Here is a 72,089-nt window from a genome sequence, read left to right as displayed (position 1 = left end):
TCCCTGTGGCCCCTGGGTACATGTAACAGATTTCAAAGTTCAGAATACAGCTTGCCAGTCTTTGTACCACTTGCAAACTGGCAATTAAATCTTAAGAGAGAATTCAAGAAAGTAGAGGATACTTCAAAGAGGGAAATGAAAGAGAGTAAACTCCACCCAAACCTCCTTATTTTTCTCTAAGCAACAAGGAGCGGCCTTGTGTTTTGCCTCAGTGTATGTGATGTTTGGCAGTGTCTGCTGGCCAGCACAAAGGTTATTGCCTGAGAACTCATCTGGAAATGAAGTACTTGGGAGTGAATCATTTCTCATGGAAGAATGATAGAGTTATGAGAAGCAGGCAAGAAGATGAAAGGGGAACCATGACCTTAAAACCAACAAAAGTGGAACACATTTAAACATCTCCTTCAAAAAAATGTTATGGTTAGATGCTGCAGCAAAAGAAGAAATATGTAAATGCAGCATATTTCATTCATTTGTTCATTCGTTCATTCATTCATTCATTTGTAGTACTGAGATCAAACCCAATCCTCTTGCCTGCTAGAGAATTGCTCTACTATTGAGATACAGGCATATCCAGAAGATAAAACTTCATATTGCTTGTCATGAGTGACAAGCATTACTTGTCACCTTACAGATGTGATTTTGTCATTTTTTTCTTTTTTATATTTATCCCTTCCCTTTCTTCTCTCCAAACTCTCCCATATACCCTTACCCACTCTTTTTCAAATTCATGGCCTCTTTTTTACATTAATTGATATTCAGTGCACACACACACACACACACACACACACACACACACACATACACACACACACACACACACACACACACAAATTGTCCAGTCTGTACAATGTTACTTGTATGCATATCTTCAGGGCTGAATTTTTAGTGTTGGATTAACCAGTTGATGTCTCCTTCCCTGGGAAAGACTATTTCTCCTGCTCTCAGCATTCCTTAATGGCCTGCAATTCTTTTTGTAGGGTTGAGGCCTTGTAGGCTTCTCCCCATCCACTTTGGCATGACTATTGGTTTTGTCCTTGTTCAGCCCATATTTTGATAGTCACATTGGTGAGACCTTATGGGTATAGCTTCTGACATTACTAGAAGACACAATCTCACAGCAAACTCCCTGAACATCCGGCTCTTTAAACCTTTCCACCCCCTCCTCTGAAATGTTCCATTAGATTTAGGTTCATTAATCTTTTGTAGATGTATCAATTGGGACTATGTTCCACACCTCTGCATTTAGCTTAGTTGTTGTTTTCTGTAGTGATCTCCCGTTGCTGTGAAGAGAAGTTTCCTTAATGAGGGGTGCAGTGGTTTGAATAAGAATGCCCTCCATAGATTAATATACTTGAATGTTTGGTTTCCCTCTTGGTTTTTGATAAATTTCTGTTTTGATTTCTGTCTTGACTCGTTTTTTTTTATTCAGTAGTGAGTTGTTCAGTTTACATGAGTTTGTAAGCTTTCTCTTGTTTCTGTTGTTGGTGATGTCCAGTTTTAATCCATGCTCTTCAGACAGGGTATGGGGTATTATTTCAGTTTTTTTGAATGTGTTGAGACTTGCCTTGTGTGCAAGTATGTGGTAAGCTTTGGAGAAATTTTCATGACCTGTTGAGAAGACGGTATAATCTTTTGTGTTTGGGTGAAATATTCTGTTAGGTCTATTTGGTTTATGACATTAGGTAGCTCCAACATTTCCCTGTTTAATTTTTCTCTACATGACTTGTCTAAGAATTGCAATATCCTCTTGTGGATTTTTCTTTTGATGAGTTTATGCTGTCTCTGATTGGTTTTGGTTTAAAATTTATTTTGTCAGATATTAAAATGGTTACAACAGATTGCTTCTTGGGTCCATTTGCATGGAATATCTTCTTCCAGTTTTTACCCTGAGATGATCTCTATTCTTCATGGTGATGAGTGTTTTTCTAGGTGCAGCAGAAATATGGAGCCTGTTTTCTAATCCAATATGTTAGTCTGTGTATTTTCTAAGGGAATTAAGGTCATTGATACTGAGAGTTATCAACTGGCAGTGTTTTTTGATTCCTGATATTTTGTTGTTATGATGTAGGCTTTTTCTCCATTCTTTTGATTTGCTGGTCTAGGATTATTTATTCTTGGGATTTTTTTTGGGGGGGGGGGTAAGTTCTTCAGGTTAAAGTTTTACTTCTAGCACCTCTGAATGGCTAAGTTTGTGGATAGGTACTACTTAAATTTAGCTTTTATGTCTTATTTTTTCCATCTATGTTATTGAAATCTATGCTGGCATAGATTTTATAGTCTGTGCTGGCATCTTTGGTCTCTTAGAATTTGTAGAACATTTGTCCAGGCCCTTCTGGTTTATTCAGAGTCTCCATTGAAAAATCAAGTGTTATTCTAATAGGTCTTCTTTTATATGTGACTTGGTCTTTACCCAGGTAGTTTTTAATATCTTTTTTTTTTGGTTCTATACATTTAGTGTTTTATTATAATATATTATATTATTCTGATCCTATTTACTTGGTGTTATGTATACTTGTACCTTTATAGGTACAAGGTATTCTTTTTTTTTTTAAGGTATTCTCTTTAAGGTCCTTGAACACATTCAAAATTGCTATTTTGAAATCCTTGTCTTTAGCTATATAGCTTCAGCAATATTGCATTTCTCTGGAACTTTGATAGTAAGATTATTGGGTCCAGGTGGAAACATAGTGTCCTGGCTGTTCTGCACTAGTGTCTAAGCATCTGGAATTATGGTTATTGAGGTGGTCCTAGATGTTGATATCTAGTCTTGTCTTTTGTTGTAGGAATGTTCCACTCCTTGGTTTCTGTTGTCATCTCTGGATCTTAGGAAAGTGTGGTGGCTGTGGGTTCTCTGGAAGGGAGTGTTTCTGTACATCAATGTGTAACAGAGAGGAATAAAGATGGAATAAGATAAAAATCTTAGAGAGGCTGTGGGAAAGAGCTAATGGGATCCTGTGCATACCAAGAAATGAGTCTCTAGGTAGTTAAGTGTGACAGAAGAAAGGACTTTTTCAAGTAGCCTGTAGTAGGATAAACACTGTCTGCACAGATGAAGATGAAAGGTCTAGAGGGACCTTGGATCTAGTCCAAGAGGTGGAATCTCTAGTGAATGGAGTTGAGGTGGGAAGTGGATCACCTTCAAGTACACTGCTCCAAGGCTGAGGGTGACACTGGAAGGATAGTGACAGTCACTGATCTGAGTTCAGCCAGGTGTGGCCACTGGAAATCTCACGTTTCAGCTGCTGACACAAAGGAATGGAGATAGGCTAAAAGGAAGAATTAAGAGGGTCCTGAAGAAAAAGATAAAAGCTGGGTCTGCACCAAGACTTGGTGACATCCCCTGGACTCTGTTACAGCTTTCAATACACTTTCTTTGCTATGCATTTTTAGTGCTTTAAGTATATTATGGAGATTTTCTTTTCTGGTCTTGTGTATTTGTTTTTCTGTTTGTTGATTTTATCCGTATGAGTGTGTCTTTCCTTAGTTTGGGGAATTTTTTTTTTTATGATTATGGTGATTTTGAATGAGAATGGTGTTCATGTTAATATCCAGAATATATAAAAATTTCAAGAAGTTAAAAGCAACAAATCAAGTAATCCAATTAAAATGGAGACAGCATCCTCAACAAATGGTGCTGGTGTAGCTGGATATCTACATGTAGAAAAATGCAACTAGATCCATATTTATCACCCTGCACAAAACTAAAGTCCAGTGGATCAAAGATCGCAGCATAAAACCAGATACACTAAATCAGTTAGAAGAAAGAGTGGGGGAGCTGGAGAGGTAGCTCAGGGGTTAAATGCACTGTCTGTTCTTCCAAAGGTCCTGAGTTCAATTCCCAGCAACCACATGGTGGCTCACAACGTCTTCTGGGGCCCTCTTCTGGCCTGCAGGCACACATACAGGCAGAATGTTGTATAAATAATAAATAATATTTTTAAGTGGGGAAGAGCCTAGATCGTTGGCACAGGAGACAACTTCCTGAACAGAACACAAACAGCACAGGCTCTAAGATCAACAATCAATAAATGAGACGACATGAAACTGAAAAGCTTCTGTAAAGCAAAGGTCACTGTTGTCAGAACAAAATGACAGCACACAGACAGGGAAAGGATCTTCACCAACCCTATATCTGACATAGGGCTAATATCCAGAATATATAAAGAACTCAATGAGATAAAAAGCAACAAATCAAGTAGTCCAATTAAAAAGTGGGATACACAGCTAAACAGAGATTTCTCAATAGAGGAATACCGAATGGCAGAGAAATACTTAAAGAAATGGTCAACATCCTTAGTCATCAGAGACATGCAAATCAAAAGGACCCTGAGATTTCACCTTACACCTATCAAAATGGCTAAGATCAAAAGTGACAACACATGCTGGAAAGGATATGGAAAAAGGGGAATCCTCCTCCGTTGCTGGTGGGAATGTAAACTTTTACAACCACTTTTGAAATCAGTCTGGCGCTTTCTCAGAAAATTAGGAATAGTACTTCCTCAAGATCCAGCTATACCACTCCAAGGCATATACCCAAAATTTGCTCAAGTATACGAAAAGGATATTTACTCAACCATGTTTTTAGCAGCTTTATTCATAATAGCCAGAACCTGGAAACGATCTAGATGTCCCCAACTGAGGAATGGATACAGATATTGTGGTACATTTACACAATGGAATACTACTCAGCTATTAAAAACAAAGCAATCATGAAATTTGCAGGCAAATGGTGGGAACTAGAAAAGATCATCCTGAGTGAGGTATCCCAGAAGCAGAACGACACACATGGTTTATACTCACTTATAAGTGGATATTAGACATATAATATAAGGTAAGCATACTAAAATTCTGTACACCTAAAGAAGCTAAGCAAGAAGGAGGACCCTGGGTAAGATGATCAATCCTCATTCAGAAAGGCAAATGGGCTGGACATCAGAAGAGGGAAAAAACAGGGAACAGGACAGGAGCCTACCACAGACTCTGAAAAACTCTGAAAGACTCAACCCAGCAGAGTATCAAAGCAGATGCTGAAAATCATAGCCAAACTTTGGGTAGAGTGCAGGGAATCTTACGAAAGAAGGGGGAGATGAAAGATCTGAAGGGGACAGAAGGTCCACAAGAAGAGCAACAGAACCAAAAATTCTGGGCACAGGGGTCTTTTCTGAGACTGATACTACAACCAAGGACCATGCGTAGATGTAGCCCATGGCAGTTCAGTGTCCAAGTGGATTCCATAGTAATGGGAACAGGAGATGTCTATAACATAAACTGATTGGCCTGCTCTTTGATCACCTCCCCCTGAAGGGAGAGCAGCCTTACCAGGCCACAGAAGATGACAATGCAGCCACTCCTGATGAGACCTGATAGACTAAGATCAGAAGGAAGGAGAGGAGGACCTCCCTATCAGTGGACTTGGGGAGGGGCATGGGAGGAGAAGAGGGAGGGTAGGATTGGGAGGGCATGAGGGAGTGGGCTACAGCTGGGATACAAAATGAATAAATTGTAATTTAAAAAAATAATTTTTTTTAAAAGAAGAATGGCCCTCATAGGCTCATGTACTTGAATGTTTCATCACCAGGGAGTGGCAATTTTTGAAAGGATTGGAAGGAATAGAAGATTTGGCCTTGCTGGAAGAAAGGTCACTTCTTTGGGGTGGGCTTCCAAGAGCCTAAACCAGGCCCAGTCTCCCTTCTCTCTCTCTCTTTCTGTCTTTCTCTCTCTCTCTCTCTCCCCCACACTCCCATCTGTCTATCTCTCCCTCTCCCATCCTCCCTCACTCCCTCTCTGCCTGCATATTAGGATGTAGTTCTCAGCTTGCATCCTGTGCCACATGAGCTACCATGCTCCCTGTCATGACTATAAGACTTGCCTTGGTCATGATGACTATTCACAGCAACTGAACAGTGATTAAGATAATGATCTTCTGCACCTAGCCTATCAGGTCTTATCAGGAGGAGGACCTCTCTTATCAGTGGACTAAGGGAGGGGCCTAGGGAGAGAAGATGGAGGGAGGGTGGGATGTGGAGGAGACAAGGGAGGTGTCCACAGCCAGGATACAAGTGAATAAATTGTAATAAATTTAAAAATAAATTGACTTTCACTTAACAAAGAAAAAAAAGATAATTATCTTCAACTGGGTAGTGGTGGTACATGCCTTTAATCCCAGCACTTCCAGAGGCAGAGGAAGGAAGATCACTGTGAGTTTGAGGCCAGCCTGGTCTACAAATTGAGTCCAGGACAGCCAAGGCTACACAGAGAAACCCTTCCTAAGGGGGAAAAAAAGAATGATCTTGTTGAAGATATGAAGAAATGATCTATGCCACTGATTTGGGATTCTACTCTTTCATCTATGCCTATAATTAAAAGGTTTTGTCTTCTCATGGTGTCTCACATTTCCTGTGTGTTCCTTTCCTGTGTCTTTAATTTTTTTTTCCTTGCTTATTTGGTCTAAATATTTTACTTTATCTTCTCTTGCTTGATTCATTTTATTTGTGAGGCTTTCCTTTGAGTTTTCTAGTTGAGTTATTGGATTTTTCAATTCCAATTTCATTTTAGCTTAAGTCCTCTTCAGTGTTCCCAAGTCTTAGATTCTCTTCATCATTTCTACTAGACTTGTGTTTATGGAGGAGGATGTAGTACTAGGCATAGGGTGGGGTAGTAGAGTTTACCTTCTTTTTGATTTTTGATGCAAGATCTGTTTAACCAGGTTGGCTTCAAACTTGTGACAGCTTGTCTCCCAACTACCAGGATTACAGGCATTGTCCACTATGTCACTTTAATCTCAATTTCAATACATTGTTCCCTTTTTTCACATTTGTCTGGACTTCTCATATGAATTTTATTAAATTTAAAAATGTGGAATTCAGTGGTGAGAAAGACACACTGACACATGTTGTTGATGTCTTCCATCCTGTGACATGACCACCTTGTTGGCAGTTATTTCTTGTAACCTCCATCTGGTCTCCAGAGGCTATGAGAACTGCCCACACTGGATCCATGGACTGGGCCTACCCTGTATCCCCAGCAGAAAGTATCATGAGGAACTTGCTGTGCTTTTGGACCATGTTATATAGTGCTCCAAGTTGCTGAGCGTCTCTACAACTAATTGTCCTTAAAAGGTAGTGTACAATTTTCCCACCAATGTATCAGTTATATGATCATTAATATTGACTGTTAAACTGACAGCATCTAGCATCTCCAAAGAGATGAGTTTCTGGGAAAGCCTGTGTGGGATGAGCTGGTTTTGGCTAACTGAGGTGAGAATACAAACCCCAAATGTTGACAGTACCATTCTGTGGACTGGGGTCTTCATTGTAAAAAAAAAAAAAAATGGAGAAATCTTGCTGACAATGACATGCATTCATTGTGCTCCTCTTTCTGATACCAGATGCAACATGACCAGCCAAGTCAGGCTCATCCTACCACACCTTCCCCTATATGATATACTAGACCACCAGACTGTTAACCAAAATAAATCCTTCCTTCCTTCCTTCCTTCCTTCCTTCCTTCCTTCCTTCCTTCCTTCCTTCCTTCCTTCCTTCCTGAGATTGCTTTTGTTAGTTATGTTATTGTAGCAATCAGTGAAATAAGTAACTAATACATGCTGGCGTTATATTCAGAGTATTGGTGGAAGTGAAATGTCCATAAGATTTTTGTGAGCCTGGGATGGAACCCCTACTCCAACAATAGAAAAATCTCCATAGTAACTCATTCTATACCATATAGAGGATTTCTGTGGAGAACTCCTCAAGTTGGTTATTGTTAGCTACCTCCGACCAGAAAAAAAGTTCGATTTTTTTTTTAGTTACTCATTTCAGTAATTCAATTTGATATTGAAGAAGCTGTGAAATGATCCCATTTACCAGAATGCATGAAATTTAACACAGCAATTTTTCTGAGTATGGTGGCACATGTCTTTGACCAAGCTTCTCAGAATGATAAGGCAAGAGAACCACAAGTTCAAGGCATGCCTGGAAAATTTGGTGAGACCCTGCTCCAAATAAAATATAAAGGAGGGTGTAGGTATATGTCTGTGGTAGTGCTTATGCCTAGCGTGTGAATGTCTCTGAATTCAACCCTACTACTACAAAAGCAAAAAAAGAAAAAGACAATTTCTTCCTTTTCCTTTAAAATGTATCACTGTCACTATTATTATCATCGTTATTATTATTATTTCTGTATGTGTGCGTGTACACAGGTGCACACCATGGTACATATGTGGAGCTGAGAGTACATTTTTTGTGTGTCAGTTGCTTCTTTCTACCATGTGGGTCCTGAGGATTGAACTCAAGTCCTCAGGTTTATGTTGCAAGTGCTTTTAGCCATTGAGCCAGCTTGTAGGCTGGCCTTTAGCTTGAGACTCCCACCTCAGCCTCCCCAGAGCTGATATTTTATGCCTCTACCATTATGTCTTACATGTGTGCCTTTAAAAAATTACAATAGAGATATATGGTTGACAACTTCTGTTTCCACAATTTGCTGCTTTACCTCCCTCTCACCAACCATACTCCCCAAAATGAAACTGCTAAGCAGAATTCTGCAGTATAAATCAATGATGTCTATAGACTAGGCTGAATAGACAGACAATACCAGTAGGACCTAGCTATTTGAAACAGCTGAAGGAAGCTGCTCTTGTCCATAAGTGTCACACATTGGATTCAAATTCACCATCCTTCTTCCTCTGTCGCCCAAGTGTTGTGATTATGAGAGTGTAACTACATACCCAGCTACCTTTGCTTTTTCTCTAAACTTTCTCTAAAAATATTTTCAAGTGTGACCTACAGTTGAAAGTTGATTACATTAGATAAAATAGATAAGTTCTGATTCTAAAGTCAGATAAGATTGTAAATAATTTATCCTAGGTGATAATATTCTTGATTGGACCTTGTTCAGATAATGTCTGATAAAATGTTCCAAGCAAAGGGAAATAGCACTGATTATGTGACCTCTGTGATAATTTCTGATTATATACCCTTCAGGACAGACTTCATTGGATAGAACAAATCAAAATAAGAATCATTGCATGTTTATTATTCACGAGTGTGGTAGTTTGAATGTAATTGGTTCCCGTAGGCCCATAGTGAGTGGCATTATTAGGGGGTGTGGCCTTGCTGGAGGAAGTGTGCCACTACAGCGGCTGGCTTTGAAGTCTTCTATGCTAAAGCTATACCTAGTGTGAGACATAATCTCTTTTGCTGCCTGCAGATCAAGACGTAGAACTCTTAGCTCCTCTAGCACCATGTCTGCCTACATCCTACCATGCTTCCTGCCATAATGATAATGGGCTAAAACTCTGAAACTTTAAGCCAGCCACCATACCATCATCTTTGTATCCATTCACAGTAATGAAACTCTAAACAGTACAGTGAAGAAGTTCAGTATGTCACAAAAATGGCAATGATTATAACAATGAGAAAACAAGAAATAGTAATTGAATATGTGTGACATGAAAGTACCAGGAGAGACTATTTGTGTAAAGAAAAGGAACCAACAAGAAAGGGGAGAGGTATAAGTCAAGGCAGTAGAAGGGAAATAAAAAGCAAGTGTAATGATATATGTTATGAAAATATCACGTGGGAACCCATTATATTGCATGCTAATTAAAAAATTGAAATAAAAGAATGATCTGGTGTAAGGCTATAAGATAAAACAGGTTAATAAATAACTCCTAAACCAGTTGGGCCATTCACAACTATTCCTCCTAATACAAAATAGATATAAGACAGTTAGAGGATTCCCACTATGTTCTAAGCATTCTACAGCTTTGTATCATTTAATATTCATAAAAAATTGAAGGAGGAATGCATAACTGTGAACTCCATGTTACATATATATAATGGAATTTAGGAATCTGTCCAAAAATCTCAGTCACTGGCAGCACTTAAATCTGTATCTAAGTTTGCCTGACCTCAATACTCTTCGCTCTTTCAGCCATGCAAGTACACTTAGGTACACTGGGTAAAACATACTTCCTGGTTCCAGGTTGGTGTGCTCTCAGTCACTTGCTTGGGAGAGAAGACTCACACTTCCACAGGATAAAGAGTGTGTATGTGCTTTCTATCAAGAACATAAATTAAATGCTGTAGACCATTTTCATAGTGTCAGGAAAGTTCTGACCTCAGATAGAATGATGGACAATGTGTTTAAAAGACCATAATATGGAATATGTGAATTCATTAAATATTTTTCCTTTCTCTCTCTTATTGATTTTTTTCAGGTCTACCAGATTTTAGCTTGGGGTAGGATTTAGGCAGTTATAATGTTAGAATAGGAGCAGGATAACATAACAAACTCCCAAACTTTCTTTCAAACCTAGTCTCTGATGCTGTATATGGTTAGAAACAAAAAGTACTTATAAAGTTGTCAAATGTGGTTCAGTAGTCAAAAATATTTTTAATTATGTATAGGTGTGTGTGTGTACACGCGTGTGTGCATGCATGTTTGTGTGTGTGTGTGTGTGTGTGTGTGAGTGTGTGTGTGTGTAGGTGCCTGAGGACCCCTAAGTGTCATATTCCATGGAGCTGGAGTTCCACATAGCTATGAGCTTCCTGTTGGGGATGTTGATAATCAAACTCTGGTCTTGTGGAAGTGTGCTTAATTCCTGAGCCATCTTTCCAGCCCCCTCATTTACTTTGATTAGTATATATTATTGTAACACAATTCACAGTTCCAATGTCATTGAGGATGATAACTCAGCCAAAAACCCCAAAGAGTAGCTGGAGGTGGAGCTACTATGGATTCACTATGGTTTCACCATCGGGAATCCCATACATCTGCTTTCATTTTGTTCTCTATACCCTACTTTGGGTCTCAGAGGGTAAAGATGCTTACTACCAAACCTGATGACCTGAATTTGCTCATTGGTAGCCATTTGGCAGAAGGACAGAACTAGCTGCTACTGAAAGTTGTCATCTGACTTCCACATACATTACTCATGTGTGCCCGTAGGCATCACATACAACAGAAGTGACCAAAAGAACCTCCTAAAGCATCATGGGATTCTGAGGTAATTAGAATGGGATGAAGTAAATAAGGGTGATGATTAGGCATTTGCAGAAGAAGATCTATCAAGTTTGCTAATGACATCAGCCAGTTCTGATGACTCAGACTAGGAAATCAAATCAGTTCTGTTTATCTGTTTCTAAAATATAAAAACTGTATTTAGAACTGCCTACAGTTTTGTACAATGTTCAAAGAACTGAAACGGGTAACAGTTTCTAGGGAGAAAGTCCTAAAATACTGTACTGTTACAATTAGGGAGGTTGAGTAGTTTCTGTAATGGAACTGGAACTGAGTAAAATTAGAACATTGCCTGAAAGCAAGACTTAAAAATCAACATTTTTAATTTATTTTTAAAAATCATCATACAAGGTATTATATATTGTGCATTTTCAATGTTTTTGAGACAAATTTTCACTATGTAGCTCAGGATGGCTTGGAAACCTTGTTCCTCTTGTGTCAGCTTTCCAAGTGCTGGGCTTTCAAACATGTACCACCACACCAGGATATAACATCTGTAAAATGTTTTCAGTGTTGGAGATTCAAGTATTCTAAACCTGAACTGCATCACCCATATTGTGATGGTTATTGCTGATTAGCAACCTGATCAGATTAAGGGGATCCTGGGGGATTAGCTTACCTTAAGTTGTGTCTATGAAAGTATTTCCACAGGTTAGCAGACCTTGAAGCGTTTGACCTAATGAATCACTTAATGCATCCATGAATTGAAAATTCAAATGAGATATTATGAAATGGTGAAACTGTGGAAGAGGAGGCCTGACTGGAAGGAGTAGATGCCTGGTAGGGAGTGTGTCACTGAGTGAGTGCTATATCTTTGTCCTTCTCCTTTCCTGCTACTGATGACTGTCTTGGATTAAACACCTCTGTTTCACTATTCTCTGTATGTCAAAATGGACAAAACCTCTAAAATTATGAGCAAAATAAATCTTTCCTCATTTTAAATTATCCTGTCATAGCAACAAAAAAGGTAACTAACACACACGCTAGTCATGTTCTATATTACTTTAGTACACTCCCAGATCAAGGCTCTTTTTCTATGCTGGGAAGTAATATTTGTCCTGAAATGCCTTCAGACTCTTCTCTTTATCTATTACTCTGTGGTACCAGATAACATGGCTATAGGGGAAGTAAGTATCTGGCAATGATAAAAAGAGGTGTGGTGTATCCTGGTTTCATTTTGGTTGCAATGATAAAATACCCTGACAAGAAGCAACTTAGGGGAGAAAAGATTTATTTTATCTTACAAGTCCAGGTTATTGTACATCATCTCAGGGAAGTCAAGACAATAGGAAATTAATAGGATGCTTACAACTTAGCTCACTTTCTTCTCTCTCATCCAGCCCAAGGCCAATCCTAAGGGATGACACTGGCCAGAGTGAACTTTGCCTTCCCCTATCAACTAACATAATCAAAATAATCATCTCCCTTCAGAGACATATGCAAATGCCAACCTGATCTAGACAATCCTCACTGCAGTTCTTCCCTGGTAAGTCTAGATGTGATGAATTGACAGAGCTAACTATTACAATACATTGTCTAAGAATAATTAAGATATTATGAGATTAGATACATCACAACATAATTGGAATAATTCTGAGGTGGGCAACTGAATGTGTTTAATAGGCTCAGTCTGGGAGGCACCAGAAAAGGATCCCAGAGGCCAAAACTGACAGTGATCTATTTGGCACTGTCTTGGAACTAAACTATGCTATTATGCAAGAAATCTACTAGGTTAAGGTTCTGGGTTATAGATCAGTGATAGGGTCATTGCCTAGAGTGCCTGGGACCCTAATGGTCAGTCTCCAACTCTACCAACAGCAAAATAAAATAAGCCCCCCAGTAGTTGAATCTTGTGGTTGGTATATGTTTATCAATGAAGATGAAGGTCAGCCTCAGTTTATTTTAGGTTTTGTTGTTTTGTAGCATAATTTTGTTGTTTTGCAGCACAATCATAACAGTGGGAAAAACACTTTACCACCATAGTGATCATGTTTTTGTGAATATATCTTAGCAGAAAGCTGTGAATTCCATGAACATTAGTAATTATTTTCTGGTTATAACTGGGCTTTTCAACCAGGAACAGTAGAACGTGCCTATAATCCCAGTAGTGGCAGGAGGATCAAGAGTTCAAGGACATCCCTGGCAAATTCAAGTCCAGCCAGGGATAAAGGAGATTCAGTTTGAGACAAATAATTAGGCTTCCAATGGCCTTTAAGTAGTTACACATCCCATCATGAATGAACAAACAGATATTCTTGGTTTGGGGAGATTGCTCAGACGTTAAAAGATCTTGCTACGAAAGCATGAGATTATGTCTTTAACCCCAGCATTGAGGGATGGGAGGACTAGCGACAGGTGAATCCAGGGAGCTCTGTGGATAGCTAACTTAGCTGAAACTGTAAGCTTTCCAAACACATGTGAGGTCGTTTGAGCACACACACACACACAAACACACACAAACAAACACACACACATGCACCAGGTTCATCAACCTCCACAATTGGGAGTGACTTGACACATGTGTCAGGTGATAAGGGTGTGACAGACACATGTACAAAAAGCTGGGATCAGGTGGGCTGTGCGCTCTGATGGAGATATACCAACAGCAACCAGGTAATACATTTACTCAGTACTTTATCACCCTACCCTCTAAGAGACAAATATACACCTTGGGTGAAGTGAAAATCAAGTTTCTAAGTTGCATATATAAAGTTCAGAATTTGACCCACAGTAAACACAACAAGGCATTTCTACTCTGTGAGCACGGTAGTGTTGGGATTACAAATATGTGCCAACACACTTAGTCCCTTTGATCTTCAGTAAAAATTTTATGAAGTATCTCGATCTCGATACAGTTTTATTTTTGTAAATATTTATCTGATATATCTTTTGCTCCTAATCTTTCCTTTCAACATTACTGTATTCTTCCACTCACTTCACAAACAACAAAGGCCCAATAACTCCATTGTCAATTCACATACTTAACATTCTGACTCTGAATTTCATGCTTATTTTTCCCATTACTACCTACTGTTTCCATGATGTGGGTTACAGGATAAATTGGGATGGAAACTGAACAAGAAATCAATTTAAATGAAAAAAAAATAGTGACATAAATAAGGATCTAGCCAATGTGTGAGAAAGACTCAGACCTGCCTGAAAGGGTCAAGTGAAACACTAAAGAAAACTTCAGAATCAGTTTTTGTTAAAGTACACTAGAAAAAAAATTGAAAGTAAAGTTTCGTTCTTTACTAGTTTGAGATAGAAAAGAGACTCAGATTAGGAAATCCAAGATGCACACAGGAATTTCTGTTTGTGTGTGTGTATTTGTTTGTGGATCCAGTGCATTCTCAATTGGCACCAAACTTGCTATGAGGTTGAGGATGACCTTGAAATTTTAAAATCCCAGCCTCTGCTTTCCAAGTGCAATGATTACAGGTCCATACTGGTTAGCAGAGAAGGGGGTTTGAGATGACAGGTTTCTTTCTTTTCCTTGTCTTTGGGTAGGGGTGTGGAGGCAAGGTGGGGGGGGGGGTTCTTACCATTGTAGCTCATGCTTGTCTGAAATGTAGCTTCCCAAGTACTAGGATGCCAGAAATGTGTCACCACACTTGAGCTGACCTTTTTTTTCAGGACATTTTGTTTGCAATATGTTAATTGTAAACCATCAATTAAGCTGGAATCATGTATCTCTTCATACCTTATAATTTGCTAACGTAAGAAGACATTTGTCCCTAAGCAGAAAAGCATCAAAAAGGAAGAAGTCCTGTTTGAAGACCTTGAAAATGCTGAATGTGTACATGAAAGAGGAACTTGAGGATAGCAGCCTAAGACCCCATGATCATTTAGGTTTCTAGATGATTTCTTGTTTCCAAGTTTGGATCCACTGACTTTGCAGAACCTTGTTCCAGTTATAGACAGTTTGGGGTCATAAGCCTACCATTTCCTCAGATCTACTCTCATCATCAGCTTCCTCCCAGCAAGTCTGGGTGTCAAGTCTGTAGCTGCTGGTGGAGAAGGACATAGATAATTGCACATCTGATCAAAACAATTTGGAAAATGCTTGCTATCCATTACTTGTTAGGCATATTGACTTTGGGGGGGCATTACTTACTGTCTTTGAAATGTTATTTCTAGGGTCTATAAATTAGAGATATCAAGTTTCTTTGAGTTTTTGTGAGAATTACAGGGATAACTGAACAATGAGTGTTCAGTTAATAATGTTATTTACTGCTAAACCCTCGCTTATTTAACATGCCTTCATTATGTGTTCTCAGCATATAAGTAATAGGCTAAATACCGAATATATGAACTGTCACTACTTCTGTTTAGTCATTTGGTCAGTTTATATTATTATGTAGTTACATTGAATTGAGCTCTATGCTACATGTAGAAACCATAATGGCAAATGAGACAGAACTCTGGGTACATACTTTGGTTCTACCAATAGAACATTTTCCTTTCTTATTCATTCTTTAGATATCTTTGGCAAAATCTTGTCTTTGGGATTGGATGTAGCTCAATGATTGAGAACATTGTTTGCACAAGCTCCTGGATTTAATCCTCAGCATCATTTAAAATACCACACACCTGTAATTCCTGCAATAGGGAGTAAAAGCAGGAAAATTTTAAGTGGAGGCCAATATAGGGAGATATGTGGACAATACAGGGAGACCTTACTTAAGGAACCAAGGGCTGGGAATATAGCTCAATGATAAAGTGTTTAAACCCCTAGTATATATGAGTCCATGGGTTTCACTCTTCTCACTGCAAAAAAAAAAAAAAAAATCTATTCAGTGAAATAATTCACTATCAGACACCTTCCTACATCATGCCTGGTTCTGACTGAGTAATGGATCAAAGTGGGTTATCAAAATCCAAAAAGACTGTAACCTACCAAGCGCGGTGGCACAAGCCTACAGTTCCAGCTACTCAGGAGGCTGAGACAGGAGGATCACTTGAGTCCAAGAGTTCTGGGCTATAATAAGCTATGCTGATTGGGTGTCTCCACTAAGTTCTGCATCAATGTGGTGACCTCCCATTTTTTTTTAAAAAAAAAAGGTGACCTCCTGGGAGCAGGGTAACGGCAGATTGCTTAAGGAATGGTGAACCGGCCTAGGTCGGAAACAAAAAGCCTGTTGACCACATAAGTAGTTGGAGTTAAATGGAAGCTTTAATTTTGTGTCTTCTTTTTAGAAGAACCCGGTGTGTACTAGGGAAGAAATTCCACTGAAGAACTGAGGAATTTCTGCTGTAAAGAGGGGGAAAAATATAGAATCAATAAAAAAACAAGACAGCTGCTCTATACTTCCCTCTAGACACCAGAAACAAGCTAGAGGACTTGTCTTTCCCCAGTCAGAGGGGAAACCCAGTAAAAGAGATTTCTTCCTATCTGCAGTCTTCAGTGTCATTCATCCAGCTCTTTCAGGCTGACAGGGACTAGGGAGTAGAAAATTGGTAAGGATTTCATTGACCCTCAACCCTGCAAGTAGGCGAAAGAAAGAAAGAAAGAAAGAAAGAAAGAAAGAAAGAAAGAAAGAAAGAGGTCTTTATGGTCCTCCCTGGAGAGAATAAGCTACAAAAGCTGAGCTTTCACCCACTGCCAGCACTCATGATCCCTCATGCATTATAATGCCACAGAGAGCTGCTGTCTCTTTCCCTGCTCAATGCCCTTCTCTGTTAAACAGGTTTTTAGTAGGAGGCGCTGAAGTTCAAGATCCTTCTGAGAGAGAGAGAGAGAGATTTATGGCAAGAGAGAGAGAGAGAGAGAGAGAGAGAGAGATTTATGGCAATAAGAAAATTAATTCCTTTCAATTTTAAAACACCTTGAAGAGTAAGGATTAATGGATGATGAGTCAATTAATTTTAGAATGCTCTGAATGACTGAAATGGAGTTATAACACGAGTTATAAAAGGGGACATAAAGGTCATTGCTTTTCTAGTTCATTATGTCATGGATTTTGTTTTGTTTTGTTTTGTGGTGGATAATTGCATGAAATGTATTTGATACTGAAAGTGTAAAATTTAATGTGAAACTCCACAGCTTTCATTCCAAATGCCTATTGTAACTGTGTAACCATTTATTGAATTGTGTCGTCTTTAAGTCTGGTTAACTCTGATGTATGATGTTTTGATTTATTTGTAATTTTTTAACAATAAAGTTTATACAATTCAGGAGGATCTGGTGGTACTTTTGAGGCTGACATAACACAAAAGATGCTGTTTTCTGATACAATGAATCATCCTTCCTGTCGCTGTAATGGATCTGATTTTCAATCAGATGGGATGTGAATATTATTCATAGTGTAGATTCTTCTGGTTTTATATTATGCTCATGGAATTTGGTTTTAATTTATCTAGATGAGATTTGAAGACTAGTTTAGTATCAAACTAATATTTAAAAGGGAGAGACTAGTTCAGTCTTTGCCTTTCTTTATTATCCTGTTTAAGATCTGGTTTCTATCATCCAATCAACTGAATGTTGTTGTTGTTGTTTTTTTCCCTTGACACAGTGTCTTGCTTTGTAGCTCAGGATGCCCTTGAATTGACCCTCATTACAGGGGCATGCAATCATGCCCAGGCTTCAATCAAGGAAATTTTATATAGAGAGCATAATCTATGCCTGGAGAGATGGCTCAGTGGTTAAGAGCATTGGCTGCTCTTCTAAATCAGACCTGGGTTCAATTACCAGCACCCACGAAGCAGTTCACAACTGTCTGTAATTCCAATTCCAGGGGATCTGACACCCTCATACAGACATGCATGGAGGAAGAACATCAATGTCAAAAAAGGGAGCATAAATTATGTGCCAGTCCCAAAGTTTAAAAAGTAACTCCTGCCTTTGATGAATCCAGGATCACTGCAGTATCAAGATGAACACATCCAACTGTTAAAGTAATAATACTAATCAAAATTAAGACACAGCAAATTGCCAGGTACAGACTTTTGTAAAATAAGAAATTGAGGGCAAGTAAAAGATGATCATGAGTACAGGAATCAGGAAATCCTCTTAGATGTAAGGCTTTATCTGGGCCTTGAAAAATAAAATCCATGCAGACTATACAGTGACTTAATGAAGTGGGTACAGTTAAGATTCTGTTTCTCATCTGTGAAATGAGCCAGGAAGCCAAACATAACCCCCCACCCCTATGGCAGGGATTGTTGCTTTTACTCTATCATCATCATTATCATAATCATCATCATATTATTATTATTGTATGTATGTACATTCATGTGTTTTAGTGCTGGAATGGAACTCAGAGCCTTGTCCATGCTGGCCAAGCCCTGTACCACTGAGCTATACCCCACCCTGTTTTTTGTTTGTTTGTTTGTTTGTTTGTTTGTTTTTGCTTGTTTGTTTGTCTTGTAGTTCCGGTACTCAAAAGAGTTCCTCATCTAGGTCAGGCCCTTGATAAATGTGTTCTATGTGATTTGACTAGGTACCAAAGGTACAGGGAAGAAATGGTTTGGGAGCTAGTTGACTCCAGAACAAAGTTCATGTGAAAAGCAGTCAGTTTCCCTCAGTGAGTTGGCACGCAGTTCAAAGCTATCCTGACAGAGGTGTGTTATTTCTGCCAGAGCATCAAACAAAGTTCTCCAAGAGTAATGCACAAAAGGATATCTCGATTCATCTGGGAGAAGGTAGGATGGTAACCCTGCTGTCAGTAGGTGGCAGACTGGGCTATAACAGTACAGTGCACCTGGCCATGTTTCGTTGGTAACATTAGTTCAAATAACGTACAGTAATTAGCTGGACATCTAAGTATATGATAGTGTGGGGCAGGGCATATTAAAATTTAAAAAATTATTGGAAAACTCTAACTTTTTAATAAAGAATTTATTTATGAAACTGGAAATCTTTATAATCTTTATTTGGGTAACTTAGTAATTACTTTTTTTTTTTTCTAAGCACAGACTTCCCTCAAATGTCACATTCTCTGTATGGTTTTCTAGGCCACTGTTCTGCATCATCACCTGGATGCCTTCTGGGCTCTGTCATGGTAGAATAATTGTTTGCTGCTGATTCTGGGAGAGTGTGGTACACTGTGCACTGTAATAGTTGCTGTAATACATTTGGCTATATTTTCACAATTTTTTCTCTAGGTAAAGATAGGAGTTAGGAACTCTCCTTTTGTTGTTATTGTTTGGTTTTAGTTTTTTATTTTAAGATTTTAAGATTGATTTATGAATGTTTTACCTGTATGTATGTGTATGTGACATGTGCCTGTCTGGTGAACATGAAGGTCAGGAAGGTGTTAGATCCCTTAGAACTGTAGTTACATATGGTTTTGAGTCACAATGTGGGTGCTGGGAATCAAAGCCTGATCTACTGAAGGAACAAGAATTGTTCTGCTGAGCCGTTTCATCAACTCCTCTTGTTTGTTTGTTTTCTTTTTTGTTTGTTTGTTTTCAATACAGGGCTTCACTGTGTAGCCTTGGCTGTCCTGGACTCGCTCTGTACACCAGGATGTCCTCGGACTTAAAGAGATCGCCTGCCTCTCCCTCCTGGGATATTGGGGTTCTAGGCATACACCACCATGCACCAATACCAGCTCGTATTTTTAAAACTATCTTTGTGTGTGTGTGTATGTGTGTGTGTGTGTGTGTGTGCACGTGCACACATGAATGCCTGTGAACATGATAGCTCAGCAGATAAAGGCTGTTCTCTTTTAATTATTATCTTTATGACCATCTCAACTTTTTTTTAATCTTTTCTACTTAGCAAGTATAAGAAATTCAGATAAACTTCTGAAGCATAAAGAACATGTCAGTGTGTTCTGAACTGAGGGAATGCTTAAGTAATGGTATTTACATAGAACCAGAGTTATGATTTTTCTTGAAGTATTGGCAGCTCTCGCTCAATGAGCACAGCTTCTCACTGAGCTACCTCTTGCTTGTTGTCTCTATGGTTTAAAGCCTAGCACTCCTCATCTCTGTTTCCTTAGCTCCCCTCTTCATCATACTCCACCAGCCTGGGGACTTGATCCATGAATTCACCTTCTTTGATCTATGTAGGCTTAGTGCCCAGCTCAGGACTTGACATATGAGGACTCAATAAATGAGTTCAGAAGAACTGAATTACTGTGTTAGCTCTGTGTATTTTTAAAGTACTAAAGATAAGAGTTTTCTGTTTTCTTCTGGCTTTCAGAGGCCCTCTATAGCAGGTTCTGAGGTTGTTTCCTATTTTCTTTTTCTTCTAATGTCCATCCTCTTTGTCTTTCAGGATGGGGATTGAACATTTTAGTTAGGGTCCTCTCTTTTGCTTAGTTTGTTTAGGTGTACAGATTTTAGTGGGTTTATTCTATGTTGTATGTTTATATGAGTGAGTATATACCATGCGTGCACAGAGGGCCTCTGAAAGCCTCTGCAGTATAGACTATCAAAGCAGATGCTGAGCCTGATGGACAACTGATGGGCAGAGTGAATGGAATTTTATGTAAGAAGTGGGAAATAGTAAGAGCTGGAGGGGACGGGAACTCCACAAGCAGAGCAACAGAACAAGATAATTTGAACACAGGGAACTTCCCAGAGACTCATACTCCAACCAAGGACTATTCATGGAGATAACCCAGAACCCCTGCACAGATGTAGCCCATGGCAGTTCAGTGTCCAAGTGAGTTACATAGTAATGGAAAGAGGGACTGCCTCTGACATAATCTGATTGGCCTGCTTTTTGATCACCTCCCCCTGAGGGGGGAGCAGCCTTACCAGGCCACAGTAGAGGACAATGCAGCCACTTTTGATGAGAACTGATAGACTAAGATCAGAAAAGAGAGGAGAACCTCCCCTATCAGTGGACTTGGGGAGTGGCATGCATGCAGAAAGGGGAGGGAGGATGGGATCGGGAGGGGAGGAGGGAGGGGCTTATGGGGGGATATAAAATGAATAAAGTGTAATTAATAAAAAAATACTAAAGAAAAACTCTAAAAAAAATAAATAAAAAAAGATAGAGTTTTCTTATCCCTATACACATTCTCTCTTCCCCACCTCTCTGTTTCTTTCTTTCATCTCAAAATAGATAGCCCAGGCTGGCTCCAAATGCATGATTTTCCTGTGTCAACCTCCAAAGTGCTGGGATTAGAAGTATATGCCATCATCTAAAAATTTTGGCTAAACATAACTCATCCATGGAACTGTTTTGTGGATGGTTCTAACAGGAATGAAGGAGGAACAGGCTTCTTGTAGGATGTGCTCAGAATCTGAAGAGAAAGTGAGATTCAAAACAGATATACTTGCATAGCATGCACAAGGCTTTGAGTTGTATTCTCAGCAACACAACAACAACATGCACATATTCCCATGCATGCACACAGACATACACACACACACACACACACACACACACACACACAGTGACAGAGTAAGAGAGACAGACATGAGAGAGATTTTTGTAGATTTGACTGAAATCCCATGAGAGCAGACATAGACATAAAAGTCTGAGAAAAACCAACCCAAGGTATACAAACTGAAAATGTTGAGGAGTGGCATTTTAGATGCAAAGTTCTAGAAGTCATTTGAGAGAATTTTTCAGTGCTGGAAAACACAGTACTTATTAGTTGACTTCTCACATAGTTATATTATTTGTATCACAAATAATCAAAAGACTCACCCAAGTTTTAATATATAGTTTGCATTATAATATTTAGGCAAAAGAAATCTGAAATAACTTCATTTCTTTTTCTGACCCACCTGCCATATTAGAACTGCTGGACTTTGGAGATTATCTATCTCTATGGTGAGAGCTTCAAGTTACAGATGAAAAGTGATTCAAAAATTTGTACATGGTTAGTCATAGCATTATTCACAGTAACCTCAAATAAGAAACAACATAAATGTCCATAATTGATTGGTGGATGAGACAAATAAGATATATCCATACATCACATTTCATTCCAGTCTAAAAAAAAAATGGGGGCTGATGAGATGGCTTAGTGGGTAAAAGCACGTACTACACAAGCCTGACAAACTAAGTTCTCAGAACCCATGGTAGAAAGAGGACACCATTAACAAAATTGTACTCTGGTGTCTATATTTGAGCCACAGCATTTGCACACCCACAAAAACAAAACACACACATTCTGTCTCTAACACACACATAAAAAGATAAAAAATTAAAAATAAAAAGAATGAGTTACTGACACATGCTATAATGTAAATGATCCTCAGAAATTCTCTCATAAGTGAAAGATATGCCATGAAATACCACTACATTTTGGACATTTCCGTTTTTATGACATATCCACAATAGATATCCACAGATAATGAAGAAAATTTACTTTTTCAGTGAAGGAGATTGGGAGATGACTTCAGGGATATGAGATACGCAATTTCCCTTTAGAATAGAGACAATATTCTGGAATTAGATGTTAGTGATGGATGAAACTTCTATGAAGGAAAGGTTGAGAGGGACTCATTGTAGTTTTGAGTCATAGTAGAGTTGGGGGTTAGGTCAGGAGTGGCCAGCGCAGGCTGTCTGCTGTAAATGAGTTTAAAAAGACGAGATTGGTCAAGGAAAAGGGAAAAGAAGGACTTTCTGGGAACGAATAATGGGTATGATAGCAGGAGCTGGGCAGCGTGGGGTTGGGGGGGGGCTGGTGAATTGGAAAGCTGAGAGAAGGCCAGGAGGAGGGGAGAAGAGGGAAGAAGGCAGCAGAAGTGCAAGTTGGTGTCTGGGAGTTGGGGGATTAGTGGGATCAGTGGCCCATGCACAACAGTATGTTTTTTTGTTTTTTTTTTTTTTATTTAAAGAACGGTGGGCAGCTTTAAATCAGAAGAGTCATGTGATTACATTTTGCTTTCAAATCATCATCTAAGAGGAGGGAGGACAGGAGAGGTGAAAAGTAGATCAAGTAGGGCACTCCAATAAGATTACTCCAGATGAGAAAGACAGGTGGGTAGCAGATGGTGGATCTGAAGAGTGGTAAACAGAGTTGAAATGCTTACTAGAAACTAGAATTCAGTACCCTTATAAACAAAGATTTTTGCCTTTTGACTTTGTTGCATGTATCACGATTCAATACTTCCTTTTGAGTGTGTGCATTACTGTGGAGTTTAGAAATCAACCTTGAGTCATTCCTTATGCACTGTCCACCTTGCTAGTTTGACACAAGGTTTCTCACTGGCCTGGAGCTTGCCAAATAGGCTAGGCCAGCTGAACAGTGAGCACTGGTAGTCTGCCTGCTTTGCAGTCTTAGCTTGTGATTACTTCAAGTGCTACCACATCTGGTTTAAAAAAAAAAAAAAGGCATGGTTTCCAGGGATCAACCCAAGTCTGAGCTATCTCCCTAACCTTCAATAGTTTCTTTTTTTCCGTCTGCTTGGTAGACAATGTAACATTCTTATTTTCTCTCAGCAGCCCCTCTCCACTCCCTGCAACGTTCAGTCTGAGGCATGCAGAGAATTTCTCAGTCTGCATGTCTTTTCATCTGCAAAGGAAAGATAGCATAGGTTTCCCTGAATCCATTTGCATTCTACTTATGGATGTAAAGCCCTGCACTTAAAAAAAAAAAATCTGATCATCGTAACCATTCATTGAAATGTAGAAATCCAGTAGGAGCCCCTTGAAGAATAAATTTTCTTTTGAAACAGGCTGGCCTAGGACTACATACTTAATATATAGCTGAGAATGGAAGACCTTGAACTTCTGGTGCTCCTGCTTCTACCTCCTAAGTGCTAGAATTATATCTCCTCTGGGAAACAAAGGCAGGCCTTTGTGCAAACTTGGCAAATATTCTACCAACTGAGCTAAATCCCAGCCCAATTATAAAGTTTATTTTATTTTATTTTATTACAATTTATTCATTATATATCCTGATTGAAACCTCCTCCCTTTGCTCCTCGAAGTCCCACCCTTCCTGTCTCTTCCTCCCTATCCACTTCCCCTAGTCCACTGAAAGGGGGGAGTTCTCCTTTGCCATCTGCCCTGAGTTTATCAAGCCTCATCAAGACTGCCTGGATCCTCTTCCTCTGTGACCTGGAAAGGCCGTATCATCAGGAGCAAGTGATCAAAGAGCAGGCAACCTAGTTCATATCAGAGGCAGCCCCTGCTCCCTTTACTCTGGAATCCACATTCAAGACTGACCTGCCAATTGGTTATATCTGAACGGGGGGGGGGGGGGGGTCTAAGTCCTCTCCATGCATTGTCATCGGTTGGTGCATCAGTCTCTGCAGGATCCTTTGGGCCCACATTTTTTAGCATTGTTGGTCTCATTGTGGGGCTCATGTCCCCTCCATGTCCATCTACTCTCCCCTCCTTCTTCCATAAGAAGTTTGGCAGTGAGTCTCAGCATCTTATTTGAGCCCTTGTTGGGTGGAAACTTTCAGAGGATGCTCTAGAGTAGGCTCCCATCCTGTTTCCTCTTTTCCACTGCTTCTGATGTATATCCTGTTTGCCACTCTGAATGAGATTTAAGCATCCTCCCTAAGGTCCTCCTTGTTGTTTAGCTTTTTTAGGTCTGTAGATTTCAGTATGGCTATACTATATTATACAGCTAATATCTGCTTATAAGTGAGTGTATACCATGCTTATCTTTCTCTTTATGGGTTACTTCAATCAGTATGATCTTTTTCTAGTTCCCACCACTTGCATGCAAATTTCATGATTTCCTTATTTTTAATAACTGAGTAGTATTCCATTGTGTCAATGTACCACAATTTCTATATCAGTTCCTCCATTGTAGAACACTTAGGCTATTTCCAGATTCCAGGTATTACAAATAAAGCTCTATGAACATAGTGGAGTAGATGTCTTTGTAGAATGGTAGGGCATCTTTTGAGTATATGGCCAGGAGTGGTATAGGTGGATCTTGAAGTAGTGCTATTCCCAATTTTCTGAGAAAGCACTCAAAACAGCTCTAAGATTCCATCTTACACAGATCAGAATGGTTAAGATCTAAAACTCAAGTGATAACACATGCTGGAGTGGATATGGATAAAGGGGAACCCTCTTTCATTGCTGGTGCAAATGCAACTTGTACAACCATTTTGGAAACCAGTTATAAAGTTTTAAGAATTGCTTCTGGTTGTTGAGTTTTCTGCAGTGAACCATTGTGAGTTCCACTACTTCAGAATAGAAAATCCATTGCTTTTAATTAAAAAGCTTTAGGCCCTAGGGCCTTGGAACTAATACACTAGATAGCAATGAAAGATTCCAGCTATGTTTCCTTCACCTGTAAGCTTTGGCACCCTTGTTTCCTGATCTATTTTTGCACAGTGATTGGTTATATATGTTCTAGAAAGAGGCAGTAATTGGTCATTAGAGTTTAGGTCTCAGATTTAAAGAGAAAGTCCCTACCTTGATGAAATTCAGCAAAGTTTTTGTCTGTGAAGATAGGATGTTGAGGGTAGTCAAAGAAATCTGTTAATAGAAATAGAAGTCTACCATTCAAAATGAGTTGTAAATAAGAGCGCAATGCAATGCATCTGTAATCCCAGATGCATCTTGAAATTCCAGGATTTCAAGTTCAAGGCCACCTGGGAAATATAATCTGTCTGGGAAATAAACTGAGGCCTCTTGGCCAATACAAGCTCTTGGCCTTAATGACATCATTTTTACATGTAAACTGTGGCAAAAATTAGGGTGAGAAAACTTTGTCATTACCTTGGTTGCAAAAGTTAAGGAGGCACCAAAGAAAAAGATAATGAAGATAAAAATGCTTCGATGTAATAGTTTTGAAAATCAAAATTTACAATCAAGGGGTAGGCCTGAGTCACAGCAATGCTTGACATTGGCGCTTTCCTCAGTAACAAAGGGAATGAATGATGGTGTTAACCATCAGCGGGGTTTCATATATCAGTAAAAGTCAGAGATGAACTTTCCAAGTGAAATATGAAGAAGTTCAGGTAAGCTGAAATAGAAGATTGGATTGGGAGGCCATCTATCCCAGTTATGTGCTTCCAGAAATATTTTCCCAACATCTAAACTAAGAGGTCATGCTATTATTAATATTATTATTATTAATATTATTATTATTATTGATGTTATTATTATTACAATGGCAGCCACATCTCCACAAGGCACCTGGTCTAGAGCCTTGCATCTCTCTCTCTCTCTCTCTCTTTCTGTCTGTCTCTCTGTCTCTCTCTCTCTCTGGTAGGTTTCTAGAACATTCCTTGTGGGTAATACCCTGCTGTTGCACTTGAAACTGCAATATGTAATTGAATTTAACAATGAAGTGGAGAAATTGGAGAGAAAGCAGTGACATGACAAGAACCTAAAGCACATGAAGGTCTGTAGAGATAACTGACCTAAAGAATGGGGCACTCCTGAAGAAAACATCACAGAATAGCAGTTTAGCTTTATGGGACCGATTTACTGAAACCTGTGTTTTAGCATTCTTCTCAATTCCAACATTTTAATTTTTTCTTCCTAGATTGAGTTGCAGAAAATATCTGGCTCCTCTATATTAGTCATATATGTTTAGAGTAATTCCATAAAACTTGGCTTCTATACAGAGGGAAAGTCAAGATAGAAATGTGCCATCTGTCTTTGGCCCAAATTGAAAATGAAATTTGTTCAACTGATTCATGAAAATGGTTTGATTACTTTTTCTGTTTTTGCACTACATATCCTTCATTTAAAAATATCACAGCTTTATTTACTAATTGGAAAGTGTGTACTGTTCTTTTACCCATACAAATATCTGTTTTGTCTGTGAGAGACAGGATAGGTGACTGGAAATGTCTTGTTTTGGTCTTAGAAGCTTTGTACTAAAATAATGGTTCTGCTACTGTTGCCTTAGGTAAGGCTTCTAACTTCCCTAAGCCATTTTCTTTGTAAAAATTGTTGTATATTGATATTGGTAATAATGGATTAGTAAGACAGGGAGTAGTAATAAGTGGTGATATCAGCTATATTCTGGGTTTCTGACATCAAGAACCACCAGTAACATGCAGAGTGAGCACTTAAGATATATATGAATCCTGCACAAAACTAAAGTCTAAGTGCATCAAAGACCTCAACATAAAATCAGACACACTAAATCTGTTAGAAGGAAAACTGGGGAAGAGCCTTGAAATCACTGGCACAGGAGACAACTTCCTGAACAGAACACAAACAGCACAGGCTCTAAGATGACTAATCAATAAACTGGACCTCATGAAATTGAAAATCTGTAAAGCAAAGAATACTGTCATCAGAACAAAATGACAGCCTACAGATTGGGAAAGGATTGTCACCAACCCTCTATCTGTCAGAGGGCTAATATCCAGAATATATAAAGAACACAAAAAGATAAAAAGCAACAAATCAAGTAATCCAATTAAAAAAAAAAACAGGGTACAGAGCTAAACAGAGAATTCTTAATAGAAGAATATCAAATGGGAGAGAAACACTTAAAGAAATGCTCAATGTCCTTAGTCATAAGGGAAATGCAAATCAAAACGACCCTGAGATTTCATCTTACACCCATCAGAATGGCTAAGATAAAAAACTCAAGTCACAACACATGCTGGAGAGGATGTGGAGAAAGGGGAACCCTCCTCCATTGCTGTTGGGAATGTAAACTTGTACAACGACTCTGGAAATCAATCTGGCACTTTCTCAGAAAATTAGGAATACTGCTACTTCAAGGTCAAGCTATAGCGCTCCTAGGCATATATTCAAAATATGCTCAAGTATACAACAGGACATTTTCTCAACCATGTTCATAGTAGCTTTATTCATAATAGCCAGAATCTAGAAACAACCCAGATGTCCCTCAACTGAGGAATGGATACAGAAATTGTGGTACATTTACACTTTGGAATACCTCTCAGCAATCAAATACAAGGAAATCATGAAATTTGCAGGGAAATAGTGGGAACTGGAAAAGATCATCCTGAGTGAGGTATCCCAGAAGCAGAAAGACACATATGGTATATACACACTTATTAGTGGATATTAGACATATAATATCTGTATACCTAAAGAAGCCAAGCAAGAAGGAAGATCCTGGGGAAAATGGTCAATCCTCATTCAGAAAGACAAATGGGATGAACATGAACATCAGAAGAGGGAGAAAACAGGGAACAGGATAGGAGCCTACCGCAGAGGGCCTCTGAAAGACTCTACCCAGCAGGGTATCAAAGTAGATGCTGAGAGTCAGCCAAATTTTGGACAGACTGCAAGGAATCTCATGAAAGAAAGGGGGAGATGAAAGACCTGGAGGGGACAGGAGCTCCACAAGAAGAGCAACAGAACCAAAAAATCTGGATACAGGGGTCATTTCAGAGACTTATACTCCAACCATGGACCATGCATGGAGATAACCTAGGACCACTGCACAGATGTAGCCCATGGTAGCTCAGTGTCCAAGTAGGTTCCTTCCTATGGGGAACAGGGGCTGTCTCTGACATGAACTCAGTGGCTGGTTTTTTGATCACCTCCCCCCGAGCGGGGAGCAGCCTTACCAGGCCACAGAGGAAGACAACGCAGCCATTCCTGCTGAGACCTGATAGGCTGGGGTCAAATTGAAGGGGAAATAGACAGCCCCTATCAGTGGACAGGGGGAGGAGCAAAGGAGGAAAGGAGGAGGAAGGGTGGGATTGGGAGGCTCTGAGGGATGAAGCTACAGCTGGGATATGAAGTTAATAAATTGTAATTAATAAAAAGTAAATTAATAAAAATATATAAAAAAGTTAATTATGGAGCAAAAGAGTGGTATGTGAAGGTTTTCTTTACAGCTATCACATTTAATGACTGCATGACTGTTGAGCTGAGTCAAGCAGAACTCATTCATTTATTTTTCCTACTTTCTGTTCACGTCCACTTCCAATCCAACAATGATTGACAGTATGGATTAGATAAATCAGGACAGTATGAAATCTCAGCAAACCACATTTAAATGGAACAGCTAACAATCTTTCCATCACATGGTGCAATTGTTTATAGAATAGTATTTAGTCTAGGATTATTATCAGATCAATTGCTCCTTTTTATTCTTTCTCCCAACTTGCAGTTTGCAAGTTGTGTTTTATTCTGGGCCTCAAGCACAGTACAACCAGCACACTGAAAGTGCAGTAATGCATGTTGTTTGCTATTAGATTTTAGGGACATTCATAGCTCCAGGCAGTAGCTGTGAACTTCAGGCTGTGATTTTTCTTTCTTAGTGCACTGGCTTGAAAGCTGGTTATCTTTAGTTGATCACATGACTTATTATTATTATTATTTATTATTTATTATTATTATTATTATTATGCCAGCTTTAATAGGTAATGGATAGTTATGGCCTACTATAGAGTTCTTCAGAGAAATCACTGTTATTTTAATTAAAAAATTATTTTATTTTATATGTATGGATGTTTTGCCTGCTAATATCTCTGTGTACCACCTGTGTGCCTGATACCTGAGGAGGCCAGAAAACAGAACTGGATCCACTAGAAATGGATTTACAGAGGTTTGTGATCTGACATGTGGGTGCTAAAAAAATGAATCTGAATCCTCTGGAAGTGCTGTCAGGGCTTTTAACTATTCAGCTATCTTTCTAGTCCTTAGAGAATTAGTTTTTGTCCAGGGGAACAAAACTTAGTTTTGCTTTTCAAACTTCATTTTGGAGTTCTGAATATCAAACCTAGGACCTTGTATAACTTTGAATTTTGGTTGCTGTGATAAATCATCATGACCAAGACAACTTTAAAAAACAGTGTTTGATTAGGCTTGCTGTTTCAGAGGATGAGAATCTATGATGATAGCAGAGTGAAGGCATGGTAGCAGGAACAGCTGAGAATTCACTTCTCATTAGCAGAGAGCACACTGCAAATGGCATGAATCTTTTGAAACCTCCAAGCCTGATGTTCTCAGTGACAATCGTCCTCCAAAGCTACAGCTCCTAATCCTTCCCACACAGTTCCACTAATTTGGTACCAAGCATTCAAACATAGGAATTTATGAAGGCTATTCTCATTCAAACTACCCAGGCCTTTCATTCCTTTAGCAAATGCTCTACCACTGAGCTAAATACTTCAAATTTGGTTTTAAAATCATGATCTATGGCAGAAATGGGAAGAAATCATATTAATTTGGCTGCTATTTAAAGAATGACCTTGAGCACGCACAGTTTCTGAGCTGTGGAAGAGCTGAACACCTGAGTTGGTGAGTGGAAGGACCTCTGAAGCCAGGAAAACAAAGGTGAGGCTTTCTAAATGACAGGGAACATCACATGAAGTGAGAACTTTGGTCTCAGGTCACCCCGGGAACTTGTTTGGGGAAGGAAAGAAATGATCCTTTGATCTCCCTGCACTCCCCATTCTCGGACCTCGCTCCTCCTTGGCACAGTGAACACACCGAGATTCTCAGCTCAGACTTAACTGCCTGGGGTCTGCAGTGGCTGAGGCGGAACTCCTAGCCCCTTAGCAGCAACTGCCAGCGGTACCAGTCGCAGAGTCCCAGACCCACTCGGCACCATCCTTCCAGGGTCCTGGGTCTGCTAGCCGCCATACTGGCTCCGCAGGGTCACTCAGCCACCGACTGTATGGCCCGCTCAATCCCTCAGTGACAGATAACACATTATATACCTACCAAAGCCAGGCACAAACGCCATATGAGCTAGGCACACCAGGCGCTGGGCCTCCCAAGCTTGGAGAGCACAGTGGAGAGCCCCCAGGACTTCCCAGAAAGCATCTGGACTGGCAACACAGTCTCTAGCTACAGCGAGACTTCCTAACCTGGTGGTGGCAGCACCACTGAGCTGGCAGAGCACATCAGTTCTCCTGCATAAGAACAACCAGGGCCAAACCAGAGAACAGAGAGCCCGGATACCCTGATCCCTGCCAAAGTGACCTGCTTGAGAGTGAGTGCGCCCTTGGGTATCTGCAAAGCCCCAGATCCAGGGTCCTTTTAAAACAAAAGCTAGAAATCAGACCCCTCCCACCCACATACCGACTTTGGGAAACAGAGGGTCACTTGGGACATTGAAGCCCCATGCTCTGCGGGTACAATTGAGGAGTTAAGGCAGTTAATGCCAGAAATTGTGCCGCGACCATCACTAACGTCTGCTACATATACAGTACAGAGCCCCTCCCACACACTCAAGGGTTCAACATTATGTATCACACTGTCCCTCGAGACACACATCCACGCACACTTCCACACACAAACACGCACACACACACACATACACACACACACACACACACACACACACACACGCCTGCATTTGCCCCTTTTGCACAGGCATACTTTCCTCTGACAGGTACAGCTAGTCCACCAACACACACGCTGAGGCCACAGGACCTCTCTCAGCTTCCTGAAGAACTCTCTAGATGCCAGAGACAGTACAAGTCTGAACTGCAGAATCCAAAAACAAACAGGGAAGGTTTCAGATAAGCCAATGGCCAGGGGTAGGCAAAAGAACACATCCAGCATAAATTAGGACATCATAACTTCACCAGCAATGCCCAAAATTGATGGATACTCCAATTCATCAGAAACAAGTAAAATTACTTTAAAGCTATGCTTACCCAATTATTTGAGGCTCATAAAGAGGAAACAAATTCTCTCAGAGCAATAGCCATGCAAATTCAGACAGTTAAAGAGGAAATGAACAAATCTATCAAAGATTTGGCCAGTCAATTGGAGGTAAAGAAAGAGGAAATGGACAAAATTTTAAAGAAACACAGGCAAACATAGCCAAACAAATAGAGGCACAAGTAGAGATAAAATTAGTGGCATATAGAGAGGAAATGAACAGAAAAATAGAGACTATCGTAGAGAGACAGGAATCCACATTCAAACAGATGAAGGAAATGGTGCAAGGCATGAAAACAGAATTAGAATCAATAAAGAAAACACAAACTGAGAAAACTCTTGAGCTGGAGAAATTGGAGAAAAGATCAGGAACCACAAAGGTAAGCATCAACAACAGAATACACGAGATGGAAATGAGAATCTCTGGAGCTGAAGATATACTTGCAGAAATTGATACTTCTCTCAAAGAAAAAGTAAAATCAGAAAAGTCCCAAACACAAAATATCCAAGAAATCAAGTATGCCATGAAAAGACGAAATCTAAGAATAATAGGAATTGATGAAAAAGAAGACTCCAGGCTCCAAGGTCCAGAAAATATTTTCAAGAAAATCATAGAAGAAAAATTTCCCAACTTAAAGAAAGAGATGTCCATAAATATACAAGAGGCCTACAGAACACCAAATAGACTAGACCAGAAAAGAAACACATCACGTCACATCATAGTCAAAACACTAAATCTACAGAACAAAGAAAAGATATTAAAAGCAGCAAGGGAAAAGGCCAAATAACATATGAAGGTAGACCTATTAGAATCACACAGGACTTCTCATCAGAAACTATGAAAGCCAGAAGGGCCTGGGCAGGTGTCATGCAGTCTCTAAGAGACCACAAATGTCAACCCAGACTACTATACCCTGCAAAGCTTTCAACCAACATAGATGGAGAAAACAAAATATTCCATGACAAAACTAAATTTATGCAATATCTACACAGCAAACCAACCCTGCAGAAGATACTAGAAGGAAAACTCCAATCCAATGAAAACAACTGAACCCAAGAAAACATAGCATACAGACAATATCCCTACAAAAATAAAAATAAAAAAAACAAGCAAAGAAACACAGTAAGACCACCGACTCCAATATAAAAGGAACTAACATTCATTGGTCACTATTATCTATCAACATCAATGGATTCAACTCTCCAATAAAAAGACACAGACTAACAGAATGGGTCTGGAAACAGGATCTAACATTCTGCTGCATCCAAGAAACGCACCTCTGCAACAAAAATAAACAATATCTCAGAGTAAAGGGCTGGAAAAATGTCTTTCAAGCAAACGGACCCAGAAAACAAGCTGGGGTAGCTATCCTAATATCTAATAAAATAGACTTTCAATCAAAATTAATCAAAAAAGATGAGGAGGGACACTACATTCTCATCAAAGTAAAACTCAGCCAAGAGGACATCACAATTCTGAACATCTATGCCCCAAATACAAGAGCACCTACATTCATAAACGAAACATTACTAAAACTTAAATCACACATTGATCCCAACACCTTGATAGTGGGAGACTTCAACACCCCACTTTCACTAAGGGACAGATCATCTAGACAGAAGTCAAATAAGGAAATAGAGGCACTTACAGAGGTAGTAAATCAAATAGACCTAATAGATGACTACAGAACTTTCCACCCAAACTCAAAAGAGTATACCTTCTTTTCAGCACCTCATGGAACCTTCTCCAAAATAGACCAGATAGTTGGTCACAAAGCAAGCCTCAACAGATACAAGAAGATTGAAATAATCCCCTGTGTTCTACCTGACCACCATGGGCTAAAGCTGGACCTCAGCAAAAATGGAATTAGAAAAAAGCCTACAAGCACATGTAAACTGAACAACTTGCTGCTCAATGATAGCTGGGTTAAGAAAGAAATAAAGAAAGAAATTAAAGACTTCCTAGAAGTCAATGAAAATGAAGGTACAACATACCCTAATTTATGGGACACAATGAAAGCAGTGCTCAGAGGAAAATTCATAGCACTAAGTGCCTTCAAGAAGAAATTTGTGACATCTCATACAAGCAGTTTAATGGCCCAACTGAAAGCCCTAGAGAAAAAAGAAGCAAATACATCCAAGAGGAGTAGACGACTGGAAATAATCAAACTCAGGGCTGAAATCAATCAATTAGAAACAAATAAAACAATTCAAAGAATCAATGAAACCAAGAGCTGGTTCTTTGAGAAAATCAACAAGATAAACCTTTAGCCAAACTAACTAAAAGGCAGAGAGAAACTATCCAAATCAGCAAAACCTGAAATGAAAATGGGGAAATAACTATAGACACCAAGGAAATCCAAACAATCATTAGGTCATACTACAAAAGCCTATATGCCACAAAATTTGAAAATCTAAAAGAAATGAACAATTTTCTTGATAGATTCCATTTACTAAAATTAAGTCAATATCAGGTAGAAAGATTGAATAGTTCTATATCCCCCAAGGAAAGAGAAGCAGTCATCAACAGCCTCCCTCCCTTCCAAAAAAAGCCCTCTTCCAGATGGATTCAGTGCAGAATTCTACCAGACCTTCAAAGAAGTACTAACTCCAATTCTCTCCAAACTATTTCACAAAATAGAAACAGAAGGAACATTACAAAATTCATTTTATGAAGCCACAGTCACCTTGATACTTAAACCACACAAAGACCCAACAATAAAAGAGAACTTCAGACCTATCTCTCTTATGAACATTGATGCAAAAATACTCAATAAAATACTTGCAAACGGAATCCAAGAACACATAAAAGATAGCATCCACCATGACCAAGTAGGCTTCATCCCAGGCATGCAAGGATGGTTCAACACATAAACAAACTGAAGGAGAAAAACCACATGATCTTCTCCTTAGATGCCCGAAAAAGCATTTGACAAAGTCCAACACCCATTCATGTTTAAAGTCTTGGAGATATCAGGGATACAAGGCACATACCTAAACATAGTAAAGGCAATATACAGCAAGCCTATAGCCAACATCAAACTCAATGGAGAGAAACTTAAATCAATCCCACTGAAATCAGGGACAAGACAAGGCTGCCCACTGTCTCCATATCTCTTCAACATAGTACTTGAATTCCTAGCCATAGCAATAAGACAAGTAAGAGAGATCAAGGAGATACAAATCGGAAAGGAAGAGGTCAAAGTGTCACTATTCGCAGATTATATGATAGTATACATGAGCGATCTCAAAAATTCAACCAGAGAACTTCTTCAGCTGATAAATACCTTCAGCAAAGTAGCAGGATACAAAATCAACTCAAAAAAGAAAAATCAGAAGCCCTCCTGTATACCAAAGACAAAAGGGTCGAGAATGAAATAAGGGAAACAACACCCTTCACAATAGCCACTACTAACATAAAGTACCTTGGGGTGACACTAACCAAGCAAGTGAAAGACCTGTTTGAGAAAAATTTCAAGTCTCTGAAGAAAGAAATTAAGAATGTATCAGAAGATGGAAAGATCTCCCGTACTCATGATTGGTAGGATTAACATTGTGAAAATGGCCATCCTGCCAAAAGCAATCTACAGATTCAATGCAATTCCCATCAAAATACCAACTCAATTCTTTACAGACCTTGAAAAAAAAGATTCTCAGCTTCGTATGGAGAAACAAAAAACCCAGAATCTCCAAAACGATCCTGTACAACAACAGATCATCTGGAGGTATCTCCATCCCCAGTCTCAAGCTGTACTACAGAGCAATAGTAATAAAAACTGCATGGTACGGGCATAGAAACAGAAAGGAGCATCAATGAAACTGAATAGAAGACCCAGAAATAAACGCACACACCTATGAATACTTGATTTTTGACAAAGAAGCCAAAGCCATTCATTGGAAAAAAGACAGCATCTTCAACAAATGGTGCTGGTCCAACTGGATATCTACACGCAGAAAAATGAAAAAAGATCCATATTTATCACCCTGCACAAAACTAAAGTCCAAGGGATCAAAGACCTTAACATAAAACCAGATACTCTAAATCTGTTAGAAGAAAAAGTGGGGAAGAGCCTAGAACTCATTGGCACAGGAGACAACTTCCTGAACAGAACACCAACAGCACAGGCTCTAAGAGCAACAATCAATAAATGGGACCTCTTGAAACTGAAATGCTTCTGTAAAGCAAAGGACACCGTCATCAAAACAAAACGACTGCTTACAGATTGGGAAAGAATCTTCACTAACCCTTTATCTGACAGAGGGCTAATATCCAGTATATATAAAGAACTAAAGAAACTGAAAAGCAGCAAACCAAGTAATCCAATTATAAAATGGGGAACAGAGCTAAACAGAGAATTCTCCTTAGAGGAATACCGAACGGCAGAGAAACACTTAAAGAAATGCTCAACCTCATTAGCCATTAGGGAAATGCAAATCAAAACGACCCTGAGATTTCACCTAACACCCATCAGAATGGCCAAGATGAAAAACTCAAGTGACAACACATGCTGGAGAGGTTGTAGAGAAAGGGGATCCCTCCTCCATTGCTGGTACAAACTGGTACAACCACTTTGGAAGTCAATCTGGCGCTTTCTCAGAAAATTAGGAATAGTGCTTCCTCAAGACCCAGCTATACCACTCCTAGGCTTATATCCAAAATATGCTCAAGTACACAACAAGGACGTTTGCTCAACCATGATTGTAGCAGGATTTTTTGCAATAGCCAGAACCTGGAAACAAGCCAGTTGTCCATCAACGAAGGAATGGATATAGAAATTGTGGTATTTTTACACAACGGAATACTAGTCAGCAATCAAAAAGGAGGAAATCATGAAATTTGCAGGCAAGTGGTGGGATCTACAAAAGATCATTCTGAGTGAAGTATCCGAGAAGGAGAAAGATAAACATGGTATATACTCACTTATACAGACCTACAAGATATGATAAACATAATGAAATCTATACACCTAAAGAAGATAAACAGGAAAGAAGACCAGGGGTAAGATGATCAATCCTCACTTAGAAAGACAAATGGGATGTGCACTGGACGTATGACAGGAGTCTACCTCAGAAGGCATCTGAAAGACTCTACCTAGCAGTGTTTCAAAACAGATACTAAGACTCACAACCAAACCTCGGCAGAAGGGGAGTTAGTATTACGTGGAAAGGATAGGAGCTCCACAAGGACCAAATATATCTGGGCACAGGGGTCTTTTCTGAGACTGACACTCCACCAAGGACCATGTATAGATATAACCTAGAACCTTTGCTCGGATAAAGCCGGTGGTAGCTCAGTAACCATTTGGTTTCCCATAGTAGGGGGAACCGGGATTATTTCTGACAGGAACTCAATGGCAGGCTCTTTGACCTCTCCACCCCCCAAGGGAGGAGCAGTCCTGCTAGCCCACAGAGGAGGACTTTGCAGCCAGTTCTGAAGATACCTGATAAAACAGGGTCAGATGAAAGGGGAGGAGGTCCTCCCCAATCAGTGGACTTGGCAAGGGGCAGGGAAGAGATGAGGGAGGGAGGGTGGGATTGGGAGGGAATAAGGGAGCCAGATACAGTTGGGATACAGAGTTAATAAAATGTAACTAATAATAAAAAAATAAAATTAAATTAAAAAAAAAAAGAATGACCTTGTTCACAAGCCATTTTTGCCTGACAAATATAGTTCTTACTCCTTATCAAAGAAGCTGCTCTTTGCATCAGACAGAAACCGTACAGAAAACTACAACTGGTCAAAATATACAGAACAACTTGTTGTAGAATTCTCATCCTCAGTGGATAACACAACTCCTGCACATAAGACTCAGGGAATAGTGAGGAAGAAAGAGCAGAAAGGTTGTAGTTACTATATGACCAGGAAGTCTGATGTGCGATTGTATCTCCTAACAAAGACAGTGAAGGTACACCCATATGCTACAACAATATGGCTGCTTAAACAATAATATTAATAAACATACCAATGTTGAAGGGGGGAATTTCAAGGCACTATCCCTAGAAAAAGTACTACGGGCAAGTAATGATTGCTGGGCAAATTAGATTTTCCCTTGGATGAGCCCTTCAGTTGGTTAGCCATAAAGTTATACACTTGCAAGCAACACTAAATACACTGAGTAGGTTATAGTTATATTTATATATTTATTTGTGTGTAAAACAATAGTACAATAAAGAGACCCTCAATTTGAGAGGGTGTATGGAGGAATTAGAGCAAAGGAAATGATGAGATTCATTATCTTTTAACTAAAATAAAATGAGTGGGCTGGAGAAATGGCTTAGAAGTTAATGGCATTGTGGAGATTTGAATAAGAATGGCCCTCACTGGCTCATATATTTGGATGCTTAGTCACCAGGGAGTGGCAATATTTGAAGGATTAGAAAAATTAGGATGGTTGAGCTTTTTGGAGGCAGTGTGTCATTGAGGATGTTTTTGAACTTTCAAAAGTCATGCCAGGCCCAGGCTCCCTGCTCTTCTGTCTGTGGATTGGAATGCAGAATTCTCAGCTACTTCTCCAGAACCACATCTCTGTGCATGCCACCATGCTTCCCACCATGATGACTGTCAGAACACAGTCTGTGAATGAAGCTATGTGAGAAATCTGATTACTCTTGAGAAAACTTAAAGACAACAGAATGTGACCTCAGTGCTCCAAAACACAGAATTGTTCTTGGAATGTGCTTTCATGACCCTTCCGCCTACCACAGGTGTAGTAAATAGAAGTAGGTTTACTTTTTGTCACCCATCATCTTACTATTATTCAGATGATGTTTCCAAGCAGGGGGTTGTCATTGTGAGGACATACAGCTTGAACTCATGTTAACTGTGCTCAGCTCAGATGACTTCGCTTAACCCTCAGAATATAAATTGTCTGATCCTCCAAATAAAGTTAACTTTTGCACGAGACTTTAGCATGCCTCATTTTAAGGCTCCATTCTCCTAGGTTCACAGTATCAACAAGAGCAGTAACAGATGATAATGGACTAAACCTCTGAAACTATAAGACAGCCCTATTAAGGCTTTTAAAAAAAAAAACCTAAGAGTTGGCTTGGTCATGCTGTCTCTTCACAGTAATAGAACAGTGACTAAGACAGGAATGCACTATTCTTGCAAGGGAGCCAAGGCTTGAAAGCACCTACAACTCCCCTTCTGGACTTCACAGGCACCTTCTCCCATGTGTGTGTGCATGCGTGCAAGTGTGTGTGTGTGTGTACACACACACACTGTTCTGCCCAGTTCACGAACCCCAAAAGGCCAGGAATAAACAGACTCTGCTGTAAATGCATGAGGTTTTTTTTTATTATTATTATAAATCATTACAAGCTGCAGCTTGGGCTCACACCCCCCCCACCCGACAGCTGAAGCCGTGAGAGCTGAGGGCCCCATGTTCAGGTTAGTTGGGTGATTTAAAGATTCTGGTCCCTCCCAGCATGCCCAAGGCAGGGGCAATTCCAGCCTGGCAAGCATCTATTGGTCAAAATGCTACATTTTTAATTGATTGGCTATAGAAAGGTCCCCAGACCATTAATGACCTGGTGTCCCTCCCTAGGGGGATGGGCCAGTTCCCTAGTAACTGTTATCTCTAGTGGGTGGGGAAAGAATGCAACAAAGCGGTTCTTCCCCTCAGGGCATTACTGGACTTCTCCACCCACCTAGTTCAGGCCTTAAATAATAGCTGCTAATTTTTATTCTTTTGGTCTCTCAACACATAATGAAAAACTTAAAATATTTTTCTCTAAATAAATAAATAAATAAGCCAGGCCTGGTGGTACACGCCTCATTCCCAGCACTCAGAAAGCAAGAAAGACAGATCTCTGTGAATTCGAGGCCAGCCTGGTCTGCAAAGAGAGTTCAGGACAGCCAGACTCTACTTTTAAGATGGCTTCACTCACACAGCTCTTAACAGAAACAATACAAAACTAAACAAGTCTCCTAATTTATTCTGGATTCTTTCCCCACTCTTTGACATTAGGGCTCAAACACAGGACTTTACACATGCTAGGCAAATACTACCACTATGCTAACATCTCACCAGCATGCCTCCCTCACCCCAACACTTTAGTTTGAGACAAAGTCTCACTATTTTGTGGAGGCTGGCTTTAAACCAAGCCCAGGCTACCTTCAGAATTCATGAGTCTCTTGCCTCAGTCTCCAAGTAGCTGATTTTTCAGGCACATGCCATCATATCTGGCTTAACTGAATACTTTGGATTAGCTATATGATACAGGAAATAGGCCTATTTTAAAAACAGTTTCTCTATTCTATGAAACCATAGCATAAATTAGTACGAAAGCTGGTGGCTTGTCTCCAGCAAATTTCTTTATTTAAACCAAGTAGCCAGAATCTATATCAGCTCAAAGAAATTTGCTACTAATATTTTTCATTCGTAGCATATGACTGAACTGTAACATGCTTTAAGGTTTGTTACTTCATTGTTCTACTTTTATTAAAGACATTGAGAATATATCTGTCAATCTATCATTATGTGTTTTTATATTTTCATTACAAGTGGGATACTAGCAAGAAAAAGGTGAGTTGGCAGACCAGTTGTGTAAGAACAGTGATGTTCATCATTATACAATTGTTGCTTGTTTCTCATACTGTTGTTACCCATTTCCTGTCTGCCTTTGTGACTACTTTGCCTTCCATACCTGCTTTTCAAACTGTGGTACAGATTAAAAGCCTTACAATGGCAACAAGAACAACAGTGAGACATCAGTGTTTCTAAGATATTAATTAAAAAAATAAGAAAGCATTTATTTTTCTGTGTGTGATTCTTTGATTATATGTATGTATGTAGGTAGGTATTTATGTATGTGTACTATGTGTATGGCCTGGTACCTGCAGAAGCCAGGAGAGGCCATTAGATCCCTTTGAACAAGTCTGAGCTGGAATATCGGTGCTGTGGATGGAACTCTGGTCTTCTGTAAGAGCAGCAATTTTTCCAGCCTAGTTAAAAAAAGTGAGCTAGAGACACACATGAATACTAAAGACAAATACTCTGTCTTTAACAGAGCTTCTGTGACTTTAGAACTAAGATATGTTAGCTAAGTAATGAGATATTTCCCACTTTAGATATTATCTGCACTGGAGTCTATGGGGTTCATTGCTCAGGATTTCTTTTCTAAGAAAATGCTTCGTAGTCTCATGAATGGTCACTTATGCAAACATTTATATAAATAGATTGTGACTCAGCACCTGGCCATGGATCTGTGTAAGGGAATTCCTGGTAAGTAAATAAGATCTTCTCATAATTGACTAGTCTAGGGGAAATGATGATGTGCACAACAGGTATTATATGAGAGAGGTTTATTGGGTGAAGATGGAGAGAGAGAGACAAGATGGGGGATGGGAGAGGGTACCCTGCACCTGCCAGGTGTGGCTACCTGGTGGGTGACACATGATGATATCATAGGTTGCTAGGCAACCCAGAAGCAGGCTGCCTAAATGGTAACATTCTTCCCTTTTCTGGTAATTAAGAAATGAGGAACTTGAACTGCTTCTCATGTAAGGCAAGTTAAAGTATGTAAATGTAGGTTCATTGGAAGCAGCTCTTGTTTGGCATGCAAGGGGTAAGAGAGAGAGGAAAAAAGTAACAGCAATAAAATTTCCAAATTACATGGTGAGGAGGAAGGGAAGACCCTGCCCAGAAATGTTCAGGATAGAGGGTAGATACTGCAGGCACATACTGCAGCAGATATGAACTGAGGAATTCTGGGAAAGCCTGGAGCTGTTTGTCCTGGGCCTGAAGCACTCCATTCCAGCTTTTTGTTAATAATAAGTGAATAACAGGTGGAGATTCTTTTCTGGTTACTTCCTGCTGACACTGGGGCTACTGTAGGGTGGTCAAAAGGCTGAAATATTGGCCATGTCCAGGAAGAGTAGGATGTTTTGATGCTGACCAGGGTCTGTGAGAACATTCGTTGCTGGGACAGAAAGTGCAGGTCCAGCTTGAGGGAAGTCTGTGAGGTCAGACTCGAACACCTGTGGTAGCTGCTTTGGCACTGTTGTGGACGTAGGAAACACCTGGATCTGGCAGGATACTGGCAGAAGACAAGGATAAGTCTGTTATGGAGAAAATTTCTTTAGGTGTACATTTAAGACTTTTGGGAGAGCGAACAGAGGTGGAAGGTTTGGATCAAAGAATAGACTTGAACAAGGGAACCTCCATTTACCCAATCTCTGACAGTAATTAAGAAGGCTTTGCTTTGGATCTGTCATCTAAAGAAATTGAGGCCAAGTTTGGTTACAGAGGTGTGCAACATTAGAGGCCCTTAAAGTGGGCACTAAGTGTAGAAATCTGAAATTCTCCAGAAGAAATCCCAGAGGAGAATCTGCAGCAACGGACGAATGGACTATTCCTTTTGGGCAAGTAGGAGTCAGTGACCTGTCAAGGTGTCCCAAGAGAAAGGTTTGACTCAGTAGATTAGTATGGTACAACCTGTTCCAAAAGCTTGTCAGTGTTGGCCAGAGACCAAGGGCACAGTTGCTGTAGCAGACATGGTTTACCTAGCCAGGATTCTGTAGACATTCGAGAAGGGGAGGAAGCAAAATGGTGCTAGTAGAGAGAAAATCTCACCCAGGAGAGAAGATGGTCTTAGATGAAGGGTTTGGATGTAGGTTGGCGAGAGCATTAGGATGTATTTGTGCCAATCAAAAGTGAAGACTCACCTATAGGCTGGTGTTGGGTGCAGGAATGTAGTGATCAGGTAGCCAGGAATTGATGCCAACCAGAAGGGAAGACTCACCAATCAGCCTTTGTTGGATATAGGAATGTAGCAATCAAGTAGCCAGGAAAGGGGAGTCCCAAAACTAGGGAAAGGGGAGGAATTCCACCCTCTGAGAAAGGCAATAGGTGAGAAACTAATGCACAAGCTGCCTTCCAACTTACTCCGTAATCAAGCAAGTCTTGAATTTGTGATCTCTTAACATCAGCCTCCTGGGTTGCTTGGGTAACCGGCATGGGACACCCTTGAAATTTTCTTCAACTTAATTTTATCACTAAGCATTTTTTTAAACCAAAACTTTAAATAAAAATAGAAACAATATTTCTTAAGGTTGGCCTCAAAGTGTTGGGAATTCTTCTGCCTTAGTATACCTACTGCTGACAGAACACGCATGGTACCCCTGTTTTGGAAAGCTGCTCAGATGATGCCAAGGACAAGAACCAAGACAGAGAGGGCGCAAGACTCAAGAAGAGAATTCTATCAAGGCGGAGGAAAGCCCAGCCACGACGTCAGGCCGTCAGACCGCCACGCGGAGCGATTCATTTACTCAACAACGGGGGGTGGGGAAGTTCTGTCTGAATATTAGTTTGGGACCCCACCTAGCAGATCGAGTGGGACGTTCCATTGATTCCGTCTTCAGCTCCCGGCCAATCAAACAGCCATTCTTTATGCGGTAGTCCCGCCCCCGGGGCAACGTAGCCCTGCCCTTCCTATAGTATGGTTCTGTTCCTTCCTGGTGCTCTTGTGGCGTAGGCGCCTAGCTGGGCAGCAAGAGTCCGTCCTGCGGTGTTTGGACTTGGGCTCTTATGCTCTTCTGTCGCCTGTCTCCCTCCGCCCGGGAGTGTGAGGAGCTCTTAGTGCCGTAGTTGTCCACTCGTGGCTAGGCTGAGTGCCATGATGCGGGCAGCGATGCGGTAGGTGGCAGGGCACGGAAGGGCTTGGAGGGGCGCTGTCCCGAGGTATCCACGCCTTCTTTTGCCACACCGAGTTAGCGGGGCAGAAGAAGCAGTTGAGCCGGATGGAGACGGTGGATGTTTGGCTTTGGAGGAAACGGCACTAGCTGCCCGGACCCAGACTCACCACCAGCCTAGCCTGGAAGAATGTCACCCTCCTTTAGGGCCATCTGCCACTTTTAGAAGGGAAGATGTTGGGTGTTCCCTTGAAATTCCTATCCTTTTGCTCATCAGGGGTGTGGCTGGGATCTTGGGGTAGCCCCTTTTCCAAAAGCCTGTGTTTTCAGTTCCGCCTTTCCTTACCATCCCTTTACTCTTTGAAAAAACATTTTGGAGGTTATGTGCTTGACACCCTTGGAATCTGACTTAAGTATGTTACCACGTTGTACAACATTGTACAATACCATTTGTCTTTTATAAGCTGATTCATTTGTTTATGTTGAAACTTTTTTTCGATTTATTTTTATGATATTTATTGTTTTTTTCTTGTGTGTGTGTGTGTGTGTGAGAGTGTGCACTCCATGCATGCCCGATGCCTGGAATGGCGGCGAGCCTCCCATGTGGAGGTTGGGAATGAAACCTATTGCAACAAGTGCTCTTAACCACTGAGCCAACCCACCAACCCCTTACTTATTTAAGACAGGATTTCACTGTGTAATCTGAGCTTGCCTAAAATGCTCTATGTAAGCCAGACTGGCTTCAGATTCAAATATGTCTATTTGCCTTTGCCTCTCCAGGGCAGGTCTTAATAGCTTGTGCCACTACTACCGGCTCTGATTTGTACATTTATTTATTGCCTTGAGATAAACAGCCCAAGGAGTATTGGCTGGCCTTGGACCCATGGCAGTCTGTCAGCTTTCAACTTTTATAGTACTGGGATTTACAGATGTATTTTGTGCCCAGTTTAGAACATGCCTTTGAAAAGCAGCAAGGCCCTTGTAATGAAAATACTTCCTTGGACCACATGGGCAGTTTTGGCAGGTCTAATCTTTCCAACTGGCACAGTTAAGGACCATGGTCTTTAGACCGAAGGGCATATCTGGCTGTCCCACACCATGCAAGTTCTTTTCATCTTGCCTGGTTTCCAAGAGAATGATGCTTGCTCTGGGTTCTGAAGTAATGTTGCTGTTGGTGGGCCTGACTTGAAGTGAGTCTCACTAATTCTCCTGGGGTCCTCCATCTGCCTTTACTGTTCCTGGGAACCATGCCATCACTTGAACAAGGTGGGTTATCTCCCTAACCACCAGCATCTATGCTGGTGTCACACTTCTTAAAGACAGGTCCTTATAAGAAGGTCATGGTTACCTTTAGACATAATGTGAAAGGCTTCAACAAGTTTTATAGTCTTGCCCTTGTGTCTTCTTCCTTAAGACCTTTTTAAAGTGTTGTAAAATTTTATTTTCATATGTATGTTTTGTGTGTGTGTGTGTGTGTGTGTGTGTGTGTGTGTGTGTGTGTGTATTTCATAAGCATGCTTGGTGCCAGTGGAGGCCAGAAGAGGGCATCACTTGCCCTGGAACTGGAGTTGCAGATGCTTGTGAGCCACCATGTGAGTGCTGGGGACCAAACCCCAGTCCTCTATAAGAGCAAGAACTACTCTTAACTGGGCTGGAGAGTAGGCTCAGCGGCTAAGGGTAGTGGTTGCTCTTCCAGAGGACCCAGGTTCAATGACTCCAGTTGCAGGAGATCTGACCCCCTCTTTTGGCCTCTACAGGCTCAGGCGTACATGCAAGCAGACATATAAAATAAAATCTCAAGAATTTTTTTAAAAAGAAATGGTTTAATCATTGAGCTATCTCTCCAGCTCCCACCAGATCTTTCTTGAGCTCTCCTTTCCCCGATTTGGAAGTCCTTCCTTGCACTGTACCTGCACTGTACCTTTATGTTCCTTTCTTGTGAGTCCTACTGAACCCTAACTTCTGTCAATGTCTAGTAGAGAAGTAATCCCTATAAGAGTACAGATTGTCTGAGGTGATTGGACTATTTGGTGTTTGCTTGTGTAGCGCTTTCTCTCTTTCTCTCTCTCTCTCTTTCTCTCTCTCTCTCTCTCTCTCTCTCTCTCTCACACACACACACACACACACACACACACACACACACACGTCAGTCATCCTACTTGATTTAGTCTGTTTATAGAAGTATTTCCTCAGTGTGGTGGGCGAAAGAATAAACTTGCTTGTGCTGCTGTAACTGTGTAGCTTCACTCATGCTTAGCAGGACCCCTACACTCCTAACACCCCCAGCCTTGCACTGACAATGCAGTAACATTTTTTTTTTGCAATTTTCTCCATATTTGGAACCTAGGATGGAGCCAGGCTGTTTCTAGTCACAACTTCAGGTGACTTTGTGGCTCCCTAGGCAAGCCATAGAGAAGTTGAGATTCTTGGGCCTCTTTCATTACAAAGGTTCAGTCTCGGGGTTCTGTGGCCTGAGTATCCTAAAGGATGCATTTGCAGTTTCCTCTAAAACCTTGGGATTATGTTGCAATGCTCTGTGGACTTATTGCAGATAAGGAGGCTAGTAAAGTAATCTTGAGGTACTGAGGGACTGGGTGTTGATTAAGCCATTCCTCCGCCTCTTTTATTTCAGCTCTTTACCATCTAACAGTGGGGCAATGCTCTGACCACAGTGCTGTTAAGAGATTATTGTCATTTATCCAACATTGCAGAGTGGATTTACACAACCCCAGATGAAATAGCCTAGACCAAATGATAGAACTGACAGCTCCGGGGCTGTAAACCTATAGCACAGTACTGAATTGAACAGTGTGAGCAATTGTAACACATTTGTAAGTTATTTTTTTGTCTAAAACAAAAAAGATAGAGTAGTAATGTGTAAAATAGAAAAGGATGCACTCTTTACCATTAATGGAGCTTTAGGACTAGAAGTTGTTCTAGGTGAGACAGCTTAAAAACACAAATATATGGTACAGCTGTTAAAAACCTGTTCTTCATATGACTATTCTATGCGCCTTTTTTCAAGTTTTAAGATATACAGTTCAGGCATTAGAGATATGGCTGTATGGTTAAGAGCTTGCTGCTCTCCCAGAGGGCCTGAGTGTTCAGATCCCAGTACCTGTGTCAAATAGCTCACAGTCACCTGTAACTTCAGCTCAGGAGGGTCAGTGCCTTGTGTTGGATGCCACAGTCACTCAGACATGCTCACATGCATGTACACATTTCTAAATATAGATGCACACATATTTTGGGCTCTCAAATACTGACTGCAGGCATGTTCCGTCATCTTTGGTGTTATATCTGCTGGAAATTGAACCCAGGGACTCGAGCATGCTAGAGGAGCACTCAAGCTACTTAGCTAAATGCTCAGTTTATACAGTGGCTTTTTTAAAATTTATTTTCTAATTTCATGTACATTGGTGTTTTGACTGCACATATGTCTGAGTGAGGGTGTGAGATCCTCTGAAAGTGGAGTTACAGAGAGTTGTGAGCTGCTATGTGGATGCTGGGCATTGAAATCAGATCCTCTGGAAGAGCAGACAGTGCTTTTAATCACTGAGTCATCTCTCCAGCCCCCAGTGGATTTTTTAAGTGTTCAAATTGCCTTTGAATGTATTTCCCAATTTTTAAGGCTGCACATGTAAATTAGGGCCCTAAGACTGACTTTCCAAATATGTCAACGCAGGTGTTTTTCTGCATTCATTTCTCCCTCTTTATGTTACTGAGGTTTCAATTTGGGGCTATTTTGTCTTTCAGTTAATGGTAGCAATAGAAATGATTAGCGATTTTTTTTTCAACATGTTCTTTATATATGTGTGTGTACATGTTGGGTGAGGTGATGTATGTACATGTATGTGTTCGTTTGTCCATGTTTGCACACAGAAACTATAGGAGGTCATCAGGCATCCTGCTCTATCACTTGCCTTATTCCCATGAGACAGGAGCTGTCACTGAGACTACAGCTTATCGTTTAGGCTAGACTGGCTGGCCAGTAAGCCCTGGTAATTTTCTGCCTCTGGGCTTATAGGTACACATGCCGCCACACCTGACTTTTTATGTGGTTGCTTGTATCTGAATCCAGTTCCTCATGCTTGCACAGCAAGCATTCCTATCCACCAAGACATCTTCCCAATCTCTCCAGTGCTTTCTATTTAGAAAAAATACTGTGTGTATATGTATATACCTGCATGATGTGTGTTTGTGTGCATGTGTGCCAGAGTATGCATGTTGTGGTCAAAGGACAGCTTTGTAGAGTCTGCTCTTCACTTTAACCTTTCTGTGGGTCCTGTGGATTGAACTCAGGTTGCCAGGATTGTGACTTTATCACCTTCCATCCTCTGTTATGTTATTTCAGACTAGGTGGTACTCTGTTTATGAACCCCAGTTTATGAGATGGCAGGATAGAGGAGATTTGAATATACATAAAATGTATAATAGATTTGAATATACATAAAATGTGTACAATGGTGAAAAATAGAAAATGTAAATCACATTCTGAGAAAATTCAAATTTGAAGATTAAGATCAAGAAGAATATTAATCTGTGTAGAAAAGTACAGAAAAGGGAAAGGTTACTGTGTAAAAGAAGTCACTTATTGATGATGAATAAAGAGAGCATAAATACTAAAGTCTTCTAACAAACATTCTGTTTTAGTGGGACAACAGGGATTATGTCACCGCTAAATAAGGTGACCAGATGGCTAAGGTGTTAAAATTTCCAGTGAGCAAATATGCATAATTATGTGTTCTTTTGCAACTGAATTAATTGGCTTGGTGAAAGGTCAAAGACTGATTCTAGCAACACATAATTGTCAAAACTACATGTAGGTAGATTTTAACAACGTGTTTACTGAATGACTTTCACTGAAAACTGTAATTTAGTAGCTTGGGCTCCAAGGAAAAGTAAAATTGTAATTTTTCGTTAATCATTATCCTCACATAATATGAATATTCACATAGTATGAATTTGCTAGTAACTTGAGCTAGAATGACTTGCCAGTGTTTGGTATTTTTGATCATTATGCTCACATTATGTAGTAAGAAATGACCTGCCAGTGTTTGGTATTTTTGATCCCTTCTATAACTTTCTAACTGTGCTTTCACATATCAGTTTGCTAATTTCTAGTGTGTGTGTGTGCACGAACGAAAGCTCCTGTGTTTGGGAAACAGTCTCACTGTTTAACCCTCAATGTCCTGGAACTCATTGTGTAGACCTGGCTAGCCTTGAACTCACAGGGATCTGTCACCACACCAGGCTGATATATATGTTATTACTGATCCGGTAGTATATGGCCAAGAGTCAACACTTAGGCAACAGTAAGCTAAAATCAACTTACCCAGTTTACTTTTGAGAAGATTGGTAAAGCCCCTTTGGGTACATAGCTTTCATTTTATTTCACTAGGGACCTAGGACATTTCTAGACAGGTCTAGTTAGTACTTTTCTTTGAGTGCCAAAGCGCTGATTCATAGTTCAAAGATGATTAGTTTGTAATTGACTTGATCTTATTTTTTGAGGAAATATGGTGTGATAATAAGGAGCAAAGTAAATGTTCATAATTAATGTGCTTATTTGCTTATCCAATTAGTTGTGGGATTCTGAAGCCAATAAAATGGAAAGATCAAGACAAAATTGATTAAACCTGGTTCAGTTCATATCTTTTGCTTTTTCATATTTTGCAGATTATTTGCAGATCTGAGGAATTAGTTGGGCTGAGAATACAATAGATCAGTGGGAGAACCCTAGCCTGGCATTTTTAAGGCCCTGGGTTCAATACCTAGTATGACAAAAACAAAACAACAAAAATCCCTGCCAACTTCCAATTGGTGTGGCAGGTGTGGTAGGGCACAGCTATTGTAGCACCGAGAAGGTGGAGGCAGGAGGATCAGAACCTCAAGGTCATTCATTTTCAGCTACATACCAAGACCTTGTAAGACCCTGTCTCAACAACAACAACAAAAAGCTAGGTAACTCTTGAGAAATCCACACCTATCCTGGGGTCTGTCCTTTCCCTGAATGCCTCTCTTTCCATTAATTTTCCATGTTTAATTCTGTCTTTAAATGTTTTCCTGACAACTCTTGCTTGACTCCTCCTTTTAGTGGACTGGGGAAGGGGGAGGGTGGAAGAAGGAGGGAGGGTGGGACTCGGAGGAGGTGAGGGAGGGGGCTACAATGGGGATATAAAGTGAATAAATTGTAAAAAAGTAAAATTAAATTAAAAAATAAAACCCAAGTAGATGCAGGGGTAGAAGTTTGAAGGCATAGTGGTCTAGCTTGCATGTCACTAGGTTCAGTCTTCAGGCACACACATGGGGGAGGGGACAGGCAGGCATAAGGGCTCATAGACCCTCTCTCAAAAATAAAAAGCAGAGGCAGTCAGTCAAGGTGGATCAGTGAATAAGAGTACTTACCTGACAAGGTGAGTTCCATCCCTGGAACCCCTGTAAAAATTGAAAAAAAACAAAAAACAAAAAAAAAAACAAGCTGTATATTCTTTAGTCCCAACATTTTCGTGGCAGGATAAGAGAAAGAGATGGGAGAATCATAAAGAATCTCAGAGGCCAGCTAAGCTGGAGTTTGCAGCATGGCAGGAACAGAAGAGACACTGCCTCAAAAACAAGGTGGTAGGTTACCATAGACTCCTGAAGTTGTCTTCTGGCTGCTGCACATCACAAAAGCACACAAAAGAAGTAATGCAAATGATTAAGTACGCTTAAATCACATACTTGGGGACTGAAAACTCCTATATACTAACATTGGTATGTGGCTAGATACTCTGGAAAAGGTGAAATCTTGTAGGTTCCTCGAGAAGCAGCTCTGGAAACTATTTTAAGTATGCTTTCTCTTTTTTTCAGGCTTTTTTTCTTGAACAAGGGGCTTCTTACTCATCGCAGAGGACTGGCTCGAGGATCCCTGTACAAAGTACATGAACCGTTACACATACGTGAAGGCAAGCCTGGTTGTTTTTAACCTTTTATGCCTACATGATGAAAAAGCCCATTTTGGGGGGATGGGGGAAGAGGATTGAAGGGTGGGACCAGAGGAGAGCAGAGAGGGGGCTGTGGTAGGGATTTAAAGTGAATACATAATTTTTTTTAAAAAAATGAAAAAGAAAAGCCCATTTTCCTTGGTAGGTACACAGAATGATAGTTTAGAGGTAATGAAACATGCATGTTAAAGATTTTTATTTAATTAATTATTGTATATGTGGTGTTGGATATGTGCACATGAATACCTGTGCATGTAGAAGCATCAGTGTTTTTTTTTTGTTTGTTTGTTTCTTTGTTTTGTTTTTTAACAAGTGTTTCTGAGGCACCTGATATAGGAACTAGGAACTGAATTCAGGTCTTCTGCAAGAGCGCCACATGCTCTTAACCATTGTCTTATCTCTCCATCCCTGAGGTATACATGTTAACTGTTGAGGTTTCATAAACATCTTATTTATAAAATAATGAAGATAGTTCACATAATAGCTTGAGGTAGATACCAGAGTGAGAATCTGAGTAGTTCCTAGGAGCCTTGGGGACTGAGCTTTTCTTATTTCCACTTTCTGTATAGAGGTACAGAAGACTAGACCACAGATCTAGTGCACGAGTAAGGAATGAGCCTGCTATTTGTACCAACCTAAACACTTGCCTGTAGTTGTGTTAGAGAGACCTTGTTAATATATGCTTAACTGCAGTTAGTTTCACTTACTATTATTATATGCAGACTCTCGCATGCCTTAGAAATTAGGAGTACTCATTAAAATTATGACCTCTTTAAAGGGTCTAGAGCGAGAGAAAGAGAGAGAGGAATGTGTGTAAAGTTGAAAATTCTTGGTGCTCAGCCCCTCCACTCTTACACTAACCAAACTAGTGAGAACTATATTATGTCAGTGAGCATCAGTAGTCTGTACACTGTTTGGGCTATTTTGTATACATTTTTTTTACTCAGGAGGAATTTCAGAAATAAGATAATTTACTAATGGTTATCTTTTGAGATTCTATATGATTTAACTGTAATTAGTGCACCAAGTTGGTGATGTATACTCTGCATTCTGACAAAAAATCCACCACTTCCATGAGATTACATCTTTTTCTAACCATAACTGGGTTTTGATCATTTAATTATTGAACTAATGTAGCTACATTCATTTTCCCATGGCTGGAATGTGTATTTTGAAATGCTAGGAAAAAACATTATTTGAAATATTGTATGTTTATTTTCTAATTCAATTTGCTCCTGACGATTTAATTCTTTCCCTTTTTCCATATGGCATGTTTTAATTATCCATGTGAATCATGGTGTGTGGTAATTAATTTCAGTTTTTCTCTTCAGCATTTAATATTTTGTGTTAAGCTAATTCACTCTTGCACGGTGGACATTGATTCATTAAATTGCACTCTTTGCTTTACCTTTCTCTGTTTTAAACTGCTCTAATTAGAATAGTGCAAATACTTAAGAAATCAATTTCAATACAACTCAGTTTTGGATATTAGTATTAGTTGCTGAACTAAGTAATTTAATCCAATACTGCCTATAAGAAGGTGAGTGGAGATTCTGTCTATAAATATCTTTTGTTTCCAGACTAGGAAGATAGCTCAATTGGTAAAGTACTTGTCATGCAGGCATAAGAACATGTGAGACTGTGAGGACAAATATGAGCACGATAGGACACAGAATCTGACAGTTATCATCCTGTCTCTTGCCTTTTCTCCCCTGTCATGCTTAGTATTGAACTCAGAACTTTGCATATGCCAAACAAGTGTTCTACTACCAAGCTATGGACTAGTATCCTTAGTACCCATGTCAAAAAACCATATGTGGTGGCAAACACTTGTAATCCTAGCATTGAAGACAGGGAGTCATATGGATAGATATAAACAAGCCTCAGTAATTGCCCAGAAGTATGTTAATTTGTACTAAGGAAACAGTATAATTGTGAAAGCAGAAGCCTGATCCCTCTCCTGAGCTGTTTGTCGTGGTATTGAATGGGAATTCATGAATTTTTTGATGCTTTTTGAGTATGTGAGCATCTTTACTTAGTTCCTGAGCATCTTTTCCTAATCCACATTCCCTATTTCTTTGTTCCATGTAGTAAAGTCTATTTTTTTTTTTCAGTTCGGAATAAGCTGCGGGAGATAGTAGGTGTATCCACAAACTGGAGGTATGTACTTTTGTGTTTCAACCCCAAGGGATCATACTAAGTTATATGTAGGCTTAGTTGCTGATCCTCTCTCATGGATGGAGAGTACTGTGTGGAGACAGGGCTTTTCTGATAGGAATAAAATCTTAATGTATAAATCAGTTGCTGCATCATCACTGTGAAAGAATGTGATTTATTTATATTGTGCATTATCAAAACTTGTTTAGATGTAGTTGCTGATTCTCATAAGGAACCTTGTGACATTCTTCGGACATATTCCATTTTTACACACAATGAAACTGAAAGTCAGAGTTGGAACTTGAAGTCAAGTCTTCTGACTTTAATATATTATGTAACTTGACCCCTTTATTAAAAGGTTCATGGTCTGGGAGAGTTCTGTGGTTTGGGCGATGGGTAGGGCAGCTCTTGGCCCATGCCTAGATCTCCTTTGCTGAGAAGGCAGGGAAGGCCAGATCCAAGGTGATGCACTGTTTGTGAGACCCCAGCTCAGTCTGGGAGGTTGAGAAAAGGCTTGGATGGATAGGCACTCACCAGCCAAATCCCCAGAAGGGACTTGCAAATAGGTTGCTTCCTGGAGGAAGACTAGAGGTTGGTTGAGGTGCAGACTAGGCCAAAGTACTGCTTGTGAGACCTGGCATAGATGTGGTAGGTTGCAGAAAAACAAGGATAGGGCTGTAGGAGGTATTCACCAGGCTAGACCCTAGAGGAGGACCTCCAACATCTGGGTATAGAGTTGGGTGGTGAAGCTGGAGCAAAAGTACCTGTGGGTAGATTCAGGTAGGACAGGTCCTGGTAGAAGTCTAAAGATTTCATGGGGTGCAGGAGGAGGTGGTCAGACTAGGATTTACGTGTTTAAAACAATGTCAAGATGCAACAAAAGTTTTTAAAAGTTGCACCTGGTGGTTTTTGACTCTTTTCTACCCAATCTAAAGTAATTGACAATTCACATCTACATTTCCCCCCAGGAATTTGGCTTTCAAAGGGCTAAGCTATCTGTGTTGAGAGTGTTTCACATTCTCAATTTAACTTTTTTCTCTGACTTGAGTATGTTTTATAAGCTTAACTTTTGGCAATAATAGTTTATCTTTTAAACATAGTAGGACTTCTTATGTCATTGTGCAGTTAACATTTAGTTTCCTGGGTTTTTTTTTTTTTTTTCTCTTTTGTCTTTTACTTTACCCTTATTTTTCCTTATTCTTTTGTCTTTTAAAAATGCTTTCTTGAGCCAGGCAAGGTTATAATACCAGCACTGCAGAAGGCAGAGGCAGGCAGATCTCTGTGAGTTCAAGGCCAGCCTGTTCTGCAGAGCCAGTCCAGGACAGCCAAGGCTACAAGGCTACATAGAGAAATCCTGCCTCGAAAAAAACAAAAACAACAATAACAAAAAATGTTTTCTTCCTTTTTGCCTTCATTTCTGCTTTGCATACTTTCTATGGATATCATTCTTTTTTTTTTTCTCTCTCATTTGTCTCTTTTTTGAAACTGAAGGGTAGGGATAGAGGAAGGAGAAAGAGACAAAGAGGAGAGAAAGGAAGAGGAAAGTGAGAATATGAGAACAAATATGAGCATGATAGGACACAGAATCTGACAGTTATCATCCTGTCTCTTGTCTTTTCTCCTTTCTCATGCTTAGTATTGAACTCAGGACTTTGCATACGCCAAGCAATTGTTCTACTACGAACCTAGTATGCTAGTATGAACAAGCCTTTTCTTTTCTTTCCTTTTTTTTTTGTTTGTTTTTCATGAAAAGGTTTCTCTCTATAGCCCTGGCTGTCCTGGACTTGCTTTGTACCTGGCTGACCTTGAACTCACAGAGATCCACTGCCTCTGCCTCCCGAGTGCTGGGATTAAAGGCATGCACTACCACCACCTGGTGGATAAGCCTTTTATTTCATAAAAATATTTTATGTGGATTGGTGTTTTCCCTGCATTTATGTATGTGCAGTAAGTGTGTGCCGTGCATGAGGAGGGCAAAAGGTGGAATCGGGTCCTCTGGAACTGAAGTTACAGATGGTTGTGAACCATTTTGTGAGAGTGGTGTCAAATCTGAGTCCTCTGTGCAAGCAGCCAGTGCTCTTAACCACTGGGTGATATCTCAGACTCCTGGAAAAACTTTTTGATCCATTGACTATGTGGCTCATTTAGATGTATCTATATCTAAGTATGTGTTTCTTAGGCATATGCCTAGTTTCCAGCTCTCTCAGTTGGTAGAGCATGAGACTCTTATCTACAACCCTAAAATGTCATCAGAAATGTTCAGTTTCCCCGATTGGTTCATGGGAAAGGAGTGAAGAAGTTTCTTCCATTTACCCTGTCTGACTGTTCTGTTTGAGGGGATGGGTACTGGAATTATGGGACAGCACTGTTCTTGCTTGATGACCTTACCTTTTCTTCTCAGAGACCACGTAAAAGCAATGGAAGAAAGGAAGTTACTTGATAATTTTTTGGCTAAGTCGCAGAAAGACCTACCACCGAGGAAAATGAAGGACAGTTACATTGAAGTTCTCCTACCATTAGGTAGTGATCCTTCACTGCGAGAGAAATATTTGACTGTTCAAAACACAGTAAGGTAGAACTGTTATTTTCATTGTTGTCATTTGTTTTTAATTTTTTTCTTTTAAAATAACTACTGTGAGATATAAACCTTATAGTTCATCTATTTAAAGGTATGACTAGTTTTAGTATAGTTTTGTATAAGTATCACTACAGTCAATTTTAGAGCCCTTTCTTTATCTCAAGGTGAATTATAGGAAATCATTGTGGTTTTTATTTAATTCATATTTTGTTGTGTTTCACAGATTCGGCAGGATTCTTGAGGATCTTGACAGCTTAGGAGGTACTGGTATTTGTATTCCTAATAACAGTTTCAAGTAGACAATGAATTCTTGGAAAAAAGGGGCATTTTTTTTTAACCCTGCACATATGAGGGTATTCTAAAAGGGCAAAAAAGTCTATTGTCATATTGTTTTTCTTATAATATAGATTTCTCTTTAATTGAGTTACCATCCAAATGAGCCTTATTTATGATCATTTTTAGTTGTAAAATTTACAACTAACTTGAACCTGGGAATTGACCCCAGGGCCTCAAGCATGTTAAGCACACATTCTAGATGTAGTTCTATCTGCAATGTCAGGGAATGCTATTTTGTAGGCATGACATGGCCATTGCACTCTTGTCAGCAAGGTACTAACTGTACAGGGCCTCTATAACAGTGGGCCCTTGGCATTCCATCATAGAGAGGTAATGGATCTAGGTGGTTCTGCCTCTCAAGGAAGCTCTATATACAGTTAACTGTTGCTAGGCAGAAAGGACTTATGAGGCCCCACCCCTCCCTGAGGATCTAGAGACAGTTAATGATTGCTGGGGAAAGAAGAGACGTTTTCTTTTTTTCTAATTATTATTTTTGTTTTTGTTTTTGTTTTTTTTTTGAGACTAGGTTTCTCTGTGTAGCCATGGCACTAGATGAACTAGCTCTGTAAACTAGGCTGGCTTCGAACTCAGAGAGATCCACTTGTCGCTGCCTCCCAAGTGCTGGGATCACATCCCCTCCCTTAGCTTGAGACATTTTCTTCATTGGTGTAGTCACCGGCGTATTGTGCTGTTTTCGCATAAATAATCCTTCACTTATGTCCATTTAAGCACCCCAAATTATCTCATTGGGTCACTACAATTTTTAAGAGTTTTAAAGACAAGTTACAGATGCCCTATAAAGAATTATTTTCCTTGAATCTTAGGTGAGAGAGTAAATTGCAGACCACCATGTATTTTAGTGTAAATTTCCTACAAAGAAAGACATCTCTTGCAGGGTGCGGTGGTGTACAACTTTAATCCCACCATTAAGAGAGGCAGAGGCAGGTGGATAGCTGTGAGTTCAAGGCCAGCTTGGTTGACAAAGCAAGCCCAGGATAGCCAAGGCTATACAGAGAAACCCTGTCTTGAAAATACCAACGAAACCAACCAAACAAAACAAAACTGAGCCTTCTCTATGACCTCCTGGATTCTTTTTAAATGTGTCTTCCATCATTCTTTGAGCACTTCTTAACTTTCTGACCAGTAAGACATTCTAGATTCATCTTCTCTTCCCTCTGGCCCAGCCAGCCAGTTAGTCAAATTTCCAGGGGATCCTAGTTCTTTTTCGTGGAGAACATTTAGGAACCAAGGTCTGTGTGCTAAGAGTAGCCGTTGCTGCTGGTTGTCACTATTCCTGTATCCTCTCTTTTGGGTGAGTTGGGATATTAGGTCCACATATGTCCATTGACATTTGTTCACTTAATTGATCTCTTTGTATATGGAAACTAGTGGCTTCAACTTTAATTTAGCACTCTGTGGTTTGCATTTGTATATTTATAATTTCTTTTCCCAGTTAACTCCATTATCCTTAATATATTTACCAACTTGACCAGCTTCCTGCATGTAACCCATTTACCAGGGCCACTGCCAGAATTCCTCGTGGTCACGTCCCTTACTTCGCTTGGACTCTGATACCCCAAAACCAAGTCCTTTCTGCGTAGTCATCCTCTTCGTTGTGCTTAAGCTGCAACAAGCTTCCATTGCTTTTTCCATCTCCCTGAGTATCCATCCTACTAATGCCACTTGGGCTCCCCGCTCCAGGCTGCTTTTCTTACTCCCTCCTAGTGACTTTCAGACTTAACTGCTGGTAAAGGGCTTGAAGAAAGACCCTGATATCTCTTAAAGTACAGAAATGAGACTTCTTAGATGAGTGAGAAGAACATACAGCAAGAAGAAAATGGACCAACTGCATTGAAATGTTGTCTGTTCAGAGTTGGGAATTGATTCCACACATGCTTACCTAGCACTCTATCACTGAGCTATAACCCCCTAGAGGAGACTGCTTCTCATTTAGGTTAATTAAAAATTCTTACTGGTATTTAAAAATTATACACATTTATATTTGTATATCTTACTTTGGTTTACTTAACTGTCCTTCTATTCAAAAACTCCTTTGCCATTACCCTTAATTTTCTTTTTAAAATTCTTACTGTGTGTGTGTGTGTGTGTGTGTGTGTGTGTGTGTGTGTGTGTAAAAAGGCAATCAAAAGGACTGCTTGTGGGAATTGGTTCTCCTTTTCCGCCTTGTACATTCTGGAGATTGACCTGAGGTTATCAGGCTTAGCAACAAGTGCCTTTAGTACTGGCTGACTCTATCCTTGTGTTCTCCCTCATTACCTCCTGTCAACTGCCAGTCCCTTCCACTTGTTCTCTTAATACTCCTATGTGTTTCTTCAAGGAGCTTGCCATATCACTTATGCCTTTTTCTTTGTATCCCAAACCATTTCCCAACTTGACTTTTTCCTCATGTCATAAATATCAAAATTCTCCATCTTTAAAATTAAAAGTAGATAAAATCCCCTTCTCTTAAATACTCCTCCAATTTCTTTCCCCCTCCCTTCATTGCTCATTTTTCTGGAAATATTTAGAAGTCATTTTGTTTCATTGCCCTTTATCATGACTTTGTCAGACTGCTCTGTTCTGCTGTCTCCTCTTCTGTACCATGGAAAGTGTTCTTACCACACTCACCATTGCCCCCTTCCTTGCACAGACTACAGAGTATTTCCCCTTGCTTACCTGATATTTTTTGAGATTTCTGATAATCCCCCACCCCATTCTTGGTCTCTTTGGCTACTCTTTTTTAGTCTTTATAGGCTCCTCTTTCTCTGTTGATCCATTAAATGTTGGCTGTTCCAAGGTTTTTGTCTTCTGTACCTTTGAAGGCTACCTTTTCACATTCTATATAAATAGTCTCAATTATTTTGAGCCCTTCGGTTGCTATGAGTATGCTGAATGCATGTGCAACTACATTTCCTGACTTCCCCTAAATTCCAGGTTATCTTCCTGTATCATCCTTTGAATGTCCTATTAGGTTTCTCAAATTCAGCATTTTGGTCTGGGGGTTATAGCTCAGTGATAGAGTGCTAGTTAAACATGTGTGGAATCAATTCCCAACTCTGAACAGACAAACAGCATTTCAATGCAGTTGGTCCATTTTCCTCTTGCTGTATGTTTTTCCCTCTCATCTAAGCAGGAAACATCTATCTTTTTTTATCTCTTGAATCTTTTTAGCTCCAGTTCTACTAGTATGATCACAGGTCAGATACACAAAGATTTCTGGGAACCTGACAAGATTTTAAATGGAGTTTCTAACCTTTAACATTTCATGCCCTAATATATCTTTTAATGGGTATATGGATGGAAGAAGTAACTGTCATTCAGCAAGTATTGCTGAGCAGTCTTTGCCCTGAGGATGGGTGAGACCCATTTAAGGAGATCATGGTGGGAAACAAGGAGCACCAATCAATGCATGCTGTAATGCAAATTTAAATGAGTTCATAATTGTAAGGCACATAAAGCCATACCGGGCAAATATATAATGTGTGTTAAGATATAGAAAATAAGTCAGATAGTGGCGGTGCATGCCTTTACACCCAGTACTGAGGAGGCAGAGGCAGGTGGATCTCTGAGTTTGAGGCCAGCTTGGTCTACAGAGTGAACTCTAGTACAGCCAAGGCTACCCTGTTTTGAAAAACCACTACTACCACCAAAACAAACAAACAAACAAACAAACAAACAAAAAACCAAACCCAATATAGAAAGTATAGAGAGGATTGCAAGACATTGTGGAAACCAAGAGTGTGACTGGGAAAAAGGCATAGCTGAGTAAAACAACAGCATCATGATTAGGAAAGAACTGGAAGGGAAACAGGCAACTGAGTCCTTGTGCTTCCTCTCTCTCTTCTGTGGTGTTTGCTTGATACTGTAGGACTTGTCCTCAATTCTTACTTTGATTGCTGTGATGACAAGCTGCTTGTTGGGGCTTCACTTTGGAATTTGGTTTCCTTACTAAATCTTCAAGTAAGAGAAGAGTCAGAGTTTAGGATCTTCAGACTGATTCAGTTTATAAAATCTTTGAGGTCAGGTATAGTAGAGTGGCCTGTAATCCCATCCACCTAAGAGACAAAGCAGGGGCTAGAGAAGGCTCAGTAGTTAGGAGCTCTAGCTGCTCTTGGAGAGAAGTAAGGTTTAATTTTCAACATCTATGTGACAGGTCAAAACTGTCTGTATGTAATTCTAGTTCCAGGGAATCCATTGCCCCCTTCTGACCAACTGCTGGCTAGCTTTACGTCAACTTGACACCAGCTAAAGCCATCACAGAAAAGGGAGCCCCAATTAAGAAAATACCTCCATAAGATTGGGCTGTAAGCCAGACTGTAAGGAATTTTCTTAATTAGTGATTGATTGGGGAGAGCTTGAATGGGGAGGGCCCAGCCCATTGTGGGTGGTACCATTCCTGAGCTCGTGGTCCTGGTTTCTATAAGAAATCAGGCTAAGCAGGCCACCAAGCAACAACCCTCCATCCTCTGCATCACCTCCTGCCTCCAGGTTCCAGCCCTGCTTGACTTCTTGTCTTGACTTCCTCCAGTGATGGATTATGATCTTGATCTGAAAGTATAAGCCAAGGAACCCTTTTTTCCTCGTCTTGCTTTTAGTCATGGTGTTTCATTGCAGCAATAGAAACATCAACTAGGACAGACTTCCGTAGCTTCCAACATAAATGTGGTACAAATACATACACTTAGGCACATACACATACACATTAAATAAATGAATTGTTTTAAGGAGGGAAATTACTTTGCCAAGCCTGGAGGCTCACATCTGTAATTCTAGTACTTAGAAGGATGAGGTAGAAGAATCACCACAAGTTTGAGACCAGTCTGGGATAAATATATATATAGTGAGCTGTAGGCCAGCCTGGGCAACAGAATAAAACCTTGTCTCAATTAACCATAAGAAAAAGTCTTTGGTTCTAGGATAAGATCATTACTTGAGTATTAAGAGATTTTATTGAAAATAAGACCTTTTGTCAGTTTCAGAGAGAGAATTGTAAATGGGTGAAATAATTCCGCTTTTCTCTTTTATGCTCTTCTGGTTTCCTACAGTTCTTATTTGTTACATGCACACCCAAGATCAATCTGTCAAGATGTCTCCTTTATCAATAGTTACAGCCCTGGTGGACAAGATTGGTAAGCAAGATCAGCTTCCACGCATACTTAGAATTTTCAGTAATTATAAAGTATTATTGGGATTGAGGAAAACTGTTTTCTTTGTAGGGGATTTTAATGTATATATGAAATTATCTAGAATATAACATGTTTATATAATTAAATGGAAGAGTTATACTTGATTCCAGTTTTTATAGTCTTTGTATGGTCTCCAATTTCTGGAAAGACTTGTGGATTTTTTTTTGTATGTCAATTTTTGTTTTAAATTTTGAAGATAAGACTTGTCAGCTTTTCAAATGATATTGTCCACGTATACTACAGACTTTTCTGATATGGTTTGTATGGATCTTGACTTTCTATTTTGCAGATATGTGTAAACAGAGCTTAAGCCCTGAACAGGACATTAAGTTCACTGGCCATGTTAGCTGGGTTGGAAAGACATCCATGGAAGTGAAGATGAAAATGTTCCAGGTGTGTATGTACCGAAGATCCCCCACTGTTCAAATATAATCAGCTAGTCTCACTTGGAAAAAAGCTGTCTATATTCATGGACAGATATGAAGTTTACAGCTTTGAAGCAATCAACAGTTCAAGGAAAATTAGCATTTTTCCTTTGCACAAAAACACATTATCTGCTATTTACGTTTAATGTATATTACTTTATAATCATACAGCTGTACATTAAGTTGCTTGTTGTTTCTGACTTTGGCCTGGAGGATTTCACAGAACTCTAAGATATATTAGATGTGAATTCGATTAATTACTGTATTACTTTCCTAGGGCTGCTGTACCACAAAAGTACTATAACTGGAGGCTTAAAAATCCCTGCAATTTATTTTTTGAATTTAGAGGCTCTTATTCCCAGAACAAGCAGTCAACAGCAGAATCACATTCCCTAAGAAACGTGCTGGAGATTATCTTTGCTTACCTCTTCTTGGCTTCAGGAGGCTTTTCTGCTTTTGTCATTGCATGGTTTTCATGTGTCTATATTTCTATGTCTTTTCTCTTACTAATATGCTAGTTATATTGCATTGAAGGCTCACTCTGCTTCAATATGAAGTCATTGTATTTTACTCTGTTTTGTTTTTTTTGTGTTTTTTAATTAATTACACTTTATTTGCTTTGTATGTGTTTTTTTGTTTTGTTTTGTTTTTGTTTTTGTGTGTGTGTGAGAGAGAGGACTTCATGTAGTCCATGTTGGCTTTGAACTGGTCCTCAAGAATGTGTTAGTATCTGATGGTAAAACAGCTGGTGGTGGCTTTGCTGTTGGCACAGCTAGTGAGGCAACTGTACAGAAGTAGTTGGAGGCTTTTGTTTTGTTTTGGGGTTTTGTTTTTGTGAGACAAGTTCATTTCCTATAGTGTAGGCTGGCTTCAAATTCCTGATTCTCCTGCCTCTACTCCTCAAGTGCTTGAACATAAGCATTTGTCAGAATGTCTGGGCTAGTTTTTTGGAAACAGACCCTCACTCTGTAGCACAGGCTGTTCTGAAACTCATAGCAATCCTCCTACCTTAGCTTCACAAGTGCTGGGATTACATGCATGAGCTGCTAAACCTGGCATTTATTTTATTTTATGTAATTATGTCTATAATGCCCCTGTTTTCAAATATTCCCACCTGCAGGTTTGGAGTTTAGAACTTCTTCGTATCTTTTGGGGAATGAAAGACACCCTTCAGTTCTTTTCTTTTTGTAGTACTGGGGATCAGATTCATGTTCTTGCATGTACCAGGAAAATGTTTCACTACAGAGCTACATCCCTACCCTCAGTCCTTAATAGTCATTTGTGTCTAATGAGCAGAACTCAGAGACTAATCAATGCAGAAACCAAATAACTTAGAGTCTACCCAGTATTTCACTGTGGAAAACTTAAGAGTGATTTATTTAATCATGATGTGCTAGTCAGTGGACTTATTATTCAAATGCATTCTTTTCTACTATAGAATTCTAAAGCATTTTACCTCTTTGTAAAAAACAATTTTCAGGCAGGCTCGGTTATGCACTCCTGTAATCCCAGCACTCAGTGAGGCAGAGGCAGATGGATCTCTGAATTCAAGGCCATCCTGGTCTACAAAGTGAGTCCAGAACAGCCAAGGCTGTCCAGAGAAACCCTGTCTCAAAAAAACAAAACAAAACAAAAAAACTAAAAATACAAAAACAAAAAAAGTCTGAAGCTTGCTATGTATAGCAATTGTCAAAACAAACAAATTTGCCTTTATAGTTTTAAAATGTATTATTTGATAATTTTAAAAAGGCATATATGGTATTTTGAACACGCGTTTTTGCCATTACCTTCTCTTAGCCCCCTTTGAGTACCACTGAACTACTTGTATCCTTTCCAACTAGGACCCGTCATACTTTTATGTCTTTTTTTTTTTTTTTGTGACCCACTGAGTTTAATAAGGTTTGCTAGCTTGAACATGAGTAAGGAGTTATTTATTGGTACAGTGGCTACACAACTGAAGAAAAGGACTCCTTCCTCAGTAGTAGCCATTAAATGCCAGTGGCTCCCAAAGGGGAGGTGGGGCCTCCCAAGCCCCTCATGTAACCCTGGTAGAATGTTTAAGGTCCCTATCTCTTGCAGCTCTAGTGCAGGTAACCACAGCTGCTGTGACTTTGTGAGAGTAGTGGCCAGATATTGAAGAGGAAGCAGCGTTTTACAGTACTTCTTCCCATTCCCTGAGTCTTAACAGTTTTTCTGTTGCATTTCCTGACGTATTCCTCAAGCCTTGGAGGTGGGGTGATATAGATGTCCTTATATAGGGCTGCATACTCAACAGCCACTTAATTCCCAGCACTCTGACCCATTAGGTATGTCTGCATTAACTACCAGATAATTTTTAAAAATTAAATACTATATTAAAGTGATTGAATTGTATTTCCATACTTACATAATTGATAGCAAAGCCGAGTTTTTTTTTTTTTTTGTTCTTTTGAAAATAATAAAACACTTATAAAGTTTCTGTGAAAGAGTCTATAATTTGTAGACACTTAAATTTCTTGGTTAATTTCAACTCTGCCCACTGCTGAATACAGTAGATTCCTGGCCTACGGCCTACATTCCAGGGAACCCCAGCTATTTGAATCATGTATAACTAGATTAGAAAATAGATACAGAACTCTAGGAGGGAAGGCAGGGAGGGAAGGAGAAAGAGAGGTAGAGGGAGAAAAGAATGAAAAGTCAAGTCATTGTCAAACAAGTAAAACCTTTTTTCTTTTTTTAAGATAAAGTGTCATGTATATCAGGCCTAGAATTTGCTGTGTAGTTGAGAACGACTTGGAATTTCTGATTCTCTGGTCTCCATCTCCTGAGTGTTGGGACTACAAGTGTGTGCCAGTTTTCCTCGTTTATGCCATACTAGGGATTGAGCCCAGGGCTTCTTCCAAGCACTATACCAACTGAGCTGTATGCCTAGCCCCAAAATTTTGTTTTAAATTTGCCTTCCCTGTTGGCTGTTTGACTGATAACTCATAACTTTTGCAATATTTCTGTGCCAGATAGGTGGCATAGAAATTCCAGAGAGATGGTCTTTTGCCTCATTTTCGAATAGACCTGGGTCTGATCCCAGCTCTGCTGCCTGTTAGGCATATGGCTGTGGGCAAGTGTTAATTATAGTAAATCGTGATGTGACTGTTTAGCAGTCAAGTCTCCGTTAATGCTTTTTCCTTTACCTGAACTGTCTAGTGCTCTGATTGTGTACATCCCCACTGTGCTTTGGGGTCACATCTTGGCTCCACCCCTTCTTTGACATTTCCAGCTTGGAACATTTGCTCCTCTTTCAAGACTTGTTCTCTGTCTCTTCTTCCTGACACCTGATACTCTCTGTCCTACAGAACTTTGTACAAACTTATTTCTCTTCTACTATCTAAGCATACTTTTCAACCATAGTTTCAGTCACCGAACACACTTCACAATGTCCATTCATGAAATCAATTTGGCAGTCATTTATTGAGCATCCCTTCTGATGTGTGTATACAACAGCAAGCAAAACACACAAAGTTCCTTTCTCTTAAAGCTTGTATTTTACAAGGGTCCATTGATGAAAACCCCAGCTCATTAATTTTTAAAACATTAATGCCATATCTATCTGCCAGTATTTCTGCTTAGTTTTGGCATTGTACATGTGAAGGAAAATGGTCCCAGTCCACAAGTACCTCGCCATATCATAGGGAGACAACCACATAAATAAATAATTGCGATATATTACGGAGTATTTCCCAGAAGAACTATTTTGGCATTTTATCCAGGAAATTTCTTAGTTCTAAAGACCTGCCTGTGCACTGTGAGATATTTCACTTCCTGGTTGTCCTCTATATGATTTATTTGTTGCTATAAATACCTATCTGATAGTTTGAATAAGAAATATTTCCACAGTCTTAGGCATTTCAATACTGGGTCCCAATTTGGTAGTGCAGTTTGGGTAGGTTTAGAAGATGTGGCCCTGCTGGAGGATTTGCGTCACTGGGAATGGCCTTTGAGAGATTAAAGACTCATGCCATTTTTAGTTTGTTTCTCTGTTTCCTGCTTGTGGTTCAGCCATCATAGTTGCTGCTATGCTCCTCCTTCATAACAGACTCTTCCCTTTGGAATTATAGGTTGTCTTGGTCATGGTGTTTTATCCAAGCAGTAGCAAAATAACTAGTTGCTGACAAAATCAGCTTAAAGTAAAGGAGAGAGGATTTGTTTTGGCTCTATTTCAGAGGTATTTTAGTCCATTTAGGATAGTAGTAGCATAGCATTTTTGTCAGTGAGAATATGGCTGGGGCTACTCAAATCATGGCAGCAGACAACAAATCAGAGAGCACAGTCTAGAAGCAGAAGTGGAACTAACTCTTCAATTCAGTGTCTGTTCTAGTGAAATAGTTCTGCCAACTAGGGTCTCCATCCTAACAGTTCTATGACATCCCAAAATAGTGTCACAAGCTGGAGATCAAGTGTTAAAAGACTCGAGTCCTAAGTAAAGGAACAAACACATGAGTCTGTTAGAGCATTTCCTATTTAAACTGTAACTTTTCACCTGTAGCCCCCAAATGCTCATGGATCTCTCATAAAGCACAATGTATTGAGTCCAGCTATAAAGTCCGCATAGTCTTGACAGTTTCAAGTCTGTTCTAAAGTCCCTTGTCTCAGGGGCTGGAGAGATGGCTCTGCATTAAACAGTGATTACTACTCTTACAGAGGACTGGAGTTTGGTTTCCTAACCCAGTCTGGGTATTTCACAATGGCCTATAACTCAGCTCCAGGAGGAACTGATACCTCTGGTCTCAGCAGTCATGGACACACATGGACACACACACACACACACACACACACACAAACACACACAATTTAAAAAGTACTTCAAAAAGTTTGACGTCTCCATTGAAACTCAGGGCAAACATTTAAGCTGTGAGCTTCTATAAAATCAAAAAACAACAATACTTTTATTCTACAATGCCATATGTTAAACATTCCCATTTCAAGTTTCAAAAGAGAAGAATAAGAAGTTAACATGACTGAAACACATCAGAGCAACCATTAAACTCTGTACCTCCATGTCTAGTACCTGAGGCATGCAGTGGCATCATTATACACATATCTATCTGTATGTAATGTATTTTGATCATTTTTACCTTTTTCTGTTCCGATTCCCTTTGAACCCCTTTTCAACAAGTCCCCTTCCTTTAAGACCCAGTGTTTAAGTCAGAGTTGCTTCCATGAGCTTAGATGGGGGATTACTTACTGGAGAATAGGCCACATACTAGTGGCTCCACCCGTGAAAACATGATTCCTCCCTCACCTAGTAGCTATTAACTGCCAGTAGCTCCTGCCCATCAACAATGGAATGTTGACAGCCTGTTTTGTACAGATAACCGTAGCTGCTGTGAGCTCACAAATGCAACAGCCACAGCATATCTAGCATTTCACAGCGTTCTTCCCCGCCTCCCAGCTGTTTCATTATTTTTAACCTTTCTTCTGCTGTGTATCTTGGTTTGGGTGATGATACAGATGTCCTGTATAAGGCTGCAGTTCATTAATTTTGGTTAGTATTTTGCTCTTTTGAGACATGTTTTTCAGTCTCTCCCTGGTTGTCCTGATTTTCTCTGTAGACCAGCCTGTCCAGGAACTCATAGACATCCACCTGCCTCTAGCTCCCAAGTGCTTTGATTAAAGGTGAGTGCCATTACATAGGGCTTTATCTCATTAATTTTGAATTAAGGGTCATTCAGATTGCAGGATATATACATACACAATGAGCAAGATTCGTTGCCAGAATACAAAATGAATATCCTCTGGTCTAGCTCCTGACAGAAGCCGTATACCTATCTGAAACCCCATGAACACTGTTTTACTATCCACATTTCCAATAACATTCTGGTCTGCTGAATGGCCCATTAAATTAGCCCAATGCTCCAAACTAAATTCTACCTGTCAGTCATTTTCAAGGATCCAAGAACTTCACAGTCTGGTTTATCACAACCATCTTCGTGATACCAGTTTTCCATATTGGTTACTTCTGCTGTATTTATTATTTATTTAAGATTTTGTTTTGTTTTACTTTACGTGCATGAATGCTTTATTTGAGTGCATGTATGTGCACTATACGCATGCCTGTTGGATTCCCTGGAACTGAGGTTACTGACGGATGGTGTGAGGCTACAGGAGCAACAAATGCCCTTAACTATGGAGCTATCTGTTCTGCCCAGTTATCTTTGTTATTTCTATGACAAAATATGTGATAAAGATCAACCTAATGGAAGGATTTATTTTTCTCACTGGAGAAATAGAAAAATCATTTCTCCTTGGATGAGGTGGCTTAAAGTTAGAGAGCCCTTCCCTATAGTCTTTCTTCTTTCCTAGACAAAAACAAAAATATCTTTGGATACAGGTAAGAAGGTCAAGGAATGTCTTTAAGAGTCTTTAAGAATGGTAGTTAAATGATTTACCAGGTGGAGCACGGATAATGGCAAACACAAATAATTAATAGTAATAATTCCAAACTAGGAACTATGAATCCCAGGTTTTCAGATCATCTGAACTGATCCCCTGTGGTCCATTTTGCAAATGCAAAATGTAAATTCTTGATTGGTGCTTAACTGTCTTAGTGGGGTTCCTGTGTCTCATCTTAAACACTAGTGGAAAATTGGGCTTTATTATTCACAGGTAAACACTGTGAGTAGTTCTTTGGAGTCTGTCACCTGCTGGAGCTACCCTTTTAAATGAGCTGAAGTCTGTCTCCCATGACTCTCTTTTTTAAGTGTTTGTTTAGAAACATCGGAATTCCTTGTCAGACTTGGCCAGAGTAAGCGTCTTGTTTAGGAGTTGGTAGCACTTTGTGGTTGTTGTAGGCTTTTAATAAGTATAGTTATTTAGTATTTCACAGTTCCATATAAAATCATATGCTTTGAACCTATTCACACACAGACACTGTAATCCTCTCTGGATTCCCTCCCACCACCTCCTTTCTTTTTCCCAAGTCCTCCTCCTATTTTCATGTAAATTTTTGGTGACCCACTGGATTTAATTAGATTTACATGTAAAAGCATAGGTGGGGGTTATTTCCTGGAACATGAACAAACTTAGCCAGTGGCTATGCCGTGGAGAAATGTTACTTCTCCTTCCACAGCAACCGTTAAGTGCCAGGAGCTCCTTTGCACTGTTGATAGGCCATTAAGTGCCAGGAGCTCCTTTTCACGGTGGAATGTTGATAGGCACAGTGTTATGCAGGTCTCCTGTGGTCACCAGCTCTTCTTTGAGTTCATGAGTACAGCAGCCATGACATGTTCAGAGCATAGAATTCCAGAGCCGTCCTTCCCATCTTCCAGCTCTTTCCATGGTGTTCTCTGAACCTTGGACAGGGTGATACAGATGTTCTTAACAAATATATATATATTTATATATATATATATATATATATTTGTTATATATATATGTATATGTGTATATGTATATGTATATATATATTTGTTATATATATATGTATATGTGTATATGTATATGTATATGTATATATATATATATATATATATATATATATATATATATTTAGTTAACTGATTAAGCAGCTGAAGGTGTTGATGCCTGCTGACTTGTCCTGCCATGGCAGGAGGATCATGAATTCAAGATTATCATTGCTTACATAGCAAGTTCAAGAAAGCCAGCCTGGGCTACGTAAGAACCTGTCTCAAAATACAAAACAAAAGAAATTGATCAACATATAGACCCCGTATCAGTAATTGGAATTTGTTATAGGAGTTATCTGAGCTATCTGAATTGTTTTCTCTAGTTGTTTGAGGAGAAACTTCAAAAACTTAAGTAGCTTTAGTCCTGAAAAGGGCAACAGTGAAACTTCTCTTCAGAGGAAGGGCGTTTTTGCTTTAAGTAGTTTCCCTATTTATAGAGAGGCAGAGCTCTGTTTTTTAGAACTCCACTGAGCACAATATATGACATGGTTTTCCACACAGTTGCAAGTGTTACCCCCTTTTGGATGCATTTTACATATTAACATAAAAAGAATTAGTTCTCATTATGACAGGTTTTTTTTTTCTTTTTTGTTTGTGTAGAGATCAGTGGACAATGTTGTGAAGGTGGTTCTTTCTTTACATTTCTATGTGGGTTCTGTGCATTCAAGCTCAAGTCTTCAGGCTTGCACTGCAAGGGCTTTCTTTACCTGCAGAACCATCTCACTAGTCCCATTATGTCATTTTCAATCAAAATTTCGTTTTGTTGTCCTCCCATTGCTCCCTTCTTCAGCAGTGCTGCTTTTGTTGTACCATTTCCTTTTTTTCTTCCTTCTTCTCCTCCTCCTCCTCCTCCTTCTCCTTCTTTTTTTTTTTTTTTCCGAGACAATGTTTCTCTTTGTAGCCTGTACTGTAGACCAGGCTGGCCTTGAACTCAAAGAGATCAACCTGCCTCTGCCCCTTCAGGTTTCAGGCTTAGGATTCTCCTACTAACTTAGTAGCCTTTAAGGAATCCCTTTTGTTTCCTTGATCACAAGTTTTGTAAGGTCTTGTCTCAGACCATTTATCTTATCTTTGTAAAATATAAGGCTAATTCTGTTCTTAAATTTATGATCCTGAGTTCTGTACTTGAACTGGATGTTTTTTGGAGTGTTCTGTAGACTTTCTGAAGAAGGTTGTAATTAAAATAGGAAAAATAGAGAGTATCAATAAGAAAGTTTTAGGATCAAGATAGGAGGGCACAGAAGTGGGCATTACATGGATATTTTTGAAGATAATTTAATGGTAAACATAATAAGAGCTGAAGAGCTAGTGGGACAGAGAATATGGCCTTTTTTATGGCTGGTTAAAACACCACAGATTGGGGCTGGAGAAATAGCGCTGTGGTTAAGAGCACTGTTTCCTCTTCTATAGGACCAGAGTTCAATTCCCAGCTCTCCCGTGGCAGCCCATAACTGCCTATAACTCCAGTTCCAGGGGTTCTTGTACCTTTTTCTGGATTCTGAAGATGCTGCATGCACTAGCTGCACAGACATGCATGTAAGCAAAGTACCCATACACACAAAATAAAATAATTAATTAAAAAACCCACCACAGATTTAGTCAGAGACTACTGAAATTTGTCATTTTTTTTTCTTGAACGGCATGTTTAATGGCATTCATTTGAATAAATCCTGATAACTGGCATAGTACTCACAGTCCTTATTTCTGTTTAATCGAGTTTAATAGTACCAATTCTTTCCACTCTTTAGTTAAATTTTCCCTGTCTAATGTCTCTTCAGGCTATGCACTGGTTAGAGTCTAACCTCTGGATCCAGACCCTCTCTGATCAAAAGGACAGGTGGACTTACTAGAGTTGTAGAGCCCTTTTAGTGGGATCCTGGTCGACCTTGAAAGGCATGAGTCCCAATATGAGCTATCCTCTTAGTTTCTTTTTTCACTTTGGATTTCCTCGCAATGTTTTGGCTGTTGAATACCCTGGAAATTTTTCTCAGTGTTTTGTTTTTATTTCAGAGGCAGGACTATAGTCACATAGGACTGTAATTACACAAGGTAGCCTGAAACCCAACAGGCTAGCTCCATCTCACAGGCACTATTCTGCCTCAGCCTCTCAAGTTGCTGGGACTGCAGGTATGTGCTACCACACCTGGCCAGTTTTTTCAGTCTTCAACTGGTAGTATGGGTTTTAATTTTGACATTAATATCTGGATAAAACCTAAGTTTAGAGTACTTTCAGTTCTTCGGGGTCTGACATTTTTAGCCATATTCACACAAGGTGTTGACTATACAATATAGTAAATAATAATAATAGTAATAATAATAATAATAATAATAATAATAATGTATACTGTCACAGTTGTGGTAGGTATTCCCAGTAAATGCATTCTTTACAACTTTGTTTTTCTTTTCTTTCTTCTTTAGCTGCACATTGATAATGAATTCTGGCCTGTTTTGGATGCAACGTTTGTAATGGTGGCTCGAGATTCTGAAAATAAAGGGTAAGTGCTGCCTTTTCATGGTTCCGTAACTTCAAAATTTTTCAAAAATACATAAGATCAGAGAAAAAAAAACTAATGAATTTCCATATGCCCATGACCTGGATTTAACAGATTTAACTGTAATATGTTTACAAAATTAGTTTTTCTTTAAAGAAGATGTATAAGATTTATAAACAAATCTCATATAGAGTGACATTTTGCCTCAGAATACTTTAGTGTAGACCTTTTTAAATGCCGATAGTTTGTTTTATTTATTAACTACATACGCTCTGTGGTGAGTAAACCCACCTTCTGTACTCCCAGAGCTGAGTAGTCACCATCTTACTTTCAGGTTGACTTGTTTTAGCTTCCGCGTATGAGAGACAAGTGGCAGTTATTGTACTGTGCTTGGCTCATTTCACTTAGCATAATGCACTCTAATTCAATACATTTTGCTTCAGATAACAATTGGATTATTTTTTTTCCCAGACATTGTTTCTCTGTGTAGCCTTGGTTGTTCTGGACTTGTGTTGTAGACCAGGCTGGCCTTGAACTCACAGAGATCCACCTGCCCCTGCCTCCCCCAGTGCTGGTATTACAGGCATGCACCATGGTGACCAGCCAGAACTTTGTTATTGACAGCTGAATAATACTCTATTGTATATATGTATTTCATTTTATTTTTTTATTCTTAAGCTGACTCAATTATCTTAGTGCTTGTTAATAGCAGGGTATACAGGTATTTCTGTATACTGGTTTAATTTTCTTTGAATATATATAGAAGAGAGAACACATGGCACAACTGTTTCTGAAAATAAGTTATTCAGGATGGCTTTACTAATTTTACATTTCCTATAAGATTATCTATAGTTCCTTTTCCTCCATATCATTGCTACATTAATTAAAAAAAAAAAAACATAGCCACTTGGGACAAATTGGTATATCATTTGACTTGCTGATTATCTGATAGTTAAAGATATTAAATACTTTTTAATTTATATGTTAGCCACTTATATTTCTTTTTTGAAAGCTATTTAGATCATTCGCCTATTTTTAAAAATTAGTTTAGGAAATTCTTTTGAGTAACGTGTAGATTGGATATCAATCCCTTCTAAAATATGTGCTTAAAAAGATTTTTCTCCCACTCTATGGGTCCTCTCTGCAATCTGCTGAGTTTTTCCTTTGCTCAGTAGAAACTTTTTATTTTGATGTAATCTCATTTGCTTATTTTTCCTTTTGCTTTTTGTGGTAGAGATACTTTCTCAAAAGTCCTTCTCTATTTCAGTGTCTTGAAGTGTTCCTCTCTCTCTTTTCTTGTAATGGTTTCAGGTCTTAGATTTAAGGCTTTAGTTCATTTTCTTTTGAGGCAGAGTTTGTCTGTTGTCCTGGAACTCACTTTTGTTAGATC

The 72,089-nt window shown here is 39.6% G+C and overlaps 1 protein-coding gene across 1 annotated transcript; it reads left to right on the top strand.

Annotated features, from left to right (window-relative positions):
* The first annotated feature begins 42,912 nt into the window (after window positions 1-42,912).
* Window positions 42,913-70,706, top strand: LOC129676399 (acyl-coenzyme A thioesterase 9, mitochondrial-like). Its single transcript, XM_055606741.1, has 8 exons — window positions 42,913-43,104; window positions 49,953-50,047; window positions 52,201-52,246; window positions 54,645-54,815; window positions 55,045-55,082; window positions 60,203-60,286; window positions 60,633-60,736; window positions 70,626-70,706. The coding sequence occupies exons 1-8, from the start codon at window positions 43,085-43,087 to the stop codon at window positions 70,704-70,706; spliced, it is 639 nt and encodes a 212-aa protein (XP_055462716.1). The 5' UTR covers window positions 42,913-43,084.
* Window positions 70,707-72,089: the final 1,383 nt, after the last annotated feature.

This window comes from Psammomys obesus, unplaced genomic scaffold (assembly GCF_907164565.1).
Source record: "Psammomys obesus unplaced genomic scaffold, mPsaObe1.curated_primary_1811, whole genome shotgun sequence".
Classification (NCBI taxonomy): Eukaryota; Metazoa; Chordata; class Mammalia; order Rodentia; family Muridae; genus Psammomys; species Psammomys obesus.
The sequence above is the reverse complement of the archived record's forward strand: the minus strand, read 5'-3'. Positions and strand labels throughout refer to the sequence as shown.

What these genes read in the sequence shown, in the direction of transcription:
- LOC129676399 (XM_055606741.1), top strand. Translation starts at nt 43,085, where the DNA reads ATGATGCGGGCAGCGATGCG. An exon ending in GGATCTTGACAGCTTAGGAG is followed by an intron (nt 55,083 to 60,202) that starts GTACTGGTATTT and finishes GGTTTCCTACAG; the next exon opens with TTCTTATTTGTTACATGCAC. An exon ending in AGCCCTGGTGGACAAGATTG is followed by an intron (nt 60,287 to 60,632) that starts GTAAGCAAGATC and finishes TCTATTTTGCAG; the next exon opens with ATATGTGTAAACAGAGCTTA.